Source organism: Arvicanthis niloticus, chromosome 26 (assembly GCF_011762505.2).
Source record: "Arvicanthis niloticus isolate mArvNil1 chromosome 26, mArvNil1.pat.X, whole genome shotgun sequence".
NCBI lineage: Eukaryota > Metazoa > Chordata > Mammalia > Rodentia > Muridae > Arvicanthis > Arvicanthis niloticus.
Genome location: NC_133434.1, coordinates 8,431,962 through 8,501,672, shown reverse-complemented (window position 1 = coordinate 8,501,672; position 69,711 = coordinate 8,431,962). Strand labels below are relative to the sequence as shown.

The 69,711-nt window shown below is 40.6% G+C and overlaps 3 protein-coding genes and 2 pseudogenes across 5 annotated transcripts; 2 read left to right on the top strand and 3 right to left on the bottom strand.

Annotated features, from left to right (window-relative positions):
- Window positions 1–16,808: 16,808 nt before the first annotated feature.
- Window positions 16,809–18,307, bottom strand: LOC143438857 (protein Mdm4 pseudogene; annotated as a pseudogene). Its single transcript, XR_013107425.1, has one exon. The product of XR_013107425.1 is annotated as a protein Mdm4 pseudogene (transcript).
- On the bottom strand, window positions 18,305–18,658 carry LOC143438736 (protein Mdm4 pseudogene; annotated as a pseudogene).
- A 4,784-nt stretch (window positions 18,659–23,442) lies between these two features.
- On the bottom strand, window positions 23,443–26,649 carry Tmem225 (transmembrane protein 225). Its single transcript, XM_076924536.1, has 4 exons — window positions 26,233–26,649; window positions 25,229–25,375; window positions 24,823–24,957; window positions 23,443–24,113 (listed from the first exon to the last, which is right to left on the bottom strand). The coding sequence occupies exons 1-4, from the start codon at window positions 26,408–26,410 to the stop codon at window positions 23,884–23,886; spliced, it is 690 nt and encodes a 229-aa protein (XP_076780651.1). The 5' UTR covers window positions 26,411–26,649; the 3' UTR covers window positions 23,443–23,883.
- A 15,815-nt stretch (window positions 26,650–42,464) lies between these two features.
- On the top strand, window positions 42,465–45,952 carry Or8d4 (olfactory receptor family 8 subfamily D member 4). Its single transcript, XM_076924535.1, has 2 exons — window positions 42,465–42,540; window positions 44,900–45,952. Exon 2 carries the CDS (start codon window positions 44,997–44,999, stop codon window positions 45,930–45,932), a length of 936 nt encoding a protein of 311 aa, XP_076780650.1. The 5' UTR covers window positions 42,465–42,540; window positions 44,900–44,996; the 3' UTR covers window positions 45,933–45,952.
- Window positions 45,953–53,907: 7,955 nt separating this feature from the next.
- Window positions 53,908–69,412, top strand: Or4d5 (olfactory receptor family 4 subfamily D member 5). Of its 2 annotated transcripts, none has more exons than XM_076924756.1 (2): window positions 53,908–54,078; window positions 65,589–69,412. In XM_076924756.1, the coding sequence occupies exon 2, from the start codon at window positions 65,616–65,618 to the stop codon at window positions 66,558–66,560; it is 945 nt and encodes a 314-aa protein (XP_076780871.1). In that variant the 5' UTR covers window positions 53,908–54,078; window positions 65,589–65,615; the 3' UTR covers window positions 66,561–69,412. The 2 variants fall into 2 exon arrangements, with proteins under 2 accessions (XP_076780871.1, XP_076780869.1); XM_076924754.1 differs by lacking the exon at window positions 53,908–54,078 and adding an exon at window positions 59,984–60,819.
- The last annotated feature ends 299 nt before the right edge of the window (window positions 69,413–69,711 follow it).

Sequence of the window (69,711 nt, the reverse complement as noted above, 5' to 3'; positions counted from 1 at the left end):
ACTAAAAGTGGAAATCAATGGTGTCTGACTGGTTAAGTGAGGAACTCCTCATGAACCATGGGTAGGACACTTTATTAACGATACGGCAAACGGTCAAGGACACAGGAATTTGAGAGCAAATGGAACAGAGTTGTATTTGAGTTGTGTATGAACTGTCTCAAAGGTGACTAATGAGAAAATCAGAGAGCGACATGTTCAGTGCTATTTAGAGAGCTGATAGAGAGGACAAAAATAACTCATCATTGGAGAAGGCTTTCTTTGAGATACGAAAATCGGTTTGGAATTGTAAATAGCTCCCATCCCGAGCCAAGAAGCTATCTCCAGTTGACATCTGCTTGCAAAGGAACAATTAAGTCTTTTCCAATGGAGCCTCACTGGGTATATTAACTACACACACAGCAGTAAATGACCAACACAAGATGAACTCAATGGTATTTTTATAGACGTTTCCTCTCATATCGCATTGTTTGAGCATTTTTGTCTTACTAGTTTTGGCTTGTAATTATGGTTTCCAATTTTGTGTTTTATGGATTTTGGTTTTGTGTGTCTGTCTCTCTTGTGTTTTCTTTCTTTACACCATAGTTTTATTATTTTTTATTCAAGTAGATAGTCATGTTTTTTTTTTTTTTTTTAATCAAAGTGAGAAAAAATTTTTCTAACAGCATTATATTTTTAGAGGAAAATTCCTTGGTCTCCTTTCCATGGCCATGCCCAGCACCCATTGCTATACCTGACCTGCAGCAAGAGACATTCAACTTTTAAACAGTGTAGTTCAGGCAACAGTTGTAACACGGGGGCTTCTCCCATATTCCCTCCTAGGGACCTTCCATCCTGTAATGTGGGCAGGGCCTTCCTTGTTGGCTTCCTTCCTTCCTGGATGCTTCCTGGATGCTTCCTGGATGCTTGGTTCCTGAGTGTCACCTCGCTCCAATTCTCTGCTATGCATGTTGGGATCCATTTCAATTTCATTTTGCTCCATCAACATTAAAGGCCATTCATCTGTCTGGCCTCCTCTAACAAGACACCATAAGTACGCTAGCTTATGAAAAGCACAAATACACTTTCTTTTAACTTTGCAGTTCTAGGGGCTGGACAGTACAAGTGAAGGCGATTGCAGATGCTAACGTCGCGAGAACCTACTTCCCAGTTCATTGAGGACTTTACTGGATCTTCATTTAGAGAGAGACAAGCCAGCTGTCTGAGGCTGCTGTAATCCTCATGGGGGCGGATCCATGAGAGCCTCATCTTCTCACAAAACTTCCCACCACCTTCAAGGTAGGAATGCCAACGTATGAATTTGGGGGAGAGTGTAAGTATTCAGTCCATTGCAGTTACGTTTGCTGCCAACTCCGTATTCTTTCCCCGTCTGCTTCTCTCTGGTATGTAACCACCAACTGCAGCTGTTACCTGGAGTCTGGCAGAAGCGTATGAGCAGCACAATATAGTAAAATAAATAGCTCAGTGTTAGCACAGTGCATGTAAACCCCAGAGTGTTCTCACACTGGGATGCTGATTTTCATTTTCTCTTTTCTGAATTATAAAACCCTGGTTCATTTGGTGATGACAGGTGAGTGCATTCAGAAACTGTTGTATGGCTCTGATATATAAGTGTGACACACCTCGGACCTCGGACATGCTTTGTCCAGAGCCATCATTTCTCACAGTTTAGTCACTTTGGGCACAAGGACAGTGAGCATTGTCAATGGTCATGTAAATGGTAAGTATACAGATCCATAATCCAACAAATGACGAAAAATTAAGAACAGGGGAGTTTTGGATTTTAGATTTGCTTCAGATTTGGGAATACTTGCGTATTCATAATGAGATATACTGGGGATGGGAACTGAATTTAGACGCAACAGTTCATTTAAATTTCAGATATACTTTATATAGATAGGCCGAAAGCAATTTTGGGTAATATTTTCAGTGTATCTACGTTTTGATATCAGTCAGGTGTGGAAATTTCCATGCACAGCATGTGGATGCTCAAAAGCTTTTGGATTCTGGTAAAGTTTGTATTGAAGAAGCTTAATTGTCAATGCTTAGAATCATTGCTAGTGTATGCTGGGTAACAAATCTGAGGGAATCTATGAGATGAATGCAGACCAGGGATGGTTACCTGGGTAACAAGATGGCCAGATCATTTTAATTCTACCAGGACTATATACTGAAACATCCACTTTTAGAGAATAAATAATTATGGTCCTGGATTATTCTGAGGCTTGCATAGTTCTTTGAAATACAAACATCTAAATGCCAGGGTGACACTGAATACATTCTTAGTCATATTAATGCGGATTAGCATATTAATAATTATTAGTATATTAACAATTTGCTAATAAACAGGTAAGTGGAATTAATAAATGTGAAGAGTGAACCTGGAGAAGCAAGAGGGGTCTAAAAAATGAAGGGACTATGAGCTTCAAATAGATATTTTATTTAAAAATGATTTAAAGCAAAAAACAAAGACAAAACCAAAACAACCCAAAGCAACAACAACAATTACTGGTTACTCTGACTTGGGTCCTTCCTGCTTGTCTGCAAGAGAATCAAGACCCAAGAACATAAATATCTTTCCTCTTCCAAACCTCAAGGTTGAAATATCATCATTACCAATTTCACAACATAGGTAAGGTGTATTTGTACATTTTCCCTAGCTTTGGTACTTGAAAAGAATATCTTACTGGAGATATCCTTTTTATCCCGATGTATATGGTTCTAGTTTGCCGAGTTCTCTAACTTGAAGGTTCTACTCAGTGCTCCTTTTCTTTACAAACATTTCTAGGCTGAAGCCTCTCTGTGTTAGCCTTCATGACTGATTAAAAAGGCATTGACGCCAAGTGCTCTCCCTGAACGCAGTCCCAAAGAAACAGAGTTACAGTTAGTGGTCTTTAGAAGAAATCACTGTTTGGTTCAGTGAACACCTGCTCTATGGGCACTTGGAGTATTCCTCTGAATCCTGTTAAAGCAGTTTTTAGAAAAACAAACATGGTGTACCACTCCCCCTTTCAGGCATCCAGGTAAGAAAGAAAAACTCAGTTTTTATAAAGTACCTAGGATTAATTAAGACTGAGTATTCAGAGTTGTTTCAAAGGGTAAACTAATAAAATGAAGAACGAAACAGCCTAGATCTGTGAAGATCTGAGTGCTTGAACACACATGGAACAGTGTTTCTTCTAGCAGCCAACACTCTGTAACTTCCACATACCTGGCTCTCCTCATGCTCTTCCCACTGGGACAGCATTTTGCATTTTTCAGCAGAATAACCACCTTGCTCTTGTGCTTGACCGAAGCTTTGGGCTAGTAGACAATCGAGTTATCTGTCTGCTTTCTGTGCCTACAATAAATGAAATTTAGAGCAATTTTAAAATAAATTCCCAAGTCTCAAAAATAAAGTTACCTTCACCCTGGCCTTTATAAAGCTTCTGTGTTAAGACATGTGATCACTTCTGTAGACATAATGATTCATTAGGAAAGTGTCTCATTTACTGCTATGAAGAAATTAACCATTAAATGGTAACCTTGGTCATGTTTTCCCATTAAATGCCCGTTGAGTTTTCATTTGCTGAAAATTTAGACTTGCTTAGGAAAATTTGCGCGTATCTGCAAGCTTATGATCCAAACCCCATAGATCCTTTCTTCAATAAGGTAAAAGATGATCATAAATATCATTTTCCATCTTTTCTTCCTTCGTTGCTTGTCATAGATGCTATGTCACACAGTTTTGCATATCCAAAGACATAAGATTAAGGTACCACAGTACTAGCGGATCACAAATTCGACCAACTGATTACAACACAAAACAAATGGAATAAGTTCAAGTGTGTAGAGAGATGCAGCAAGAGGAGGATAACTAATTACACAGGGTCGTGGTCGTAAGCATAAAGTTGACCATTTCCATTACATAGATAAGGAAACTGGTTTCTGGAGGAGAAGGTGATTTAATCAATGTCAAACAATGAGGTGATGGTACACCTAGACAAAATCTGGTTTCTTGGAGCCATCCAGGGCTTTCTCTAAAAGCAGTATTTCCTCTTTATCCACAAGCATTGTGTGTGTGTGTGTGTGTATGCATGTGGGTACATGTGTGTACAGATTTGTGTGCATGTGTGTGCCTTTCTATATAAGGCCCAACTTAAGGATGGGTGCTTTTCTCAATTGTTCTCTATTTTATTTATTGAGGCAGGGGGTCTTCTGGATGTGGAGGTCACTGATTGTGTTAGTCTAGCTAGCCAGTCCGACATGGGTATCCACTGTCTCTTTCTACCAAATGCTTTATAACAGGCAGGCCACCATGCCTTTCCAACTTAAAGAAAAAGATTTATCTAGTTTCATTTTGTATATATGAGTATTTGACTGCATATATGTCTATGCGGCATATACATATATGATGTCTATGGAGGCCAGGAGAGGGCTTTTGTTTCCCTGGAACTGGAGTTATACAGCTGTGAGGGTACTGGAATCTGAACCTGGATCCTCTGCAAGTGCAGCAAGTATTCTTAACCACAGAACCACTCTTCTAGCCCCACAATGCAACATCTGTGTGGAGGTTAGAACCTGAACTTCAGTGCTCTTGTTTGCTTCATCTTTGAAGTCTCCCCAACTCTTTATCTCTAGTTTATTTTTTATTGTTTTTTTTTTGTTGTTTTGTTTTGTTTTTTTTTTCGAGACAGGGTTTCTCTGTATAGCCCTGGCTGTCCTGGAACTCACTCTGTAGACCAGGCTGGCCTCGAACTCAGAAATCCACCTGCCTCTGCCTCCCAAGTGCTGGGATTAAAGGCGTGAGTCACCACCACCCGGCTTATCTCTAGTTTTGACTGGAGGGGTTTAGTTACCCATGGCCAGTAGTGATCTGAATCTATTGAATGGAAAACTATAGCAATAAACAACCCAACAACTTTAGTGTTATTTTGATTGTCGTGGTGAAATATTATGTCACTCTGCCTTGTGATCTTAGGCTATAAGTATCCTTTTATATTTTTTTTTATTCAGGTTGTGTATAGTACCTGTTTGCATCCTACTTATGAGACTCACCGTTGTGATAGCCCAGTGCTTATGTGCAAGGGATTCTAATTTACCTTATAATAGTCCCAAAGTAAAAGGGCCATAACATTGCAAATTAAAGATTCTGAAGAGAATCTTAATAACTTTTCCTTCAAATAAAAACCATGAAAATTCTTGACTTAATAAGAACTGTAGAAAGCAATTGTATGCAGACGGTGCTAGGATCTATGGTGAGCTATTGTTAATCTTTTTGCCGTGTGTCTTAGGGTTTTATTGCTGTGAAGGGTCAACATGACCAAGGTAACTTTTATAAAGGAAAATATTTCATTGGGTCTGGCTTAAAGTTTCAGAGGCTCAGTCCATTATTAGTATGGACGTATGGCAGGGTCCAGGCAGACATGGTGATGGAAGAGCCAAGAGTTCTACATCTTTATCCAATGGCAGTCAGGAGGAGAATGTCTTCTGTAGGCAGCCAGCAGGAGGGTTTGGATCAAACTGGCCAGACTTGAGCATATCTATGAGTCCTCAAAAACCCACCTCCACAGTGACACACTTCCTCTAACAAGGCTATTTGAAGAGTCCAATAAGGCCACACCTCCTAATAGTGCCACTTCCCATGGGCCACGGCTATTCAAACCGCTGCACCATGCTTAACTTATTATCACATTGTGTATGTAAGGCGAGAACATGTGCTTTGGCACTCACTTCGGGAATCCATGGGTGGTTTTCAAGCTTACCTCCAAAGATGTGAGGTCACACATTGCCAATACTCATTCCTCTCATTTTGTATTTAGTACAGGTCTTTTCACACAGGGTGTAGAGTCATTGTTGTTAGTTGACATAGTTAGTTTTTTGTCAATTTGACACTAACTAGCAACATCTTGTAAGACAAAGACTAAATTGAGGAGTTCCCTCTATCAGAATGGCCTGTGGGCAAGTCTTTGATCCATTTTCTTGATGAATGATTGATGTGAGAGGACCCAGTCCCTGTGGGTAGTATTACCCCAGACAGATGGCCCTGGGTTGTATAAGAGTGTAGGCTGAGCAAGCGATTGGAAGCAAGCCAACAAGTAGCAGTCTTTAAAATTAAAACAGCTAAATGACAGAAAACTCTATGAAGAAAGTGGTAGAAGAAAAAACAGACACGTGAAGATAGTGTGTGCACACGACAATGAAGCTATGTGAACATATATGAATATATATGCAGTGTTGAGGATAAACATGGTTCTTGATCCAAAGAAAGAAGTAAGAGCTCATTCCAAATCAAATATGAGTGCCTACAGCATAGAAACACAGATTCTGGTTGCCCTGAAGGATATCTTCCAGTATGGAGGTGATTACATAAGCTACTAGTCACAGGAGGGGGAAAAAGAGACAGTTGTAAATCAATACATTTGCAAATATTTCAGAGGCGACATCAGGCAACAAAGTAGAAAATATTTTAGATTCTATATGCTATCTAGAAACATTCCTAGTTTTGAGGTTGATCACTTCAAAGATAAAGCGGTCTTCTAAGGGACTACTTCTCAAAAGTTTTACCTAATAGTCAGAAAGATGCTGAATCTGAAGCAGACATGGATGACAAAATGGTTTCTGCTTATATTTTTGCTTGGGTTCCTGTCCTGACTCCCCTCAAAGACAGACTGTAATGTGGATGTGTCAGCCAAACCAATCCTTTTCTCTCTGAAGTTGCTTTCGGTCAGTGTTTTATCAAAGCAATAGAAAAACAAACTTGGACATTGACCTCTTAACCCCATTCATATAATCATCAACACTATATTTTTCCAATGGATTTGAAACCAAAAAGAATTGTTCAGCAAAAAAATGAAAATCAGGTGTGTTTGGGCAAAAGGGGATAAATGTTTATAAATACATATTTTCCATTTCGCAGTTATTTTATTAAAAACTTTATGGTAGTTTTTCCCTTAGGAAAATAGTTGGTAGTGGGAAAAAAAAGCAAGTCTCATTTGAAATGGCTAAACATTAAGAGAGGAATTTGGAAATTTCAAGGAAGGATATAACAGCTGGTTTGAGAAAAGTTGTCATGACTGAAATCAGCAGGAGAGGATGTTTTGAGTGGCTTTCTGTTCTGGCAGGAAAGGAATCACATCCTAGGAACTTGGCAGGAAGATGCTTCAATGCTAGAAACGTCTGGAAATGGCCACCCTACAGCTGTCAGCAGGCGCGCCTTAGCCAACTGGCTTCCAGCTTCTCCTCCTGCACATTGTGGTTAGTGATGTTCCTAGAGCTGCTTTGTTTTGGTTTATAATTTTTTTTTTTCAAATCCAAATCTTAAAGTAGCTTCAGATATTGTCTTTAGAAACAAAATGTTATTGAGTAGAATCAATAACCGGGAAGTAAGGTTGAATAATTAAATGCTTTGGGAAAACCTTTTTAAAATATAGAATGTAAATATTGCCTCCAAAGCACAGCAGTTGCTGTTGCTAATATCACCTCCCTGATTCAACACGTACTTGGTAAGCTTGCATGTGTTGTCATGTATATTGTATGTTGGAAAATAGGTTAGAGTCAGTAAGGAGAGTAGAAGATGCTAGGGGAGTTAGGAGGAAGGAGATTCTGAAACGTGTGCAGGAGAAATAAGAGACACTGGGAGAAATAACATATTGACCAATTACATGGTTCTACCAAGGATCTCTTCAATTTACATTTGTTGTTCTTCCCCTCCCCCGTCTCTGTGTGTGCGTGTATGTATGTGTGTGTGTGTGTGTGTGTGTGTGTGTGTGTGTACAGAGAGAGCTTTAAGACATTCCAGAGGAACAGTATTGAAGGGGAGAGGAAAAGGCTGACTGGGATGGAAGAAAAGGCTTCCTTGATAGGTTGTCACAGAGGATATTAGTTGGTTTTTAGGTAGCAGTTAGGTTAAATTCCATTATGCCCACTGTAAACACATCATCATTTTGAACTAAACCAATTTACTGACTTTATATTCATGTATGTGAATCATAAGATTAGCCAGACATTTGTTAAATGGAGCTAAATTAAAGGAAGAGGAGAAATTGGGAGGAAAGCTAGGTCTGTAGGGAGTTTTCACATTTGGGTAGAAAAATATTACACACACACACACTAACAAACACAAACACAAAAAGCTCATTCATGATAAAGAATATGACATCCTCTCTGGAAATGTTGTATACCGTAGATTCTATGAAGAAAGACACACTTAACAATATAAGTATCTAAATATTGTATCATGGCAAAAGCATAGTTTGACTTTTTTTTTTTTGTAATGAACATTCATTTATACTGGTGTTCAAACAGAATTGACAAAGTTGTTCCATGATTGTCGCTGCATGTTTCTTTTTTCCTTCATAAAACACAACTGTCACAAAGATAGTAAAAATATAGGCTTGGGCTCCAGGTCTCTGGTACTTCTCTCTAGTGTTCTATCCTTCTGTGAGGTCCAGCCAGTGCTCTCGTTATCCAAGACACATTTGTGTTTGATAATATTTCTTTTCATAGGCAATTGCCCCATCTTTCATTCACCAAGACCATATGTATTTTTCTTGTGTTAAAGTAGCATGTTTGATATAAATGTGGTGTCTGTGTTAAAGTTGTTGCTAATATCACCTCCCCGATTCAACATGTACTTGGTAAGCTTGGTTGTGTTGTCATGTATATTGTATGTTGGAAAATAAGCTAGAGTCTCTGGCTTCTGCAAGTAACCCCGAAAAGCACTCATTTTCATTTCATTGTGTGTTGTCTTTATTATGTGTGCTGTTAGGCTGAATGTGCAGTTGTTCCAGCCTTATTTACCAAAGCATCCATTCAGCTTGTAGATTTGAAGCTCCATATTTATCAGAGTCACACAGTGAAAGTGTTCATTTATTCTGTAAATATATACTTCTCAGCCTGTGGGATGAGCTTTGTTCAGATATAGACAATCTGGAGAGAAGAAAACAGAAATCAGTTTTAAAACTACAGTTCATATGGAATTTGCATTCTGGTCAACCCTTGAATCTCTTTTGAGTTAATCTCTGGCAAGTCATCCCTGGCTTTACCACCCTGTCCCCATTCTTGTTACTCCCTAACTCCCTCTATTAAAACAGGAATAAAAAAAAAAAGAAGCTACATGCATACACAAATCTTTATCAACTCCACCCAAAATCCATGTTTCCAAATTTCCATGGTCTTCCTACCATATCATGTGTCTCCTGAGAACTAATATTAGATTTACAATAGTATCAGCACAGAAAGATGCATGCCTTGCACACATTGTTAGAAACAGAGACAACTGATCACATAAAAGTATCCTCGAGTAGGTTAATCTATAATTTTTCTATTATGAAATTGTTTGATCACGAAAACCAATTCTTTGTATAATCCGTTGTGAATGTTATGCCCAAGTTGCAGGTACCCAAAGACTACTGAGGAACCAATTCTGATGTAAACCACATAAGGGTCTTTATTATGAGCTCAAGAGCGAGGTCTCTAGACTCTCACTGTCACAGCAGGTCAGGGTGAGAGCCCTGAGTCTAGGGGTTCAGGGTTTTTATTGTGGTTACAGCAAACTTGGGGAATTTGTATATGGGTCAGTAAGTTAATATTTTTAAGACTGCATTTCTACAGTAGTCTGCAGGAACCAAGCACGAGGGTAGAACCACCAGACAAAATGGTCAGGTTATCTATTCTCTGCAGGATATCTTAGGTTATTTCTATGCACCTTGGTCCTGCTATTGTAGCCTGGTTGTTGTTAAGGGGGTGGGGGTGTCATAGGATGTGATGTTTGCTCAGGTGTGATTTTCTTCCTGGAATTGGAGTATAGCTCCTGGTTTCGCACAAAATGGAGTTTCTTCAAAATGGGGTTGGTTGGGCTTTAGAGTGAGTAGAAGTTTCCGGAAAGAGCCATACCTATGGTGAATATTCTGCAGGCTCACTGGAAGTTGATGACTGTGGGGAGGTAGACCAGGGCCAAAATTATGTTGTTCTCTGTACTAGTTACTTTTCTGTTGCTTTGATAAAACATCATCACCAAAAGCAACTTAAGAGAGAGGGTTTAGTTAGGTGGGTCCCCAAGGATCCTGGAGCTCACAAAGGCAGGAAGGCCATGGACAGCAGCAGGAACCAGAAGTGTGCTAATCCCATTTTTTTCCCCTCCACATAGAGTTGTGGTTCTCAACCTTCCTAAGGCTGTGGCCTTTTAATACAGTTCCTCAGGTTGTTGTGACCGTCAACCATAAAATGATTTTGTTGCTACTTCATAACTGTAATGTTGCTACTGTTATAAATGATGTCATATAAGTATCTGATATGCAGGATATTGGATATGCAATCCCTGTGAAAGGGTTGTTTGAGCCCTAAAAGGCTTGAGACCCACAGGTTGAGAACTGCTAACACAAAGGAAGCAGAGAGAGAGACAGGGAAGTCAGGTAAAGCTAAAAAGCCCCCAAAGTCTGCCTTCAATGACTTCCTTCAATGACTTTGGAAAGCATGCGACCTCCAAAGACTCTGTAACTTCCCTAAATAGCATTGCTAACCGGGAACAAAGTGTTTGGATATACTGGCCTGTAGGGGACATTTCTTAACTCAAGTCGCACAGTTTACATGTTGTCCCCTGAGCAACCATTTTGTCATCCGTGTTTGCTTCAGATTCAGCATCTTTCTGACTATTAGGTAAAACTTTTGAGATGTAGTCCCTTAGAAGACCGCTTTATCTTTGAAGTGATCAACCTCAAAACTAGGAATGTTTCTAGATAGCGTATAAAATCTAAAATATTTTCTACTTTGTTGCCTGATGTCGCCTCTGAAATATTTGCAAATGTATTGATTTACAACTGTCTTTTTTTCCCCCTCCTGTGACTAGTAGCTTATGTAATCACCTCCATACTGGAAGATATCCTTCAGGGCAACCAGAATCTGTGTTTCTATGCTGTAGGCACTCATATTTGATTTGGAATGAGCTCTTACTTCTTTCTTTGGATCAAGAACCATGTTTATCCTCAACACTGCATATATATTCATATATGTTCACATAGCTTCATTGTCACACGACAATGGGCACACACTATCTTCACGGGACTGTTTTTTCTTCTACCACTTTCTTCATAGAGTTTTCTGTCATTTAGCTGTTTTAATTTTAAAAATTAAATTCTTCAATCTTAGATTACTCTTTCTGACAGTATTGGGGCTTAGATATTAGGAAACTATTCTGCTGTACAAATTATGAGAAAAAGCACAAAAACTTAAAACTGAAGCCCCAACCTTTTCCCCATGTTAGTGAACCTTATAGGGGCAGCCATCTGAGTCTAGGAAGAGGTGGGCCCATCAATGTGACAGGTCAGTTGGGTTTGATGGTGCCAGTAGTACTTGTGGAGGGTGGACCAGGGTTTGGTCTTCAGGGATAGAAGGCAAAAGCTTTGCATTTGGGTAAGGATTAAGATCAACTTCAAAGGTTCCCCAGAACTGTGAATTGGTGAAGAAATCCACGTCACATTACATATCTAATCTTAGATATAGATTAAAGGGAACAATCTATTTGGGAATTAATAGTCTTCTTATAATTCTTTTCTTTGAAACATTAAAAGCAATGAATGTCAGTTTGAAGTAGACCTAGACCTATCTTCAAACAACTGGCAAGGGTGTCTGCAAATCCTGAGTAGAGGAAGACACTGTCAATATGGGACAGAAAGAACTTTCTAGACACAGGAAAACTACAGTCTGGTTGTGAAATGAAATCACCAGACTCTTGAGCACATAAGGTTTGTTAAACAAGAGGAAACAGAAGCAGATAGCAGTTGAATCGAACCTACAGACACTTCATTATTCAAATATTAAAACTAGTGGGTGGAGCGAAAGCTTAAGGGTTAAGAGTTCTTGCTCCTTTTCCAGAGAACCAGGGACTGGTTCTCAGCATCCATATTGGGAGGCTCACAGCTGCCTGTCAATTCAGTCCCAGGAGATCAAACCCTCTTCTGGCCTCCATGGATACTGTGATGCACAATGGCAAATACTCATCCAGACAAAAATGCACACTTTAAAAAAATTAAAATACTAAGATTATTAGATTCTGGTAAGATTATATGCCATGGAGGTACTAGCAATTAGGGTACTTCCAGGAAATTTCTTGCAAGATGCTGGGCCACCCACAGGTACCCTGAGATCAGAAGAAAAGACTGTTTACATGGGAGAGCATGTGCACACACATGCTGTTTGCTTCTCAGGCACTACCTGAGACAAGTGAATATCAACACGTGGGCATCTGCTGGCACAAACCATATGTTTGGTGGTTGGTAACACCCTTTTAAATGTTACCACTGGGCACTTCCATGTCCTGTCCAGACAAGATGGGGCCTCTTTTGAGCAAACGTCCCTACTGTAATAGAGATAAAGTTACTACTACCTGAAGACCTCTAAAGCCCAACCAACTTCGTTTTTTGAAGAAACTCCATTTTCTGCGAGACCAGGGGCTAAACTCCAGTACCAGGAAGAAAAATCACAGCGTTCACCTGAGCAAGCATTCTATGGCAACCCACTCCCCCGCTTAGCAACAGCCAGTCAGGCTACACTAGCAGGGTCAAGGTACATAGCGATAACCTAAGATATCTTGCAGAGAATAGATAATTTAGCCATCCTGTTTGTCAGATGTTTTTTTTGTCCCTGTGTTCAGTTCCTGCAGAAATGTAGCTTTAAAAAAAAATTAAGCAAAGATTTATGAACTGATTCCATTTTATCTCAATTTCCTCATGGAAATGAGACCGTAGATCAGTTTTACAGGGTGTTACTGTTTAGAGATGAGATAGGGAAGGTGACACAGCTGAACTCAGGGTCACAAACATTCTGGTTGTAAGCATGTCACACTTGCTTTGAACATCTTCATTGAAATAGCTCTGGAAACACAGGGATTATCTCTGCAGGCAATTTAGAACATGCTGGTTCAACTTAAGGGTCTTGATTATCAGCCTTAGGGCGAAGGGTTTCTCTCCATTCCTCTATACCCTTAATCTTATCCTGGCTTTCTAGCCTGCAGTTCGTCTCCATGACCTTTTGAGGAGCCTTCGGTGTCATTTCCCAACCCGCTGTTTCCTTGTCCACACTACCTACAACTTACCACACTTTCTAAATTGTTATTTCAACTCCAATGAATCATGCTTCTCCAGGAGAGCCACTTCACCTATCATTCTCACACTCCCCACTGCTATTTTAATATCCTTATTTGAAGTATCTCCACGTGAAAAGAAACAGTTTTATGTAGGAAATCTTTGTTAGTTGTGACAAGGTACTCTATTGGCATCCGTTGGAGACTTTAACCAGACTCTTGAGTTAAGGGTTCCTTTCCTTACATGTCTTCTTCACGTTCCTATCGATATCCTTCTATCCTGCTCCAGAGAATGTTCCCTGCACTCTGAAACCCCGTTGTTGCTCTGCATCACTGCTGGGTTTGTTCAAAGTTTATCTGAGCTGAGAAGAAATGTTAAGACTGTCTCTAGTCAGAAGTAAACAGCAATGTATGTGATATAAGATGTCATATAAGGGCATACTGCCTTGCAGAAGAGGCGGGCATCCTTAGGCAGTAGAGAGATCAAAAACATATTGAGCTAGATGAGGGTTTCAATACTGAAATTTTTATGTAGGCCTGAATGTCTGATTTACTTAATTATGTCAATCTAAATAACAATGTGAGAGAGAGAAATTGTGTGTGTATGAGAGATTCTTCAAAGACATTAAAAATGTTACATGTAAGATATGTATATCATGATGAACCTAAGGAGGTTGAGACAAGGGGAAACAATTTAAATGTAAGAGAGTAGAGTTCAAATGATCTGTTTTGAAATAAGAGAAGGCTGGTGTCAAAGTCCTATAGCTGCAGTTCATCATTCTTTCATCCATAAAACATTAACAGTGTGTTAGATAAGTATTTTTGCACATCTGGATAGCTATCCTATGACCCCTGGGAAAGCTCTGGTTTGGAAAGTGATGTCATTTCTCCACTGGTGAAATGAACCTCTTCACGACAGATCAGATTATATTAAAGGCAGTTTATTGGGACGCTGTTCTTGGGTGAGTTCTCTGGCCCCAAGGGAGGAGGCCAGAGAAGTCACCATGGGAAAGAAGCGAGGAAAGAGGAGAAAGAGAAAGAGAAAGAGAAAGAGAAAGAGAAAGAGAAAGAGAAAGAGAAAGAGAAAGAGAAAGAGAAAGAGAAAAAAGCATGGAGAGAGATGGGGGGATTGTGGAGGGAGAGAGGGAGAAGACCAAATTTTATTATATAGGAAAGAGCCTCTGGGGGAAGGGTGGTCCACTCCGTGGGCTGAAAAGTTCACAGTTGGGGGTAGGGTGTGCCAGGTAGGTACTGAGGGATGCTGGGAGAACATGGATGCCAGGTCTGCTTTGGTAAGTAAGACATGCACCTCAGTCCCTTGGCCCAGGCTTCGAAACCAAATAAAGTTCTTATGAAAGGTTATTATTATGGTATCTGCTTGTAAAACGTCCTCCAGAAAGGGTTTGTAATAGTTTCTATATGCATGAGTCCTCAAAGGCATGCTTCCTTCATGGAGTCGAGCTCTACGCATGCGCACACGTTTTTACGTAAAGTCTGACACGTGTGACTCCATTTTGCCTCTGACAGTTTTCACGATTATCTCTGATGTGGGGAAAAAGAAGGAAAGAAGAGAAAGAAAGAGAAAAGGGGAACCTAGAACCTCATCATCAACTTGGATGACTTCAAGGATGCTCCGTCATCTGTTCAGGGTCCTCTTTATTTTAGAATCAAGGCAACTGAGAACATAGAAATAAATTGTGCTGTAACTGTGAAACCCAACCAATCCGGTTTTTGAAAAAAACTCCATTTTATGTGAGATCAGGGGCTAAACTCCAATTCCAGGAAGAAAATCACACCTGAGCAAACATCCTCCTCCCCCTCTCCCATTTTAGCAACAGCCAGGCTACAATAGCAGGACCAAGGTGCATAGAGATAACCTAAGACATCCTGCAGAGAATAGATAACCTGACCATCCTGTTTTTCAGGTGGTTCTGCCCTGTGTTGGGTTCCTGAAGATTACATCAGAAATGCAGTCTTTAAAATATTAACTTGCTGACCTGTATGGAAATTCCCCAAGTTTGCTGTAACCACACACACACACACACACACACACACACACACACACACACACACACACACACAATAAAAAACAAACAAACAAAAAACCCAAACAACAACCTCCCCAAACCAAGAAAACAAAAACCAAAAAAAAACAAAACAAAAAGAAACAAACAAACAAAAAAAAAAACCAAACCCTCTAAACCCTTAGGGCTTTCACCCTGACCTGTGAAGGTGAGAGTCTGAGAGACCATGCTCTCAAGCTCATAATAAAGACCCTTATGTGGTTTACATCAGAATTGGCTCCTCGGTGGTCTTTAGGGTACCTGCAACTTGGCCATAATGTAACATGTCTGGCAGATATGAAAATATTCTAAAAGACACCTACATCTCTCAATCTGACTATTAGACTATTGGCTCCAAAGAGGTGGAAATTTGCCCCAGGAATCTCTTACTAGGAAAAAGAAAAAGCACCAACCAGAGGCTGAACTTTGTCTCCCAGAAAGAGATTTCACACAGCTCTAACAACTTGTCAGATTACCTCACCTCGCAGGCTGAGACTATGTCCACAAAATGGTGTCAAAATGGTCTATAGGTAGGTAAGAGTATCTGAGGCGAGGAGAGAGTTGGGGGAATTCATTGGATTTCCTTATCCCTCTTCCCAAGGTGGCCTTATCAAATCAACCTTCATTTTCTGTTTTCCACTTTTAATTTGGCTCGTTTCCTTAGCTTACTGAGGACTTCTGGTTGGACCAGAGTCCAACAACAGGAAGTGGAGCGTGACTGGAACCAAGGTACTTGGTTTTTATGCAAGGACTAGGTCTCACTCATAACAGATCCCCTGATTCCCAGGTTTCCAGAAAGAGTCATTGTCTCCGTTTTACTTTTTCAGTCCATAGCAATCCACATTATCCTCAGCTGTTCCCACCAGCTGCTTTTATTTCTATTAATGATTATATGACCAGTATGTAGGAAACAGCTGTGTGCTCCCCCGCCAGAGTCTCTTCTGGCTTTGTGTGCTTGTAGTATGTTTCCACACATAAAGAATAGTGAGTCCAAACCACTAACCAAAGAGTACACATGGGGTGACCCATGGTGGCTCCAGCCGTATATGTAGCAGAAGATGATTTTGTCGGGCATCAGTGGGAGGGGACACCCTTGGTCCTGTGAAGGCTTGATGCTCCAGTGTAGGGGAATACCAGGGCCGGGAGACAGGAGTGGGTGGGTGGGTGGGTGGGTGGGGGAACACCCTCATAGAAGCAGGGGGAGGGGGTCTAGGTAGGGGGTTTCCAGAGGGGAAACTGGGAAAGGGGATAACATTTGAAATGTAAATAAATAAAATATCCAATTAAAATGAGAACAGCGCAATAATGCATTCCTTCAGCATGCCACAGGACTCAGATGCTAATTATAAATTTACACCATCCATGCTATATTAATATTTATGGATACAAGAATGCTTGTATGTGATCTAGAGAACTCTGTGGGGGCATTCCTTTGTCCCCATTTTATGGACATCTATTCTTTATTAGATGAAATTTTGGCCTTTTGTTGTGTGGGCTTGATTCTGTTTAAAAGTTGATACCTTTCCAGTTTAAAAGGTTAACAATAAAGTACTACTGAATTCTTAAAATTCATGAGTGCCTCCTCAACAAGTTTATTTTATGGAGGAAGTAACCCATAAAAGATAAAAGTATACTTGCTTATTTATGCACAATACGTTTATTTTTTCTTTATTTTTAGAGACTAAATCGACTAATGTATTATTCTTGCAACAATTTGCAGCAAGTAGGAGAATGCATTGCCATGTTTGTATTGGTATTATTCCCTCTCGGGTTTACAATTTGGAAGGAGAACAAAGTGATAGAAGTATCTTCTTATTAATGAAACCCTCAAGAGTAATCTAAAATTCCATAGATGCTTATATAAATAAACACAGGCGATGGGTCACATTTATAAAAGATGCTCAATACTGATCCTTTTAATACTAAGGTCTCATTATATGGCCCAGAGTGGCATCAAAATTGGCGATCTTCTGTCTCTGTCTCTAGGAATACTGATTTTTGATAAACAACCTGGTCCTCCTTGTATTTCTTTGCAACTAGCTCAACTATGCTATAAAAACTTTAATAACCAACTGAATCTCTTTCTTACAAGCAGGACACGAAGCCCCAGATTTCTTCAGTCTCTGGGCACACTGGAAACATGTCGTCAGATGGCTCGTCTTCCCATGAATAATGTTCCCGTCCCGAGGTCTTTTTTCACATAGGCTGCACGGCTTCAAGACATTCTGGAAATCTTCCATACTTTCTGTTTCCGTTTTCTGCTCAGAAAAAATATCTGTTTGCTCTCTCGTGCTTGAAATGATCTCTTGGCTTTCCGAGCCATGAGCCAAATCCCAAAACTCCACTGAGTTGCAAGGATCGAACCTGGGCTTTTCCTCCTTTAGAAATTCATCTTCAGGCCTAACAACAGGAGCTGAAATGGTTCTCCTAGAATCAGGGACAGCGATTCCTTCATTGTCCTTCTTCTTTTCAGGTATGGCAGAGATATTAGATGCAGAGAGAGAATGAGCTAATTCAGAACAATCCGAAGAACAATCCTTCATCAAGGACCAGGGACGAAAACAGTACATCTTGCTTAGAGCATTAAACGTCTTGCATTCCGTACACTGCCACTCATCCTCAGGAGTAACTTCCACATCAGTATCATCACTTAAGGACTTGGACTCCTCAAGATCACCATCTTTCCCTACTTCAACCATCTTCTTGTCACTTGTTTTCCCTACTTCACTTGCTTGCCCAGAATTAGCAGCTTCAACTTCTATTCCAACACCTAACTGCTCTGACACAGTCTCATTTGAAAACCACAAATCGTCCGTAGTGTCTGAAACGATGGCAGTACCTATATCCTGATTTGTCTGTAAATCAGTTGAGCCGTTACTTCTAGGTATATAGTTGTTTCTCAGATTCTCCAGAAGCCACCAAGGCAGGCCAGCAATATCCCGCTCCTCAAAATCAAGGTCAAGCCTAGACGTCTCGTCTTGAGATAAATGTTCTATCAAGTCTTCATCTGCTCTGGAATCTTGGCGTTTACGTCGTGAGGTAGGCAGTGTGTGAATGTCTTCTTCTTCAGTTCTTTTTCTGGGATTGGAGTATTCTGCTGTACCGTGCTTCAATTGATCTTGACTTGGAATATCCATAGTGTGATCCTCCAGGACCTCCTCAGATGGCGGTTCAACTGTCAGTTCTAGAACACAGGCAACCCTGTGTTAACAGAGGCTGATGTAACAAGATTCTTTCTTAGCATGTCATAGAGAGGGCTTGGACCTTTCACAGAAAAGCTCTGACATCCAAGTAGATCTCCCAAAAGACCTCCACCACAGTATACCATCCTGTTGATCATAGAGCTGCCTCACCATTATATACTGGCCTAGATAGTACATTACTTCTTTCATGGCGAATATTTCACCCTGAGCGGTGCTGCTTGCAAAATCTTCAAAAGCTGCAGTTCTGGTCATACCTGCTGACTGATTTATTCTGAAGAAATTCTGCAAGCACTGTTAGATGCCGAACACTGGGCAGAGGTGGAATGTGATGTCATTTTGTCAGTGAAGATTCTGCGGTTAGAAAACTTAGGGCAGCTCTATGAGTCGTTCCCCACTCCTAGCTGGGGGAGGGGGTGGCAGTTGTAGATCCTAAGGCCTACACAGCATTTTGAAACTGCCTGCCGCACAATACATTTCTTTCAAGCTTTTCAAATGTTGTCCCTAAGGTAGAAGCCAACAGAGAGACGGCTGGGACCCATGAAGCCAAATTCTTAGTTTTGTGAACAGCTGGCTACAGCAGCTGCGGTCTGTCTTTTGAGTCTATGGATGACATGGGCAGAGAAATGATAGCGCTTGTTATTGCACTTGAAGTCCAACCTCAGTGTATTCCTTTAGTGAGTTGAATGATTTGAGTCATACCAAGACTCGTGCTTCTCAGGGGAAGTACTTCCACAACTGGAAGCAACTTAGAGTCGCATCTGCTTCTTGACTCTTTGAAATCTTACTATTCTGATGGGATAAAGAAGCAAAGGAGAATACTCTTAAAAGATTCCTAGGTGGTTCCCTGGAGTACTTTCCAGTGAATTACAGTCATGCAGATTTACGTAGAATTCCCCTCTTAAAGACCTGAAAGGAACCTAGCAGCTGTTTCTCAGATACCAGTGACCGTTAGCCAGCCCTCTCAAGTTCCATTTACTTTATTTCTTACACCAAAAGCACCAAAACAACCAAATACCAAACATTTCCTAAAATTTTAAAAATTTGACATAAATTGTATATATTTACCAATATGTCCAACATAATATTTTGAAGTCTCTATATATTTATATATGTATAAACATATTGGAAAATTACTAAATCTAGCTAACTAACATATACACTAACTCATATCTCATGTTCACCACTAGTTTATTTATGTATTTTTTTTTGTTTGTTTTTTGGCACAGGGAAGGTCAGAATACTTTGTCTTAACATTTTTTAGGAGTATAGTAAATGCATTACAAATTTTATTTATTATGTTTTAACTACAGAGTGCTGTAGAAATATTCTTTTCCAGTCTTGTCTACTTGGGGTTTTGCATGATTCTTGTATCTTTATTCAGATGTTTGGGGAAGTTGACTTGTTTTTTTTTTTTTTTTTTTCTATGCATACAATTCAAAGGTCGTCTCTTTACATTTCCAGTACGTTCTTTTCCTGTGTTTATGATTATTTTCATATTTCTTATTTGGTCTAAATCTTGTGTATTGTCTTTGAGGTCCTGCTATTGTCTATTCTGCTTGATGCACCTGTCAGGCTTCCCTTTGAGTTTTCCAGTTGGATCCTGGGGCTTTCCAATTCCGTCTTCAGTCAGCTTAAGCCCACGATAGTGTTTTTGTTTTTATTTAGTCCCATGTTCCCATCCTGGGCTGTCTTATCATGTCCATCACCCTACTTGTGTAACTTCTTGGCCATCACTCAGGTGTTTATTTTCCTTGATCTCTTTCTTTTTAATTTTATTGTTTTTTTTCATGGCTTCTTTAAACTCCTTGAACTTTTAAATGAAGTTTATGACTGCTCTTTTTAAATCTTGTATTGTGTCATCTGTGTAATTCTTGCTTTTGCACATTTCTACATGACCAGTATGTTTTAGAGGGAGAGGCACTGCCTTGATCTTTAAATTGTACTTTTAGGATGAGATCTGGACCTCTGGACTTTGTCAGTTCTGTGTTTGATATGGACAGATCAGTTTGCAGTAGAAGACAGGATGTTTGGTTGGGTTGGGCTTAGATATTGGTATAAAGTCAGGTGGACAGAGAGAACTGAGCTGCTGTGCAGGATGTGCATCCCACTCCAAACCTGGAGTATGGGGATAGATCTGGCTGGGTGGACCGGTTGGATATGCAGCGGTAGGGGCTTGTGGGTTGTAAATCAGACCTAGATGCTCAGACTGGGCTGGGGTACTGAATGTGGGACCTGGACTGGAGATTGGGGCTTGTGGATGGTATGTGGAAGAGAAAGTAAGTCAGACTTACAGGGCTAGACCCTGGAGAAAGATGTTGAGGATATGGCTGGGTAGAGAGGTTTGATGTGGTCTCTCAGGTTTTTGAAATTTACATTGAAGTTATACACATTCAATTTACTCTAAAAAAGTACCCCAGAACTTCACCTTATCTAACTGTCAGTATTCATCGATCAACTACTTTCTGGCCCTCTTTCTTCCCAATCTTGCCTCTGGTGACTCCTACATTCAAGTTCTATGAGGTTGACTTTGCTATATCCCACCTATGAGTGATAATGTGGTACGTTATTACAGTTTATGCAAGTATGTCTAGTTCTATTCAGTTTGTAGAAAAAAAGTCTCTTAATTTTGAGTTCTGCTATTTCAGAACTGGAGGTTAATGGATGTGAGTGTGTAGTTACCTAGTCACACTCTGTGCAAGAGGAAACAAGAGAGTTTTAAAATAAGCCTCACTTTTAAGCTTCACATGTTCCCACTGTATATGGTATTCCCAGGTCGTCGTCTTTTTCTGATCAGATTTTTTGCAAAAATTAAATCTCTGTTCTCCCACTGTAGTGGACAAAGTCAGAGAAGTGCAGCTATTGGGGAATGGGGGTGAGATGAGGACCTGTACCAGCTACCCCATGAATACTTTCCCCTGGTCACCAGCTTGTTCCCTAGACTGTCACATTCAGTCGTGCTTTCTAGCTTTGTGTCTGGAGCCTTTACTTCATCAGGGTGTGCTGGGTGTTTCCCACAAGGATTGGCCTTTGTAGGCACTAAGGTCTGCCATACCTGGAAAACAGTCTACTAACCTTGGAATGCTGTTATGTCATCTCATTTAAGAAGAACTTTAAGACAGGAAAAATGATTTTATCCTTCATGTGAGTAATGAGTAATATCAGTAGGTACAGTGAAATGAGATGTTTCAATATTGGAAGACATTGAAAATCAATAAATTAATGTTTTTCTACTTGGTAAAAAAAGAAGGACTTTTCAGGTTTTGATCTCTAGGATTTATGAAGAGATATCATGCATTTTAATTGTGTTTCCTTGCTTATGTTAAAATTTTCTTTTTAATCTTTGGATTTCAGCTATTTGATCATGGAAAACCAAGTGGAGCAGTAACAGAAAGAACAAAGTTTAGGACAATTAGGAATTTACAGTAACATGATACATTGTTTCACTTTCCCCAGTAATCTTCAAAAGTGTTAGAAAGTGGGGGTACTCAGAACAAAGTAACCAGAAAACCCAAAGGGTCCTAACTGTTGAAATAAGGTTTATGTGCGAATAAAAAAAAAAAAATCTTTCATCACCAATGTTTGAATATTGTCTTCCTTTCCAATGTTTCCATGCCCAAATAATAACCTTCCAAACTATTTACTTCTGCACAAACAGCATAGTCTACAGTATAGATGGGACGGCTGCTTTAGAATTCACATTCATTTTCTCCTCCTTCCACTGACTGTTAACACTCAAGCCCGACAGGTCGAGTAATGTGTTCATATTCAGCTGCCTGCTGTCCGTCCATTGTTATCTGCCTGTTACGGTTTTACTGGTGATCTTGCCAACTTCAAATGCACTTTCCTTTTTGTCTGTGCAGTCTTCCACGGCACTGAAAGTGACACTGTTTTGATAGCACCTTATTCACTTTAGGCTGGTTAGCTATTATCTTACTACATTTGGTTTGCCAGTGACACAAGCTTCAGCACCCAAAGCTTGGTGGGATGTCTAGCGCATACTTAAAAAAAAACAACACAGGCAGTATTTTAAATAATAACTATATCACGTAATATGAATAATGAAAACTGCTGCTAGAAAATCACTTCCTACAGAGCAAGCCTGGGGAAAATGACCTCAAAGAGAAACTGAGTAGAATCGAAGACAAAAATAGTCCTAGTTCAAGTCTTGAAAATTGGTTCTTCTAAGTAGTCAGAGACCAGCGACAAAACGATTTGTCAAGTAACAGCCATGAAACAATGCACTATGATGTGTAGATAGACAGGAGAAAAGGGCAAACGGCGAACAGTGCTGAGAGGTTAAAGCAACTTGTTTCAGACATGCCCATCGGCATCCACTGTTTTACACGACTGCTGATCGTCTGTTTTTCAAATGGTTAGATAGAGTATAAAACGTATAAGATCTATTTGGGAGACCCTGTAAGAGGGGGTGCTTAGTCGTTTGGTTGCTGCCACAAATGTAACACTGTGGAGTACAAAGAGAAGCACACTGGTGCTTCCCCTTCCCCACAAGATTTCTCAAGAAATTTAAAAATACACATATATGATATATATATATATGTATATATATCATATCTCTAATCAAATTATGCCATGTATACCATAGACCTGCTTGCTGTATAAGCAACTTGGTAATTCATTGTGTGAGATGTCTTGCAGTCTCAAAAATATTAGGCTTGATACAAACATTGATCTAAATAGTGATTAGCGGGGTTGACAAACAGCCCCGAATAGTTTAGTGCTTGTCTCAGAACGTTTTGCATCTCCACAAACATAATGTGATGCTCTCATTACCTGGATGAAGCCTGTCTTTAACGCAGATGAAGCATCTGAAATGTTTAGTTCATGTTTACGTGCTTATTTTAACAGGAAATGCTGCCATCGGTAGCCAATGATGTGGACTTGTCACATTGGTATGGGAAAGTTGGGTAGAGACACTTGTTTCACAAAGGTGATGAACTTAGTCTTGCTTTTGCCTCTGGTCCCATCCTAGCTTATCTTTGCCACTGTGTCCTGCTCCTATACCATTTCTCTAAACACTTAGAAAGTTAGTTAGACATCATTTATATCGCAACATTAAAGTAGAAATGAGAATGTAATGTAAAAATCACCAGCCAGCCATCCTGAAAACTGTTTTATTATGGGAAATAAAGGCGAAATTAGGAAAATGTCTAGAGGAACATAATTTTTAAGTAAAAAAAAAAACTCTTCCAATAGAAATGTGGAAATAATAAATGACATAAATTTGAAAATTCATAGAGTGACGTGTCCATGGGTGTTTATCATATTGCTTTGTCTTCCCATCAATATGTTCAAAACATTACACAGTAAAATTAGAAAAGAAAGCGTTCCATACTGTTATAGAGTTAACAGTGCAGCAAATACTATTTATTTCAGGTTTTTATATTAATAACAAATTAGAGGAAATTGTTTATCAGGCCAGGATTTAAAAACAGACTTTTTTTTTCTGAATCTTTCATTGCCATACACAAATGAATAATTAAAAACACACAGATAATTCCAGAACAATGTCAGGTAGTACTGAAAGGTACAGATGGTCAAGTCATAGTGCCCAGGTTACACGCCGTGCTTGAATTTGTGATCTGGGCACGGAACCATCCTTTGAGGACACAGTGTGCACATGGACAATGCTCCGGGGCATTTCGGATCGTGGTGGTAGTGAGATAACTTGGATTGTACTCTCGGTCATCTCTTGGTCTTTACTTTCTGTATGGGGCACACAGAATTTCATGCATGCACATCTATTCGTGGTCTGTATGAAACAGAAGATACCTAGAGACAGAGAAGAAAGGGAGGATTAGTGTACCATGCAGAGATGGAAGATCACTTCCTTCAAAGCATTTAGAAGACTCTGACCACTGAACTTTGTGAATACTTCTCAGCTTTAGTCTGAGGGAGTGGAATATTCCCACAGTAGCTTCAGTGATTTTCAGCTCCCTTGGGAGGGCTCACTCTGAATGAAGGGGTGCTTCTGCCTGGGTTCCTTGGGGGAAAGTGCAATTCTTATAAAATTCTAAGGCTTCCCAGGAGAAGGGGACCCCCTATCTTGGTGGGTCTCTCTGGTATCAGCTACTGCTGATAGCTGTCTTGTAATTACATTGGCACTACATTGTTTTCCTTGGATCCCTGGTCTTCTGTTAACATAATCAAATACCTGTTCTCAGCCATTGCCATTGTCATTGGTGGTGTCTTTCATGATTTATATCTGCCCTTAAGCTGGAAAGGTACTAAAAGCACTGAAAAGGAGAAGACAAGGAATGCTCCTGGAGGCAGGCATACATAGAGTATCATGACCAATTTCAGCTTTCTGCTACTAAGAACTCTATTTAGAGAGTTAGTCCAGGTGAGTTTTCATTTTTTTTAAAGTACAGGCTTTGGTATATTCGCTGATTCTCCATTTTTGTTATTTTCTATTCCTCTCCCTGGATGTTGACTGACCCTTGTCTCTCTTTAAGGGCCCTGGGGTGGGGAGGATACTCACCACAGGTCAGAAAGAGGGCGATCGTTAGGTAGACAGTGAAAGCTATCCATTTCATCTTGTAATTAACGTAGTACACATACTGTCCTTTATTTAGCTTGTGATGATACACAATAATTGCATAGAACAAAAGGCAACCTAGTGTCCAAAAAGGAAAAGTTTGATTTTTGGGGAAGTTTAAAACCATCAGTCAAGTCTTCACTCCCATTCATCCTATGGTGATAGGAACAACCTATCTCGGCCAGCACAGCTATTCCACAGAGTGAGCCTAAGTTAGTGATAGATCTAATTCAGAAACAACATGTCCCCTTGAGTCAGAGAATTGGAAAGCTTAGCTATGTAAAGATTGCAGACTGAAACCCGCAAGCCATCATGACTTCCATCCATTCCAACGGAGCCAGGAAGTTACCTGCGAAGAAACTCAGGAAGCCAACAAAGAGATGCGCACACTTATTTTGAGAAATCATGTAGGTGAACTGCAGACCTATGATCAGGTTTAGGTAGATGGCAATGTTGAGCGTTATCATCATCATCTGTCGGATCGACTCCAGGCTTTCTGTTGGGAAGCAGAAACTAGATTGAGAGAAGGATATACATTTCTTCCAGACCCATTTCCACAATCGTGTAGGTCAAACTTTCATGAGGGTCAAAAAAAAAAAAAATCAGAATACAGAGGAGAGAAAGGGAGTAAAGAATAAAGAGGCAGTGTATTTGAGACAGAAAAACCAAACCAGCAGAAATTTAGTGTCTTTATGAGAATCTTTATAACTCATTTTGTATTGTACCAGCCCATCTGCTCCTAGTGTGCTAAAATCCATTATCCTTTAGGCCAGTCATTTTCTTCATACCCCCTTGTGTTCAGCTACCCTACTGCTACTGATCAGGTTTATCAAAAGTTCAGTGCTTAAGCCAAGGTGGTGGCTCATGCCTTTAAGGTGGAGGCAAATGGATATCTGTGAGTTTGAGGCCAGCCTGGTCTAGAGTGAGTTCCAGGATAGATAGGGCTACACAGAGAAACCCTGTCTTGAAAAGCCAAAACAAAACAAAACAAAACAAAAAAACAACCAAACAAAAAACCCCCAAACAAACAAAAAGCAAACCAAACCAAACAAATACAATAAAAAATCTCCAAACCAAACCAAACCAAACCAAACCAAACCAAACCAAACCAAACCAAACCAAAGCAAAACAACAACAACAACAACACAAACAAAACTAAAAACAAAACAAAACAAAAACAAACAAATAAAAAACATCGCTTAAACCAGTGAGACTCAATTTTTTCTCCCAAACATCTACATGGTGAAATTTTTACAGCAAATGGCTTACAGTTGCCTGAGAAAGTTGAAGTTGATCAGCTCAGTCAAAGAAAATTTCTCTTCTACCCACCACTTTCCAAAGCATAGTTCTGACCTTCAGGCCAAAAAGAAGGACAGCATCCCAGCCACGGACTGTGGGTAGTTTTATCCTTTCTCAGTCTGGGAACCAACTCCACCCAGTTTTCCATGATGAGTCCTGCTACCAGCAGAAGTATGGCCCCAGAGGAGAAGAATATGTTGGCAGCCTGGATACTTCTGTTTGGGATGTGCATCACTGTGAATAAAAATTCCTACTAGAGACTACCACTAATGTTTTACATGTCTTTGATTTGATCAGTCAGAAGATGCAGGATGAACTCTGGATGCTCACTGACGGCAGAGACGTTGGCAGAGACATCAGTAGAGGCAGAAGCTGAAGTTATCCGAAGAACAGAAAAGATAACTTCCTCTTTTTTACCATTCTTATATAAAGGGCAGACTTGTCAGAGCAACAAACTGCCATGGAATCCTCTGTCCGTTGGTTTGACCCTTGACCTTGATACCTAGGGCATTGGAACAACCAAGTTTCTTTGAGAAAGCTGTAATGTGGTAAGGTCTGATCTCTCTCTCTCTCTCTCTCTCTCTCTCTCTCTCTCTCTCTCTCTCTCTCTCTCTCTCTCTCTCTTTCCCCCCTCTCTTTTTCTCTCTATGAGATCAAAAATAGACTCCAAAGACTTGATGGGTTTAACTAAAGAAGCTCTAGTCCTGTACGGCAGTTGGAATGCTTGTATAGAGGTTAGTGACACTCAGTGGAGTCTGTGAAAAGGATGAGTCTTTTGGATGAGTCAAGGTCTTTTGGATGTGTGATCAGTTAGTTGGCACCATAAGAGGTAATGCCCATTAGACATTTTGGATGTGTTGTAGGACCTCAGTAAGGACCTTCAATAAGGTTCCTCAAGGAAACCTATTAATTAGCCTTCAAGGGAGACTCAAGCTCGGAAACAGAAACAAATTGTCCTGCTACACTGGGCTATTTCATCCCACTGTCTTCTATAAGGTGTAAGAATCATTTTCTGTCAGAACTGCCTTTGTAATGTGGCAGAGAACACATTTTGTGGAGTCCTTGAGGAGAAAACCATGCGTGGCATGCACTAGGTTTGCATCCAGAGGGATGCTCCAAAACTCCCGAAATGCTTTTTGCTGAGCTAAAAACGAAACTGTCTTGACCTGCTTCTTTCCTTCCAGTTTAAAAAAATTTCCCTTTATTGAAAATACTTGTTTCTCATATAGAGGTTCCTGATTATTGTTCCGTCCCCCCTCCCAGCTTCTCCTCAGAATCTACTTCCTTCTTGTCTCAATAGAAAAGGCTTCAAGGCGATAACAACCAAACAGGACAACATGAAATACAATAAGATGAAACAGAAACTTTCACATTGAAGCTGGACCCGGAAACCCAGCCGAAGGAAAAGTGTCCCAAAGTACAGATGCAAGAGAAAGAGACCTGATTGCATTCACAGGAAGGAGTCCCATAAAAACACAAGCTAATAGCTACAACATGTGCAGAGGACCTGGTGCAGACCCATGTAGGCCTACCCACAGAATTTCCTTCTATGTTTTTTAAAATTTCATAACAGAATCCTTTTTTGGGAGGGGGGGTTCTGAAAGGGCCTCTTTAATTGCCTCAAATACATTCTCTTCAACCCAGAGCTGGCTACATATTATTTGATAGTAACATATTTCCTTTATAGTTTTAACTTTAAAAGGCAACATTCCAGATCATATTTAGTCTAAGTAAGACTTTATGGTTAAGAGAAAAGACTTAGCACCTTAAGTTTAAATCTTGGTTCTTCCACCCTTCAGTAATGATCCAGTTTTAGAGGTAATGATTTTTATCATATAAGGATTTTATAAAAAAAAAAACATTATTACGTCAGCAAAGACTTCAGGTGTACAGCACTTGAGGAGACTCTGGCAGATGGTCAATAGTATCTGAGCAGTAGCTGCTAGGTTCCTTTGGGTTCTTTAAGAGGGGAGTTCTGTGTAAATCTGCATGAAGGCAGTTTACTGTAAAGAATGCTGGGAACCACCTATTTTGGTGTATAACAGTAATGGGTCAGAGCAGAAATGGATGGAAATGCAGTTACAATAGGAGAAACTTCCAGAACTCTGGGAACACAGTTTAGTTGGCCATTCTAGTGAAGCCTAGAAGATAGTACTTCTGGATAATGGAGACCTGGCACAAGAGATTTCAAAGAGAAACTGAGAGAGAGGTAATATTTTCTCTTAGAACCTGGAAACTTTCTGCCTGTGTCTTGAGAATTTACTTTAGTCTAAATTAAAAAGCAATGTACTAATTTTTTTGGTGGAGGACATTTTTATTAATTAAGTAATTAATTAATTAAATAAGTAATTTACATCCTGAACCCTCCTCCTCCTCCTCCTCCTCCTCCTCCTCCTCCTCCTCCTCCTCCTCCTCCTCCTCCTCTTCCTCCTCCTCCTCCAGGTCTCCATCTTACAGAGTTCCTCCCATGCCATCCCCTTCTCCTCTCAGAGGGTAAGGCTCCCCTGGGTATCTCACCACTCTGGCGCACCAAGTCTCAGCCTGATTAGGCACATTTTCTCCCACTGAGGCCAGGCAAAACAGCCATGAAGACTGAGCTGCCTGTCTGCTACATATGCGCTGCGGGCCTTGTTCTAGCCCTTGTATGCCCTTTGGTTGGTGGCTCAGACTCAGAGAGCTCCCAGGGGTCATGGCTTGTTGACGATTTTCGTCTTCCTGTGGGGTTCTCATCTACTTCAGGGCCTTCAATCCTTTCCTCACATCTTTAAAAAGTGTCCCAGACCTCCATCTAATGTTTGGTTATGGGTATCTGCATCTGTTTCAGTCTTCTGCTGGGTAGAGCCTCTTAGGGAACTGTTATGCTAGGCTCCTGTCTGAAAGCATAACAGAGTATCATTAATAATGTCAGGGATTAGTGCTTGTCCATGGGATGGTTTTCGAGGTGGACCATTTTTTGGTTGGCCTTTCCTTTGGTCTCTGCTCCATCCCAGTGTTTCTTGTAGACAGGATAAGCTTTGGATTGAAAAGTTTTGTGGGTTGGTTGATATCCATCCACTAGGGGTCCTGCCTGACTACATGAGGTGGACTCTTCAAGTTTCATGTCCCCACGGTTAGACATCTCGGCTGAGGCCAGAGTCTCCCATATGCTAGGTCTCTCCCTGTCCCTTAGTTTGCCTCCTCATTCCCCTCCCTGTCTCTCTCCCCTCTTTGACTCTATTCCCTCCCTCCCTCTGTCTCCCATGACTATTATTTTAGCCTTCTAAATGAGATTTAAGCATCCTTGCTTGGGTCTTCCTTCTTGTTTAACTTTTTTTGGGGGTCTGTGGGGTGTATCATGGTAATCTGTACTTTATGGCTAATATCCACTTATCAGTGAGTACATACCATGCATGACCTTTTGCGTCTGGGTTACTTCACTCAGGATATTTTCTGGTTCCATTCATTTGCCTACAGAATTTGTGATGTCCTTGTTTTTAATAGCAAAATAGTATTCCATTATGAAAATATACCACATTTTCTGTATCTGTTCTTTTGTCGAGGGACATCTCAGTTGTCTCCCATTTCTAGCTATTATGAATAAGGCTGCTATAAACATAGTGGAACATGTGTCCTTGGGGTGTGGTGGAACATCTTTTGGGTGTATGCCCAGAAGTGGTGTAGCTGGGTCTTCAGGTAGAGCTATTTCCAATTTTCTAAGAAACGGCCAGATTGATTTCCAGAGTGGTTGTACACATTTTCAATCCCACTAGCAATGGAGGAGTATTCATTCCCCTTTCTGGTGGGATACATTTGGTTAAAAAATTCTTCTGGAAACTTCTACCCTGAGGTAGTGTCTGAAGGTATTATTCCATTAAAGAGCACAAAGCAATCAAGAGTTCTGCATCACCATAAAACCACGACAAAGAGCAGCATGGCAAGATATTCCCCATGGTGCAATAGTGGCACATCTGTGGTGAGGGTAACCAAAGCTGTCTAATTGAACTTAAAGTCCATTCAATAGAAGGACTTTCATGGTGGATACTGTAAACCTAGTCAACTGCCTGTGTCTAGTGAGGTCACGCACCCTAAAGAGAACCCACTAATGTCACTTTTCTAATCCCATACCTGTTTAACCACATTCTAAATACTTAGTCTTAGGCTCATACATGCATGCGGCTCTTACCACTCACCAAAGAAGCTCCTTGTTTTTAGCAGATGGAGACCATTACAGCAATTACAACTGACCAAGATGCAGACAACAACTGATCTAGGAATACTCATCCAGGGTTGATCCATCTACAACACCCAAAGCTCAGGGAACATCATTGAAAATGTGGCGGGAAGGTCATAAGAGCCAGAGGACCAGGGTGTCTGCTATAGACAGTGTCTTCTATATATGACAGAGAAGCTGTGCTCATGACCCCTGAATACTATGGTTACCCAAACAGGACCTTCCTAAACAATGACATCATCAGTTGATATCCCAGTGTGGATTGAAGAAAACCTCATAAGGCCCTACCCTCTAACTCTGGTTCTCAACCTTCCTAATGCAACTCCTTATGCTGTGGTTACCTCCAGCTATAAAATTATTTTTGTTCATACTTTATAACTGTAATTTTGCTATGGTCATGAAAAAGGGGGGGTCTCAACCCACAGGCTGAGAACCACTGCTGTAGGTCAAGAGCTACAGTCAATAAATGGCATCTGAGAGAGAAATACCTGATCTTCCCAGGCCGGAACTCTCTGATAAGTTACCCAATCTTTTCTTTTTCTTTACAGAAGCCGGATATGGCTGTCTCCTGAGAGGCTCTGCCAGAGCCTGACAAATACAGAGGGGGATGCTCGCAGCCAACCATTGGACTGAGCATGGGGTCCCCAATGGAGGAGTGGGAGAAAGGACTGAAGGTGTGTGTGTGTGTGGGGGGGGGTGTGCTGGAGAGATGGCTCAGCTGTTAAGAGCACTGACTGTTCTTCCAGAGGTCCTGAGTTCAATTCCCAGCAACCACATGGTGGCTCACAACCATCTGTAATGCCATCTGTAATGGGATCTGATCCTCTCTTGTAATATGTCTGAAAACATCAACAAGTGTACTAATGTATGAGAGAGAGAGAGAGAGAAAGAGAGAGAGAGAGAGAGAGAGAGAGACAGAGAGATAGAGAGAGAGAGAGAGAGAGAGAGAGAGAGAGAGAGAGAGAGAGAGGACTGAAAGAATTGAAGGGGCTTGCAACCCCACAGGAAGAAAAAACAATATCAACCAATCAGATCCCCCTCCACCAGAGCTCCCAGAGACTAAAGCACCAAGCAAAGAGTACACATGGAGCGACCCATGGAGCGACCCATGGCTCCAGCCGCATATATAGCAGAGGGGATGGTCTTGTCAGGCATCAATGGGAGGAGAGGCTTTTGGTCCTGCGAAGGCTCAATGAAGCTTGGGGAAGCCTGAGGAAGGTACGGGGCAAGGACTGCCGGAACCAAAGGGGTCAAGAACACCAGAGAAAGACCGCAGACTCAAATAACCTGGATGAACTTACCATCAGGGAGCCTGCATGGGTCTGACCTAGGCCCTCTGAATCAATGTTATGGTTGTGTACCTTGTGGGACTAACAGTGGGAGCAGGGGCTGTCCCCGACTCTTTTAATTGCCTTTGGGACCGTTTTTTTTTCCTCCTCCTGGAGGACCCGTTGCCTCCTCCAGCCTTAGTATGAAGGGTGGTGCTTAGTCTTACTGCAATTGGAAATGCCATATTTGGCTGATATCCACGGGAGGTCTGCCCTTTTCTGAAAAGAAATGGAGGAGGAGTGGATGGGGGGGGGCATCGTGGGATTGGGGTTGGACTGGACGGGGGTGGGGGAGGAACCACATTCCCATTCAGGATATAATACATGAAAAAAGAATAAATAAAAAAGTACTGTCCTACTGAAACAATCCATTTGCTTTTGTGTATTATTTTCCCCTTTCTGTTTGTATGCATACATGTCAAAATGTGGATGGAGTAAAAATTTTCATGTTACGTATAATTGGTAGTATGAGCAGTTAGAAACAGTTTTAATAGATCCACAGTTCATTGTGTCAAGTGTGTTTTGACATGTCCCTGTGATGTATGGGTCATGTTCGTGTTCGCCTGTTATACATCAGTGGATCCTGAAATGAGATGGAGTCTGAGGAACTAGATGGTTTCATGTTCTCATTGTTGTCTTTTCCAGAAGATACCTAAGGACTGCTACTAATAGCGGCATATTTATGTTAATCTCTTCATATTTTATAAAATAACTCTTTGCATATTTTTTTTTTCAGTTTTGGTGATTTTGTTTTTATGTGATGCATTCCTCAAGGATGACTGAAGAGATTAATTGTTTTGTATTTCCATATTTAAGAAGGTGTTATAGATGCTGGCTGAAGTGGTGCATGCTTTTTTAATCCTAGCATTGTCAAGAACAAATTTTGCATATTTCTTGTGTGGCTTTCAAAAATATAAAAACTTGAAATAGAATAAACTTCATTTTATATCAATATTGCTGATGAAGACACCTTGGCTTAGAGAAGTGAGATAACCTGGCCAGAGAACACAAAAGGTAACAAAGTAGAGGAAATTTCCCCATTTCCTCCCACCCAGCAACCCCCTATCCCATCCCCCATCCTCCTGTTTCTATGAAGATGTGCCCCCACCAACCACTCCCACCTCCCCACCCTGGAATTCCCCCACACTGGGGCATCCAGCCTTCACTAGACCAAGGACTTCCTCACCCACCTATGCCCGACAAGGCCATCCTCCCCTACATATACAGCTGGGGCCATGGGTTCCTCCCTATGTGCTCCCAGGCTGGTGGTTTAGACCCTGGGAACTCTGGTTGATTGGTATTATTGCTCTCCCCATGAGGCCACAAACCCTTTCAGCTCCTTCAGTCTTCTCTCTCACTCCTCCATTGGGAACCCCATGATCAGTTCAAGGGTTAGCTGTGAGCATCCACCTCTGTATATGTCAGACTCTGGCAGACCTCTAAGGAGATAGCTATATCAGGCTCCTGTCAGCATGCACTTCCTGGCATCCACATCAGCGTCTACCTTTGGTGACTGCACATGGGATGGATACCCAGGTGGAACAGTCTCCAGATGGCCCCTCCTTCAGTTTCTGTCCCACACTTTGTCTCCATATTTGCTCCCATGAGTATTTTGTTACTCCTTCTAAGAAGGACCGAAGCACCCACACTTTGGTCTTCCTTCTTTATGAGCTTCATGTGGTCTGCCCAAGCATATTCACTTGCAAATGTTCATTGCAGTGAGTTGTTGGTCTGCTTCTAGGCCTGTGGCTTCTGCTATACCATTAATACTGGACACTCCCCAAGACACCCTTCGGATTGCCTTGAGTCATGGAGATCCTGCAGCTTTGTTTCTGCAGGACTAGCCCATTTCATGCTCCAACAGCTTACAAATGGGGTAAATGTTTAGACGGGCCATCTCAAAGCCCTGGATTAGTGCCTGGTCAGTAGCTAAGTCTGTTCTGCTCTCCACAGCTTGTGCCACTAGGACCAACTCTCCCAAACCCATGTCACCAGGGCCAGTTTTACTGTGCTGCCCAGGGTAGGGGTGGGGCCAGCTCTCGAGTGCTGCAATCATCAAGGGGCTGCTTCATTTCTTGTCTCCAAGTTCCTGCCCTGGCTTAGTTTAGTGATGGGTTGTTACCTGGAAGTATAAGATGAAATTAATATTTTTTCCCCAAATTTCTTTCAGTCATGGTATTTTGCCACAGTACAAGAAATGCTGAGTAAGATATCCACAGAAGATTGGAGGACAGATATATATATATATATATCTATCCAGGGCTATTTATACAAGATCTCCTGTAGCTGGAAAACCTAACATATGAAAATAATGTCACAAAGAATCAACATCAATCATGGGGGACTTACATGAAGGACCCTGTCCTGTCTGCTGGGCCTAAGGGAAGAAAGTGTACATGAACCAATAGTATACACACCACACATGCTGATGGAGTATCTGTACACTTGCATGTTAGTCTACTTGGTCTTTGACTTCTTTTCTTTCTTATTCAGGAATCTTCCTGAGACAGAAACGAAGTCCTTTAGAATAAGATTTCCTCATGTGCAGAAGTAGGTGACAGACTTTGCTATACTGCAAGATTTCCTGACTCTCTAATTCAGTGAATATTTATGCCTTTGATTAGGCTTATTCTTCCCAATCAGCTAGCTTCTACATGCTATTGTACAGCAAATAACGAACAATGTTTCTCTCACAGATCAACTACTTGCATAATGAAAGAACACGTATGCATATAGTCACGATAGGCTGATAGAAAATTTTTCTTTTATTATACGTTGTTTATAGCATGCATAATTCATTTGCTCCTAATCTAGAACAGATCTCTGTGAAATCTGCTGGGAGGACACATGGAAATAGAACAGATGGTTACTTAGGGGATTTCATTTTAAAGATAAATATTTTCTGCCCATAATCACTTCCTAGTCTCATACCGTACACTGTGGTGACTCCTCAGCAGGCCTTACAGCAGGCAGGGAATGGAAATGAGAAGGCTGAGGGAAAAATGAAACTCTGCTTAGCCTGATTTTATTGTGACTTGTGCTAGGCTAGGACTTGTAGCGTCTGGTCCCGATCATTTTACTTTAGCCGTATCTAAGCACAGCACAATTTTGGGGGAAAAAAGTATTCAGATGACAATTAACTTAGTCCCAAATGCACAACGATTTAAGATATGTTTACAGAGTACATCTGGCTTCTTTCGCAAGAATGGGTACTGTTGACTCAGAGAGAGAGAGAGTGCCCAAGATTTAGGGTGTAGGGTGCTTGAATGAGGTGAACAGTACAGCTGTGGGTGTCAGCATTGGTCTGGTTCTAAGATAACATAGAAGTCACTTAGGCTGTTGTAAAGCACAAGAGAAATTACTCACAAGAATGGATTTTATGGTCTAAAGGTAATCCTCAAGATTTAGGGGAAAAGGGTCTAAGGTAAGTAAAAACATAAATTCTGGGAGATCGGGGCAGAGCCTGTCTCATCAGACAATAAAATTTGTAAAACTACATCATTCCTAAAATTCCAGGAAGGGCAGCTACGTGACTGATCTCACTGAAAAGGTCAGCTGAATGTTTAACTCTCTTGGCTTCTCTAGGGCTTATCTGTGTGCACAAGGTCTTTGTATCCTTTAGTATAAACCTAATCCAATTTCATTTTGTTAAGAACAGATACAGATTTTCCCCTGCTGTTTCCCATAATTGGTGTTTCCTAGTTGACCGAGTCCATAGACTAACCAAGTATCTGTGTTTAACCTTTCTTTGACTTCCTTAGGAACTCTAGGACTCTCAAGGCCACTTTCCCTTGCCTTCTCACATGACTGGATTGTGTGCTTTGCTACTCTCTAGAAGGAGGTCATGTGAGAAGATGCCCGTGGGAGCTTGAGTCATCTTGATGTGGGCGTAGACAATTCACAGCATCCGTTTTGCATTTTACTTACTGGGATCTGGCTTTTGGAGGTCACAGAGATGACACCAAGCTGAACAGGAAGAGGAGGCTTTCACATTTACCCGAGCATGATACACACTGCCAGGAATCTGAGATTGTATTTGATGCCCTTACAATAATTGACTCGCTTAACATACTCTCAACTGTATTTTAAATATGTTGATAAGTGGCCTGTTTGTTTACAAAGACAGAATTGAGTTCTTGAAATCTTTGACACAAGAAAGAAAGTTCTGTTTATACAGCTGTTAACACAATTAGTAAATGGGACCTTATGAAACTAAAAAAGCTTCTGTACAGCAGAGGATACCATTATTAAAGAATTACAGCCACTTACAAAATGGGAAAAATGTTTAAAAATTATATATGAGGTAGAGTGTTAATATGTAGAGTATATAAAGAAGCAAAGAAAAAAAAAACCCAGAGCAAAAAACAAAAACAAAGCCCAAAAAACCCCTCCAAACCCCCAAACCAAAAAACAAACAAACAAACAAACAAAAAAACCCACAAAAAAATCCAAAAACCTCCCAAACCTCGAGCATCAAGAAAACAAACAACCCAATAAAAAATGAGGTATAGAACTGAGCAGAGAATTCTCAAAAGATGAAACATAAATGACTGAGAAAGCTATCAGGGAAAGGTATATTAAAACTACTTTGAGATCTCATTCTAGCCCAGTCAGAATGGCCGTGATCAAGAAGACAAATAACATCTCGTGTTAATGTAAGAATGAAAGGGGGCAGGGTGGGGGGGACACCAGGAAACAGTGTCTTCCACATACTACAGGACTGACTTACAAATGGGCTCACAGAGATGTTGGAGGCATGCACAAGACCTGCCCAGGTTCCCAAAGACCAGACAAAATCTCAGCACTGAGAAGGAGACATGGACACAAGGTCCTGCCCCTAACCAAGAAGCTAGCTGCAGTGTGTATCTGCTGGGAAAGGGGAAATCAGTTTGCGCCAATGGAGTGACACCCAGGTATATCAACCACACTCCAGGGTGGCCTTCAAGCCCAGGAGTGGTTAGCCAGCAGAAAATGGGCTGCAAGGTTTTTGTGTATCTTTTTTTATTTGTCTTAGGGTGTTTTATAATGTTTTGTTTAAAATTTCACTTTTGTTTTTTTAAGAGAGAGAGAGGAGTGGGGACAGAGGACATGAAGTTGGGTGGATCGGAAGTTGAGAGAATGTGGGAGGAGTTAGGGGAAGGAAAGTTATATGTCTGTGCTGGCTATTCTTGACTGTCAACTTGACTAAAGTCTGGAACTAACTAAAGCCTAGTGGCTGGCTACACCTGTGAGGGATATTATTTTTTCTTAATTAAATCATTTGAAGCAGGGAGACACACTTTCAATCCAGATCTTTTTGAGGTGGGAAGATCTACCTTTAACCTGAGCCACACCTTCTGCGGGCAGCCCATATAGAAGATGTGGAAGAAGAAAGCTTGCTCTCTTTACCTGCTCGCTCTTACTCTCACTAGGAAGTTCATTCCTTCACTGGCATTAGAGACTAGTTCTTCAGGATTCTGGCGCATACTGAAGACTAGCTGTGACATCCAACCTTGTGATGGATGTCTGAACTATTATTGTTTTGTTGGACCTTCCATTGGTAGACAGCCATTGTTAGCTTAGTTGAACCACAGCCTATAAGCAAATACCATATATATGTATATATATGTGTATACTTATACGTATATGTGTACGATGTATATGTATACATATATATATTCCATATGTGTATCATGTATAGTCATTCTCCTCTGACTAATACAGTGATTAAAAATATATTGTATGAGAAACATTTGAAATAAGCGGTAAAAATAACTAGAGGATTCCTCTGTGTACGCCGTTAACAGGAAGAGTAGCATAAGAAACAATAGACTCTATTGCAAAAAAAGAAGCGAGAGAGGCAGAGCTTCAGAGATTCCGTAAAGCCATGACACAGAACTGCAATGGCTGAGAAAAAGATGAGTGACTCATCAGAAAGAAGAAGCTGAGCTGTGGGGCTCCACAGCCAGGGAAGAGAATCACAAGCCTCAGGCAAACAACCAGGTGTCCCGGTGAAGAGAGACTGGCAGTCCTCTGTGTAGAACAAGCTCACGGCCCTCACGCACCTCAAATCAAGTTGATAGAACTTGATTTGCGTCCTTCAGAGGGCCGTCAGTGGAGAGAAATTCAATCATGCCACCATGTGAGGCAGAGCGCTGTAGGTGGGTGCCATCAAGAGAGGGAGTCTTTTGTTAAGACTCAGTTCCTTGGGGGCCTGGGAATAAGAAACAGATGTGAGCCAGGGAGCTAGAATGGAATCTGCCACAATTCCTGGGTGAGTGGCATCCCTAGCAGGCAACTGTAGGGAGAAGGAGTGCTCTCGAAGAGGCTCAGTCAGTGCACAGTGAAGCACACAACCCTGCCTTCGGTGGCCCGGAGCTGATCTCATGGACTGGGAATGACATTGTAGTTTAATAGTCAACCCCGATGTAGAACCCAGGAACACTGACGCTGCATTGCTCCATCAGGGTGATGATCTTGAGGATATTAAGAAAGGTGGTTCACTTGTACAGACCTCAGTGCTCTGGTGGATCCCATGCTGGGAGATGCTCTCCAGCTGGATCCGGAGTGACACCAGGGAGTCTGACCTGTAGAAACTCTGGCTGGTGTGTGGCAGAAGTTGCCCAGCTCCCAGACTGCAGAGCCAAGTACAGCCATCCAAAGACGTCCTGGTGTGCAAAGAAGGGAAGTGACTAACGTGAGGAAACTCAAAATGTCACTAAAAGCTTAACAGAGGGAAACAGGAGGCATGGTGCTGAAAAAGAAAAGAAAGAAATGTTCTGGAGAACGTCAGACACTTGCCCAATGAAGACACAGATGCTGCAGAAACCACAGGAGAGATGGGTTTCCAAGCTCACCCTTGCCTGGCCTATGCATTTGACTGATACCACTCTCTAAATTCCAAAGACCCAAAAGGAAGCAGCACCAACACATCCTCCCTCCCTCCCTCCCTCCCTCCCTCCCTCCCTCCCTCCCTCCCTCCCTCCCTCCCTCCCTTCCTCCTTCCCTCCCCTCCCTCCCCCTCCTTTTTTTTTTTTTTTTTTTTTTTTTTTTTTTTGCTACTGTGACTCTCTTTTCACTATATCTTTAGTGGTAACTTTCCTTTATTACACAGCTTTCTTTTTTCTCCTCCTTCACATATTCATTTAGTTTTGTTCAATGGATGTTTTTAATATCTGGCAATCTGATTTCTTCACATTTTCTTGATCTCTTTTCTCTTTTTTTTCTTTTTTGCTACTTGCCTCCTGTTTCTCTCTGCTAAGCTTTTAGTGACATTTTGAGTTTATCATTTTGATTATTTTGAAAAACTTTGTTATATTTTGTAAGGCCCCTATTAGCTTTATCTAATTTCATTTTTAAACACTTTCATTATTGAGAAATTTGTTTGTCCCCTCAGTTTTTTTATTCTTCTTTTTGTAATGTCTCAGTCTTTTCCAGGCCACAGCATTCTTCTCAATCATTTTCTTTCACTATTTAATTTTATTTTTTCTTAGTAGAAGAGATAAAAGAAAGGTGACCAATAAAGTTAAAAAAATTAATGAACATATCTCAATAATATGTTTAAATGTAAATGGCCCCAAATAATCAACAAAGATTGATTATTATGTTTAAAACACAATATCCAACTGCCTGTTGCCTCCCAGAAGATAACCTCACAAAGTCACCCATAGATTAAGAGTCAGACACTCAAGATTAGAAAGATGGCTCAGGAGTTAAGAACCCTTACTGTTCTTGCAGAGGACCTGGGTTTTGTTGCCAGCACCCACATGAGGTGGCTTTCAATTTTCTGGCAGGAACACATACATACACATAAATCAAAGTAAAAAACATGTCAGAGGCCGATAGGGAATCTATCAAGCAAACGGAAGCTAGCAGTACAGGGGCAAAGTTATCATGATATCTGAGAATATAGTCTTCTAATGAAATCTAGAAGAGAAAAAAAAAACACCAGCGTATCATAATACAGAAAGCAACTCCTCAACAATTGCAAATACATATATTTCAAATGTCAGAGCATCCAATTTCATAGAACAAACACCAAGGCCAATTTTTAAAAAAAGGAAGAAGTCAAAAGATAAATCTTTTCAGATAACATGATTTTGTACTTAGAAAATCCTGAAGACGTGACCAAAAGACTCTCAGACCCAATAACACATTAAACTAGCAGGATATAAAAGCGACAAACAAAATCAGGAGGTTTTTTGTTTGTTTGTTTTGTTTTCTTTTTGTTTTTTTTTTTATACCAATCATGACTTGCTGAAAAAAAAATCCCATTTACTGTAGCTTAGAAATCAACCTAACTAAAGCAGCAAAAGATCTATTTGTACAAGACAAAATTTAAGATACTGAAACAAACAGAGAGAGAGAGAGAAAGAGAGAGAGAGGAGAGACAGATGAAGACGTTTGGAGATGGTAAGACTCCTTCCTTATGGATCAACTAATACTATACAAACAACTATGATACTGAAAACATCCTACTGTTTCAACACAGTCTTCATCAAAATTCCCATGACTTTATTCACAGAACTAGAAAAACAATCCTAAAGTTCATATGGATCTTGAATAACTAAAGCAACCTTAAACAGAAACCATGATTCTGGAAGTACCATAATATATGATATCAAATTACATCACAGAGCCATAGTAATGAACACAAAACAGACATGTAGACCAACGGCGTAGAATAGAGGACCAGGAATAAATTCTTACAACTACAGACACCTAACATTTGATAAAAATCATGAAAAATACACCTTGGAAATAAAGAGATTCCTCAATAAGTGGTGTTGGGAAAACTAGGTATGTTCATGTAGAAGAATAATTCCAACCTGATGTCATTCTCTTTGTGTAAAAATTAATTCAATGTGGACCAAGACCCTAATGTAAAACCAAAAACACCAAAACAGCTAGAGAGAAGCATTTTAAGATACATGCAGAGGCAAGAACTCTCTGAAATGCTCAAGAAACAATCTGAAGAATTGATGAGATGCTAAAGACTATTGAATGAATTAAAAAAAACTTTGCATATCAAAGAAAAACATCACGGGAGTGGAACAACAGCCTACAAAATGGGAAAACACAAGATTTTCCAACTAAACATTAGCCAAAGTATATGTAACAAATAAAGAAACGCAAAAGCTAAACACCAAAAACCCTGTATCCTCCAATCAACAATGTCACAGTAAACTGACAGTTCCAGATGACGATTTATAAGTTGACACTTTTCAAATGAAAATATAAAAAGGGCAAGAAAGTGTGATTTGAAAATGTGATCAGCATCTTTAGTCACCAAGAAAACACAGGTTAAAATTGACTTTAGAGACTATTTCCCCACCTTGTCAGAAAGGCTGTTACTAAAAAAGCAAATAGCAAATGCCGGCAAGGCTTTGGGAGAGAGCAACAGATATGCACTCCTTGGAGGAGTGTGAATTGGTGTGGTCACTGTTAATATTATGGTGGAGGTTCCTGAGGGAACAAAAACTGGCATACGATATGGCTCCTCTGTATCACTCCTGGGCATATTTCATACAGTACAAAGAGCATCTACATCACTGTTTATTGTAGCACTTCTTATAATAGTTAAGAACTAGAACCAGCCTACATGTCTATCTAGAGATACATGGGAGAAGAAAATATGGTACATACACAGATGGTTTTTTCTTGGCTGTAAAAAAAAAAGAGTATTTGTAGAAATATGGATGGAACGGAAGAATATTGTTAAGCAAAATGAGCCAGACTCAGAAATAAATACTGCATGTTTTCTTTCATATGTAGAATCTAGGTGTATGTGTGTGTGTGTATGTGTGTATTATAAGAATACATACCTATAAGAAGTTTTGTAGGTATGATACCTCAAAGGGTAGGATGATACTCAGTTAAGGAGATACGGATGAACCCAAAGGCATGTTTATTTCAGGGTATAGTTTAACACCAAAGTAACAGAAAGAAGGGCCATAATGTATTTATTTTTCTCCATGTCCTAGAGATTCTGGTTTTCAATGTAGTAGATACTTCATCATGAATTATGAGATAAGTCATAAATATTTCCAAAGCCAAATTTAGTTATTTTTCCCTCCAATCTCAACAGTTTCAAGTACACGTACTGTTTAAGATTACCTAAAAAGGCTCACCCAAGGATCATGAAGCATTCTGCCAGATATCCCAGAGATCCATGACTAGAAACAAGAGGCCAGGTCTGTGTCCCTTTGGGGCATGTTGCTTTCATGGTTATTAGATCTGGAAACATGGAACAAGTTTCTTTATCTAGGAACCACTCAACCTTCCTGATGCCCTTCATATATTCGTGTTTTCTGTGTCTTTGTTTCTCTGTTCATATCCCTTTCTATATCCCCAATATACCATATCCCACCAGCCTAACTAAATCCACTCTACCTTTAATGGTATAATTTGTAATCTCCTACATCTACAGTAATGAGGTTTTCCGTTTCTGAGGTCAAACAGCACCTAGGAACAGATAGGTCCTTCCTAGGATGCTTCAGGATTGAAGAGCGTATCCCAGCAGGGTATGTGTTGGACAGGGTCTAGACCCCCAGTGGGTTGCTAAATCTCGAAGGGAGTGTTTGGAAACTATGCACAGTGTGCCTAATCTATGATGGATGCATGAAATGATCTGCAGTGCAGCTTGGGACTAGATCTTACAAATACACAGGGTGCGGAACCCCAGGAGAAAAGAGACCTTTGGGATGCTTGAACTAAGATCCCTTAGCATTTTATTATCTGTTGCTGTTTAGATAGTTAAGGAAGAAGGCATAATTAGTCCATATTTACTTCTTAGAGGAATAGGGGAAGAGAAGAGACTCACCTAAAGCCACCAGGAGGAAGAAGGTGAGTTTCAGAATTATGATGCTCATACTGTCTATTATAACACGGCCTACAATCCACTCACAATTGTCCCCGTGAGCTCTAGAGTCTTGGCATATTTGTGCCCAACGGAGTCAGTGGCAGGAATGGAGAGAAGATGCCATTAGATTGAACTTCAAAACATACTTTTCAGAATTTATAATATTAGATCGAGTCTGTTCATACTTTTGTTCTTATTTAGCTTATAGGATGCTTGGCAGTGTTTCTAAGTTTTATACATTAAAAACTTCACAAAGACTACATTTTGAATCAGTGACTTCCCTATAAGTCTTAGAGATGTGGAAAGAACTATTATTATTGTTCTTTTGTTAGCCTCTGTATTCATAATGAGACTTCAGATCTAGAAAACATATGTATTTACAATAGATTAGTCTTTATAAGGGGCTATTAAGCACTTTAAGTTTGGTTACTTTTAATCAATATGCCCCATAAGTGTGAAATACACTATTTACTTCAAGACTTGTCCAGACAGGTTTTCAAGTGAAGCTGATGTTGATGGGCAGAGGACTATTTTGAATAGAAAGGACATAAATGTGGAATTTCTGTGGGAATTAGAAGCTAACTGGCTTGAATAGAAGACAGAAATACGTAGGACACTGGAACAAAAAAAAAGATTCAGGGAATATGAGAGACATTTCACTTTGATAGCAAGAGCAGGGGATTGTGGGAGAGGGTGTGTATGAGATATGTATTGAGAATTGTTAGTGTGCTTGTGACACTAAGGACAGATTGAAGACGGGTGTGAAAACATCCATTAGATAAAAGATGAACTAAACCCAAGACTATGAATCTTGCTGAATGTCCCTTTTATTTGTCTTTCTATACAGTCAGCATTAAAACTCTGCACATGTGTAACCTACCTGCTAAGGGATAATGGGAAAGGAACAGGCCATGGGCAATTGAGTACCCCCATTTGCTCATGATACAAAAGGAGTATGCCCCATAGAGGTGAACCTCACTAAGAGAACATCTGTTGGATATCCTCAAGTTCCCTTTCTTCTGAAAGACAGAGGGTTAGGGGAGATAAGAATTTCTTAAATCTTTGGAAGTTCAGGTAGCCAAATAAAGTGTCCTTAATATTAGTAACTGATTGGAAACTAAAAGAAAACAGTTTCTTGAAGCCGTGGAGCCACATAGGTTGAGAAAATGATGCATTCAAGCCCAGAACACTGCATGTACTCAGCGTCCACACAGGGATGTGGTCAGCACAAAAACTAAGGAAAAGGTAGTCATCTCTCAGAGACAAGGCCTTGCTTGACCTGAGGGCAAGCCACTCCAGAATGGTACCATTTTTATCTCTTCATGAGAGGACAAGAATAGACAAGGCATGCTCTTTGGAAGCCTCTAGGCAGAGATACAGATCTCTGGGTTGCTGATGTTCCAGTAGTGGAAGTGACGAAGGAAGTCTTAGCCCAGACAGTAGTTGAGATCAAGAAAAGCTGAAATGGCTTTGTGTGGTTAACATTCTCCCATCACCCATTAAATGTGAGAAAGAATAAACTTCCTGTCAGGAAAACCATTTAAAGTCATTTTTTAAATTATTTAAAGTATGTGAAAAATACATGCAGAACTTGTTTCCTGAGTATGTATCTACCTACCTACCTACCTACCTACCTGCCTACCTACCTCTATCTATCTATCTATCTATCTATCTATCTATCTATCTATCTATCTATCTATCTATCATCTATCTATCTATCTATCTATCATCTATCTATCTATCTATCTATCATCTATCTATCTATCTATCATCTATCTATCTATCTATGTATCTATCTATCTATCTATCTATCTATCATCTATCTATCTATCTATCTATCATCTATCTATCTATCTATCTATCTATCATCTATCTATCTATCTATCATCTATCTATCTATCTATCTATCTATGTATCTATCTATCTATCTATCATCTATCTATCTATGTATCTATCATCTATCTATCTATCTATCTATCTATGTATCTATCATCTATCTATCTATCTATCTATCTATGTATCTATCATCTATCTATCTATCTATCTATCTATCTATCTATCTATCTATCTATCTATGTATCTATCTATTCCAAGTGGGCTATTATTAAATACATCTGGAAATATTTTATGCTATGTAGTCCTTCAGGAGAATGCCTTCATGTTCTCTAGAATCACCCCTGTCCCAGATTCTGGATTATTTTGTCCTTCACTAGGAAGAAGCCTAGGAGCAGATGGTGAATTGTACTGGTGGTTCGTAAAATCGTTGGCAGGAGGGTGTATACCGACTTCCCAATGTACATACTTACCCTTTGAATTTTATGACACAAGCCTTTGTCTTCACAGCTAGACACACCTGGGCTCTGAAAGACTAGAGAGTGACTGGGATTCTCCTTCATTTGACAATTATTTTTTCTCATCTTTACACATTGCTCAGAGGAGAATGAGCATAAGGAATCACTCCACGGTGTCTGAGTTTCTCCTGTTGGGGTTAACTGAGGAGCCGGCACTTCAGCTGCCCCTTTTCTGCCTTTTCTTGGGGATTTACATAGTCACGATGGTGGGAAATCTCGGCATGATGGCAGTCATCAAACTGAACTCTCAACTTCATACCCCCATGTATTATTTCCTCAGTAGTTTGTCTCTTTTAGATTTCTGCTACTCTTCTGTTGTTACCCCCAAAATGCTGGTGGGGTTTTTAAGCAGGGATAAAGCTATCTCTTATTCTGATTGTATGGCGCAGCTGTTCTTTTTCTGTATTTTTGTCATCTCCGAGTGCTACATGTTGGCAGCCATGGCCTATGACCGCTATGTGGCCATCTGCAGTCCATTGCTCTATGCTGTCATCATGTCGCCCCGGGTCTGTTCTCTTCTGGTGGCTGCTGTCTTTTCAGTGGGCGTTACCGATGCTGTGATTCATGGGGGATGCCTCTTAAGGTTATCTTTCTGCAAATCCAACATCATTAAACATTATTTCTGTGACATTGTCCCTCTTATTCAACTCTCCTGCTCCAGCACTTACATTGATGAACTTTTGATTTTTGTCATTGGTGGATTTAACATGATAGCTACCAGCCTGACAATAGTCATTTCGTATGGGTTTATCCTGACCAGTATCCTCCGCATCCATTCTAAAGAGGGCAGGACCAAAGCCTTCAGTACCTGCAGCTCCCATCTGACAGCCGTTCTTATATTTTATGGGTCTCTCATGTCCATGTATCTGAAACCTGCTTCTAATGGTTCTCTCATCCACGAGAAAGTGACCTCAGTGTTTTATACCACAGTGATTCCTATGTTAAACCCACTGATCTACAGTCTGAGGAACAAGGAGGTAAATAATGCACTGGTGAAGCTTGTAAGAAGAAAAATATCTTCGTAATAAAATGTGCTTTTTACTAAGATGTGTTTATGTGTTGCTAGTTGTGTCTATATGCAGTCGTTTATATACTCTGACTCCTTCAAAGCGATCTGAGCTGGGCTGTTTATGTAACTATACTACACACACTCACATGGCTGAATTATACACACCTAATGTTAATATAATGTAATACAGTAAGTATAAAAGCAAGCAATAACACATATTTTTAAATGTGAAGTTTCAGATCACTACCAGAATTAAATAACACTTTATTTTTTTAATCCTTTTTTTTCCTAAATCTAGTTTCAAGAGAGAACTAAATAAACAAAACAACAACAACAACAAACCACAGTGTACTGCATAATAATTTAAGGAAAACAAAAACCAAACAAAAATGTGTACTGTGACAGAATTCACCACAAAAATTTATAGGAAACGAGCAGGTCGTTTGGGTGTGTGTTTACTGTAAAAGTGCTCATTAAAATTTAATGCCTTATTTTAGTGCATTAGATGATTAAATAAAGAATCAAGCTAATTTGACCTTAGTAAGCCTAGTTGGCATCTGGCTATCCAAGCAGAAGACATAGCATATTCAGATATATTATCAAAATATTATGTTTTTCTTCTTCACTTTACCAGTATGTGTGCAGTACTTACTACTTTCTGCTTGGGTTTCGGTGAAGTGACTTTTTTCCCCTCTATGCTTTAAATTAGGTCACCTTTAATTTTCAATTCGTAGTATGTTTTGGACAAAACATTCTATCAGACGATTTCAGGGATGTGCTTGGGAATGTGAAAAACAAAATGAGACTCACTGAATGTAACCAGAGCTCACCCAAGGCAAAATGAGGCTGACCTAGAGTAAGTGACCTGAAATGGCAATCCCTGTGTCTGGGGAGAAGAAAACAAAAACAAACACAACACAACACAACACAAATAAACAAAACCCCCAAAGTGTCGCTGCAAAGCACTGATTCCAATCATGGTGGCTCTGGGTTGCTGTGAAAGACGGCAGGCAACCATGTTCTTTCTGGATGTCACTCCCTGATGTTATGTCTTCCAGATAAATTGTGATAAGATAAGGGAGACATTCTCCAGGTTATTTATTACTTTAACAGCGTCAGTATGTCTGCAGAGAGCTGATTTTAAAGGTTAAAGTTAACCCCATCATAAGAGTTTGAAATCCAGCGGCACAATATTATTGCTGTTGGAAACCCACACCTGTCAGGCCCGTTTGAGGTTTGTAGACCCCCTTCCCCTTTTCACATCTTCAAACTCCTGATTAGCCAAGAGACAGAGAGAGAAAGAATGTAGATTTGTTAGGTGGGGAGGTGAGGAGGAATTGGGAGAAGTTGGGAGGCAGGGAAACCATGAGATTAGAATGTATTGTATGGGAAAAAAAAGTCTTTTTGAAATTTAAAAAAAAAAGGGTTACGACTGTGGAGTTAAGAATAATGAGGAAAATAAATGATAGGGCTTGTTGAGTGTGACATGGTCAGACTGACCAGATCAGAGGAAAGACGAGCACTGGAAGACAAAAAAAGCTGGTCTTAGCAGGTTTCCAGGAAGCTAGCAAGCAGACTTCCTGGCTCAGAACAGCATTCTCACCAGAGGAACACACATGAGGTACCAGGGGCCTTTCCTCCCATTGATCACATGCTTTAACATACAAACTACAACAGGCTAAATGGTAAGAATGCTCTCCACCTAAAAACAGTTTCCCCCCTATTCCAAAGAGTAGACATGACAGACCACTGCATAGGCAAACAGTTAAACACTACAGCTGTATGTATCTTGGTAGCTAGCTGTGTCTGCTGACAGAAAAAATGCCCCTCTGTGGTTAAACATCCTTGAAGCTGCAGTTAGGTTGTTTCAGAAACTACAGTACTGGAACATTCGCAAACACATCTGTGCTAATGAAGGGTCTCCAATCTCAAGAAAATCTGACATGTGTGTCCTTTTGTGATTGGGTTAACTCACTCAAGATGATATTTTTTAGTGCCATCCAGTTACCTAAGAATTTCTCGGATTTATTGTTTTTAATATCTGAGTAATACTCCAGTGCGTAAATAAACACATGGCATTCACTCACGGATAATTTGATATTAGCCCAGAAGCTCACAATACCCTAGAAGCAACTCACCACAGTGTGGGTGCTTCGGTCCTTAGAAGGAGTAACAACATACTCAAGGGAGCAAATATGGAGACAGTGTGGGACAGAAACTGAAGGAGGGGTCGTCTGGAGACTGTTCCACCTGGGTATCCTTCCCATGTGCAGTCACCAAAGGTAGATGCCAGGAAGTGCATGCTGACAAGAGCCTGATATAGCTGTCTCCTTAGAGATCTGCCAGAGCCTGACATACACAGAGGCAGATGCTCACAGCTAACCATTGACCTGATCACAGGGTTCCCAATGGAGGAGTTAGAGAGAAGACTGAAGGAGCTGAAGGGGTTTGTTGCCCCATGGGGAGAGCAACAATACCAACCAACCAGAGCTTCCAGGGTCTAAACCACCAGCTTGGGAGCACATAGAAAGGAACCCATGGCTCCAGCTGTCTGTGTAGGGGAGGATGGCCTTGTTGAGCATGGGTGGGAGAGGAGATCCTTGGTCCAGTGAAGGCTGGACACCCAGTGTGGGGGAATTTGAGGGTGGGGAGGTGGGAGTGGGGGGTGAGTGGGGACACATCCTCATAAAGGCAGGAGGAGGGGGGATAGAATAGGGGGTCCCTGGGAGCGGGGGAATGGGGAAAGGGGATAACATCTGAAATGTAAATAAAATATCCAATAAAAAATAACAATAAAAAGTTAAAAAAAATCTGACATTTTTTTTGACACAGTTCCCCTTTGGGGGACAATACTATGACATGATCATCTGGTCCACCATGAGTGGTGATAGGAAATATGTCATTTTACTTCCTGAATGTTCTACTCTCCTCATAAATATTCATTAGATACATCTTTAAAACCCACAACACAGAACTCACTGTGCAGGCCCCCACCTTGGGGTGGAGCCACTCCATTCACTGCTTGAACTGGGGCTTTGTTTAGTTTATCAACAAGATTGTGCTTCCTGCCTTGGGGCAGGTAACTCCAATCTCTGGAGCTGGGCTCAGTTTACCCACAGGGCTGTGCTTTCCGAGCCCACTCCAGTCTCAGAAGAACCCACTTTCCTGAGCACCAAATAAACGTGTGCGCAAGTCCTTGATGTCTTGACTGAGTTCATCCTTCAAGAAGACGTGTACCGAAGAACTCCTCTGACGCTCGATACCGCATAATACCCGTGGTTATGACAAAGGATTCCAGTTATTTATGGTAAACAAAAAATTTCCTTTACACAATGTTTTTAGTCTTTTAAAAATAATTTTTTTAAATATTAATTCTTATAGACGAGAGCTGCGTCCAGTGTAGTTTGATCCCAGCCGACTCTCCTTATCCTCCTTTCAGATCTGCCTCCTCTATCCACCTAAGTTTGTGTTCTTTTATAACTCCTCAGTTCCAGTGTGTACGCTTGCATACGTGGCCTTCCGCTGGAGTGGAGGTGACCTACCTGTGGTGACACTCTTAAAAAAAAACAACCCGACTCTTCCTCTCCTAGTAGATATCAATTGTCAACAGATCTTTAGCTAGAAGTAATAACTATCTATAACTCACCCCCTCTGTCACAGGGGATGAACACAAGGCATTTATATGGTGTTTCCTAAAACATGTTAGCAGGTAGAGCTTTTAATAGGAAAAAAAGTTTGCATATTAGCATGGGTACCGCTGAACATATCAGTATATGTGTGCAGCTATCTATCTATCATCTATCTATCTATCTATCTATCTATCTATCTATCTGTCTATCTTCTATCTATATATAATCTGGTGCACAGAGATACATGCAGGTAAAACTCCCATACCTATAAACAATAAAAACTGTAACATAATCCAGAAAACTTAGAATCTATTTATTTAAATAATATACCAAAATTCACTTCATTTACATTAATTGCATTACAAGATAGTGATATTTTCAGAATTTCCAGTATCTAATTTGAAGTAAACCAGTGACTAAAGAATCCATATTTTAATAATCTATTATAATAAAATCATCTTGCCACAACAAAGAAAAACATCATGTTTTATATTAGAATGAGAAGCACAAGGCAAAAGCACACTGCTTTCACCATTGCTATATAATGTTTATTTGGGGGTTTAAATTTAATTTCAAATATGTAAAACCCACTTAAGTGTATTGTTTTAAAAGTAAATAATGCTAGGTCATACTGGTAATAGAATTGATAGACCCTTTAATACAACCAAATCAATATTATTGATACAACAAAACACACTCAAAGTGCTAAGAAAAAGAAAGTTTGGGAATTTAGTTTTGTAAAAAAATTTAAAAAATATTTATTTTTAGAAAAACTTTAAGCTCTTCAAGAGACAAAACAAAATGAAACAAATAACAAAAAACCTCTTAGTTCTTGTTAGATTTAACTGGGAAATAAAAACCTAAAAGACAAAGTTGGGCAGACCTGGAAAATCCTTCTCACTGTTTAGCTTTCCTAGGTCTGGGAGGTGCTATGTCGGCTGCTGGGGGAGAAAAGTTATCAGTAATATTATCCAGTGCTGGATCCTGCATGCTGTAAATCTGATCCTTTAGGCAGGATGTAGCCTAATGTGCAGTTGTGGCACGACTGTTTGGGGATAACCAACAGCTTTCTTATTTGATTTGTAATTTGCTCCCTAAAAGGGAACTCATCCTTACTTTGGTAAACTTGGCCAAAAGTCTAAATAGCTCAGGAGCTCATAGGTCCCAAGCCGGCAACCTTCCACTGTTGTTTTGCTACATGGACACGCTGCTGTCAAACTGCCTTCTAAGTCTTTTTGCTTATACCAGTGGGTTAGTGTTGCCCCCCAGTCTTGGTTAGAGAAACTTGTTTTTGCAGTGGGCAGCTGTTAATGGACAAACTCAGAACTGTCCGAAGTGTCAAGAGTAAGTGACTGCTGAGTGCTCCTTGTTAAAAATGGGACATCTGCTGTCCTCCACTAAGACTTAGGAAGCATGATGGGAAGGGGCTCAGATAGAATGTGAGAGCCAGAAGACGGGAAAGAACGCCACAACCATGTCCTCTGGAAACGGCGAAGCCACGTCCCCTGGAAACGGCAAGGATCGTGAAGCCAGCACAGCTGCTAGACACAGTTCCAGGAAAGCTGAGCAGATTGCTGTGACCTTGTCCCTCTATCTCTCACTAGGGGTTTTGGTCTCTGCATGTGGCATTCTTGAGGACTTTCTGCATTATGATTCATTTTGTGCCTTTTCCTGAGAAAAATTCTGTCTGAGTCTTTTTAGGAAAATCCTAGAATTAAGTTCATCCGGCCACTATTTGGAAGTCTTCCTTATGCCCTGGAGATCATTAAGCTCAGATGAGGACATAGCTAGATGAGGTCATTACTCCAGGAATCTTCTTGGGATATCTGCCCCTGAGCAAACTCACACAGTATAATTGGTGCAGGGCAATAAGAGATGATTTACAAGCTCTGACTGGCCAGGGGACTAGGTTAGAGATTCAAGGATTTTTATTATAGATTTAGAGCTTTCTGAAAATGTAGTTTAAAGACAGGGGGTTTAACAGGGCACACCTCTGGAGGACTAGAAATCAGTAAACAAGATAGGCTAGAATAAACTTTTCCTATTTTATAGCATAGACGATGAAACATATAGTAAAAGAAGCTAGAGGTTAGCATTTCCGTTATTTTCTGTTTGTCTAGAGTGCTTTCAATGTGCGAGCACCGACCGCCAGCCTACGAGCAGGTTGTCTTATAATAAATGCGTTTGCTTTCGAGGAGGCATTCTTTAGATTCTGTAAATTGGAATTATAGAACTGGTAATAGGGGTACAATCTGTTTTGGTTGTAAACTCTAATTGTGACAGACACAACTGTGGACATGTAATTAAAAACAACAAACATAATCTGTACCATTTAGAAAAAGCATTTATTTGTCTTTGTTCTGTGAAACTTGTATAAATAAAGAAGGTTCCCCCCCTCCCCCGGGGTCGCTGGTCATTTAGAGTTGCAAGATTACCCTGACCACCTCCTTACTTCCTCCCTCCCCTTGTCTATTCCTTATCCCCTCTGCAGGCTGGTCTGTCAGCAAGGAGAGTTAGCCAAGGAAGCCCCTTCCCCACAGGACCCCCAGGAAAAAAGTGTTGTGAAATGGGTCTTCTGGATATTTACACAGCCACTGAACTCAGCAGCTCACAGCAGCTGTGGTTGAAGGGCCAAGATCTATACAGACAATATTTCCAACATGGATGGGGGGATGACTCATGAGGCTGTAACCTGGCTCAGGAATAGTTAATGGCTGGTGGAGAAGGGCAAGTTTTTTTTTTCATTAGTTGTGTAGCCACGGGCAAGCTGCCTGTGCTCCTGTAAATAACTCCGCGCCCATGCTTAAGCAAGCAACCTAATGAAGACCCCGTGGGCTACAAGAGCGCATGAAAGAAAGAGGGGGCTTGGTGGGAAGCGGAAGGGTGCCAGAGGAAGTAGGTGAGGGATGACATGACCAAACGCAAAGGGAGTGAATGTGACCAAAATACATCCTATACATATATGACATTGTCTAAGAAAAATTAAAAATGTTTTTAAAAAAGACATGCCCGCCCCCCACCCCAGGAAAAACTGGTTTGATATAGAATGACTGTTGGAGTGGTTGAAACGTTACTGCTACTGTTGGTTTTTCGAGATAGGGCGTGCTTTAGGTGGACTCGCAAGCAGGGGGTTGGCAGGAAGAGGTCTAACCTTGATGTTCCTGGTGCTGGCTGGCCTCAGGAAGGCAGGCGTAGCTCTAGGTCAGATAATAGAGCTCGGGGAATGGCACACAGCTCACTGCTGCTGGGCATGTACCAGGGGGAACCAGCAGGAAGGGGTGTGATGTAAAATTTCTATAACCTCTTCAAATAATTTCTATGAATACCATCAGTCTGGGACCAAGCACTCAAAAGTGAGCCTATGGGGGCCATGCCATATTCAAACCACGATAGTACACGTAATACTGTGTGTATTTATACCTAATCAGACTAATGTCTGAAAATTATCTCCCACCCCCATTGTCATTTTGGGAGAGTTTTGGTATGTAATTCTGGCTGGCTTGGTTCTTAAAATGTATAACTTGAGGTCACCTTTCACTCCTTTCTCTGCATCTATGTGCCGGGATTACAGCTGTGTACCACCATGTGTGGCTTTCAGAACTACAAGTTTTAATAACTAGCTCACATATTAATGAACTAGACAATAATAACCTGGGAGTCACTGAAAAAATTTAAAGGCAAAAGGGGATTTTTATCTTTAATAACAAGTAAAAGGCATATGAAAAGTAGAACTTTGGAAAAACAACTGAACATCATGTACAATTGATAGCTTTCACTCATGGTAACAGTATAGTTAAAATACACAAACAACATATAATATAAATAAATATGTAGCAAGCATTCAACTGATATTTTTCTAATTCCAAGAGATGTTTCTAAGACATCAGCATGCTTGAGTGTTTTATGCAGCAGAAAATTCACATTTAACATGTACCGAATTCCGCCAGTTATCTAGGTGACTTTAAAAATCCCAACAAAAATAATGGTTCAAAAACTGTTACAGTGTTCAGAGTGGAGTCACGTGGTAGAGCATCCACTGAGCATACCACTGGCTTCACCATGGCAACCAGGAAAGAAAAGCCAGATTGAGGTGCGTTTGTAGTTTCTATGTAGACTTCTTTCCTTTCCTTTTATTTGTTTGTATTAAATCAGTAGGGTTGTGGGGGGTAAATAAAAAAATCAAACACAAAAGAAATAGAAGAAGAAAAAAATTTTTTGGAAATAACCCCAAATTTTTAGTCTTTGAATTATGGAATCGTGATATGGAAAGGTTGGAGAGTAGCTAATTTATCCTTCAGGGATGGTTCATGTGGGTCACTGCTCTTCCCTTGCCCTTGTCCCTGGTGTGGTCCTCAGTGACACTTAGCTGAGGACAGCAAGGGAGGTTTTCATGCCCCACAGCTGGCATTACCTCTGCTTTGCCAATAATCCCTTTGCAATAGACCTGGCATTCTCTCGAGGGCCTTCTTCAATTTTTTGATCCAAATTTATGCATCGTCAATTTCTACAGTGATATCATATGGGAAGCCGAAGGTGAGTGGATCACAGCTGTTTCATGTATTTCTTAAGCTCGTTTTCTCATTCACTTGAAGGGCTTGAACCTGTCATTATCCACTAAAGAGCACACTGCAGCATTCAGTTCAGTCTGCCCTTATTAATTCAGAGAAGACTCTGCCATTAGACTTCTCTGGTTGCCATTCTGAGCAATTTCAACTTCTTAATACAGTGTGTGTGTGTGTGTGTGTGTGTGTATGTGTGTGTGTGTGTGTGTGTGTGTGTATGTGTGTGTATGTGTGTGTGTGTGTGTGTGAGAGAGAGAGAGAGAGAGAGAGAGAGAGAGAGAGAGATCTATTTTTATGGCGAAGAGTAAGATTAAAATTATACTGTTCCCTGTCAAATAGGAGTGCATACTTATTAAAATAGATTTAAGTTATTTGTGATGCGACTATCGGATTTTAAATCACTACTTAAATTGAATGTTCAAATGCTACAGGTAGATGACACCCAAACTGGGGTCTGACTTCATTTTCCAAAATCTTCAATTCGGGAATCCTTAATTTAACTTTCAACTGCAACACAATGTGCCCGTTATCTGCTTATCTCCGCAGTCTTTTGTCCACATTTGGTTTCCAAGTCGGATATTTTGGCTGCATTCACGCACACTCTTCCATGGTTTGCACATTTTCTTAATCTCTCTTCTCTTTGAAATAGAAACTCACCAGCTCTGCCCCGTCCTGTTTTGGACAACTAACTATCCTCTCCAAATTACAAGCTATAACCATGCACATGCTTACATGGAAGACATTGGTAGCGAACCGTCTTCTAGGTATGGGTTAACTCCTTTTCATATAGTAGCTAATTTCATAATTTAATCCCTACAGAGCAAATGTCATTTTCACTTTACAGTTTTGACAACTGCAGGGATGATCTCAGTGGCAACACGTTGTGCAGTCAGTCTAGGACAGTGCCCAGATGTTCACTACTAATGGGCTCTAGAGTTGTGGGCCTGGGGAAGCCAAGATTGTGAAATCAAGACACGTCTAAACCCTGCAAATCTCATCCAGCAGGAGTGAGACTGTTTTCCTCCTTACTCTAAGCCTGCATGCCCTGGGGCATGTAGCCTGTATGACGCCCACTTCTGCCACCCTGATGGCCAAATTACAGGTTTAACTTCCTCTGTCCCTATAAGACCATGTCTAGCAGTACCTGAACTTTCTTTTTATGCAAATGAATTATTCCCAGCATCTCAGCACCAACCAATAATGTACTCTCACCCTGAAAACCCCAATCCACTACTGGGCTGCTTCCCCCCAGTACTTGCTGCTGACAAAGGTCCTGTGGAACCCACCCACCTGGATAAGCTTCATTCCTTTGAGTCCCACCCAGTTCACAACAGTCCTTGGACACCCCAAGGGCAGAAAAAACCCAGGCCATAGAGCCACATTCTTGCAGAAAGTGTTATCTTCAAAGCAGTGTGAGTTTCCCTGTGAAACCTAACTTTAACTCATGGGAGCAAATATGGAGACAAAATGTGGGACCGAAACTGAAGGAGGGGCCATCTGGAGACTGTTCCACCTGGGTATTCATCCCTTGTACAGTCACCAAAGGTAGATGCTGATATGGATGCCAGGAAGTGCATGCTGACAGGAGCCTGATATAGCTGTCTCCTTAGAGTTCTGCCAGAGCCTGACATATACAGAGGCAGATGCTCACAGCTAAACATTGAACTGATCATGGGGTTCCCAATGGAGGAGTTAAAGAGAAGACTGAAGGAGCTGAAAGGGTTTGTGGCCCCATGGGGAGAGCAACAATACCAATCAACCAGAGCTTCCAGGGTCTAAACCACCAGCCTGGGAGCACATAGGGAGGGACCCATGACTCCGTCTGTATATGTAGGGGAGGATGGCCTTGTCGGGCATAGGTGGAAGAGGACATCCTTGGTCCAGTGAAGGCTGGATGCCCAGTGTGGGGGAATTCGAGGGTGGGAAAGTGGGAGTGGGGATGGGTGGGGGCACGTCCTCATAGAAGCAGGAGAAGGGGAAATTGGATAGGGGGCTCCTGGGGGGGGATGGGGTAAGGGAATAACATCTGAAATGTAAATAAAATATCCAATAAAAAAAACAAGAGTTAGCAAATGCCATAGTTATTCAGAACCCAATGTTGATGGGTATAGAGGACCCGAGCTAAAGGAATGAAACTTGATGTCCACTGTGCTCAGGTAGAGACGACTTCTTCCCCGCCAGCATTGTATTTATGATTTTATACAAATCAATTATTCCATTTATTCTCAATTTTAACTTATTTACAAAAGCGGTTGTTTCCTTTTCACCTAAAATATGATCTAAGTGGGAAAGGAATATAGACGTTTTATTATTACCATTATTTCCCTTATACAGGGTATCTTAATGTTAGTGGGCAGCTGTGAGTGATTTTGAGACCCCACTCCACCCCCTCCGCACCTTAGCCTTTCAAGTGATGGATTATGGGTATGCAATCATTCCTACACTCAGTTGCATTACTCCTTTGGTGGCTAGTACCCTCTACACAAAGTAGGGAAGGAAATGCTCACTGAACTAAAAGAAATAGGTGACCGACACACGTGTGTACAGGATTACACGTAGAAACGTATGCTAAAGACAAGTCAGTTCAAATCTAAGCTCTGCACTCACATTTCCAAAAATAAGCCCGATTGCATTGAAGCTCTGTAGAGTCTAGAGAAGCTTTCAGGCACAAGGAAGCAGTAAGTCCTTCCTGTCCTAGTCCAGTTTTCTCTGCAAGAGAGTTGCTTTTGTGCAATGTCCTTGTCAGGCTGTTCATCCCTCAGTCTGCAGATCTGTGTGAATATGAATTCCTATTTTTACTGTACATATGCAACTTGGGATAGCCATGAGTGTGGGCCAGAACATTTATATTTGTTATTTGTTGACTACAATATCATGCCACAGTTTCCAAAGATAAGGCACCCCAGGTAGGCAGAGATTGGAAAAACACAATGCCTTTGGATTTTACTCATTTGGCATTATATGATACTTAAAACAGCTCAGTAAGGCAAGTTAGGCATCTTGCTATGATTCCTATCCCACACACAGGGAAACAAAGGGGGCAGAGATTAAATAAAATTTCCAGGGTCACAATCATTTTAGTGCCAATTCAGAAGTAGAATTCAAGTTCTGTGATGTGGGAAGCAGAGGATTTTATGAGTGCATTCTCTGGTATCCGAGACGTAACAGTCTTGTCCTGTGACTGTCACATCACGGGTTGTGGCTGCTTTTACAAGTGCTTCTCATTAGGCGTGAAGTCACCTGCAGCTCTTGCCTGTGTTTGTTCAGTGGGAGGAGGAGAGTGATGAGGAAAATACGCTGATGTCACACCATTGTGACACGACACAACTGTGGTGGTGGAGCAGGAGAACTTGCAGTGTGCTTCCTTTAGAAGCCCTTCCTGTCATGATGGGGGCGCCTCATGTTTGCACTGATCAACACGAATGCGCCCCAGCCACGTGAGGCCATTAGGACACTTGAAACATGGCTGTAACAATGTTAAAAAAAAATCCACTTTAAATTTATTTCTTTTATGTTAATTGGCAAAGTTTAATCACATATACTTATGGGGTAATAGATTCTGATGTATGATAATTCAGTATAGTTATGATGTTCTACAGTGGATCTCACAAATTTATTCTTCCTGCCAAATGGAAACTTTGTTTTATGTATGTATGTATGTATGTATGTATGTATGTATGTATGTATCTATTTATGTATATACAGTCCCCTCTTGTAGATTTCTTCCCCCATCTCCCCTCCCCTTCAACTCTGAGAGGGCAGTCCCTGGATATCCTCCCATCCTGGTGCATCAAGTCTCTACAGGATTAAGTACATCCTCTCCCATTGAGGCCAAACAAGGCAGCCCTCTGCCACATATGTGCTGGGAACCTTAGACCAGCCCCTGTATGCTCTTTGGTTGGTGGCTCAGTCTTCGGGAACTCCAAGGAGTCCAGATTAGTTGGCACTGTTGATCTTCCTGTGGAGTTGCCATCTCCTTCAGGGCCTCCAATCCTTCCTGTAACTCTTCCAAAGCAGTCCCCACCTCTGTTCAATGTTTGGCTGTGGGTATCTGCATCTGTCTCAGTCAGTTGCTGGGTAGGCCCTCTCAGAGGGTTAGGCTTCTGTCTGCAAGCACAACATATCATCAGTAATAGTGTTAGGGATTGGTCCCTGCCCATGTGATGGGTCTCAAGTCGGGCTGGTCACTGGTCAGACCGAACTTCAACCTCTGCTCCATCTTTGTTCCTGCATTTCTTTTAGACAGGACCAATTTTGGATCAAAAGTTTTGTAGGTGGGTTGATGTTCCCATCCCTCTACTGGGATGTCTAGCTACTAGAGGCTCCAGGTTCCATGTCCCCATTGCTGGGCATTTTGGCTAAGGTCATCCCCATTGACTCCTGGGAGCCTCCTTCATTCCAGTTCTCTGGGACGTCCTAGAATTTCCCATCACCCCCAACCTCTGGTAGCTGAGTATTTCCTTTCATGCTGCTGGCCCTCTGGGACACTCTCCTGTTTCTCCCCATAACTGATCCTGCACCCATATTTTCCCCTCCCTATCCCCCATCTCACCCAGGTCCCTTCTTCTCACCCTCTACCTCCCATCACTATTTTGTTTCCCCTTCTAATTGAGATTCAAGCATTCTCACTTGGGCCTTCCTTCTTGTTTAACTTCTTTGGGTCTGTGGTATGTATCATGGTTACTCTGTACTTTTTGGCTAATATTCACTTATAATGAATTCACTTACAATTCACCATGCATGTCCTTGTGGGTCTGGGTTACCTCACTCTGGATGATATTTTCTAGTTCCATCCATCTGCCAGCACCATTTGTTGAGGATGCTTTCATTTTTTTTAATTGTGTGGTTTTTGATTTCTTTGTAAAAAACATCAAGTATCCATAGGTATGTAGATTTATTTCTGGGTCTTTGATTCTACTCCATTGATCAACTTGTCTATTTCTGTACCAATATTGTGTGGTTTTTATCACTATTACTCTGTAGTACAGCTTGAAGTCAGGGATGGTGATTCTTCCAGAAGTTCTTCTATTGTTCAGGGTTGTTTTGGCTATTTTGTTTGTTTCTGGTTTTGTTTTTCCATATGATGTTGAGAATTGTGCTTTCGAGGTTTGTAAAAACAATGTGTTAGAATTTTTATGGGAATTGCAGTGAACCTGTAGATAGTTTTTGTCAAGTTGTCTATTTTCACTATGTTAATCCTACTGATCCATGACCTTGGGAAATCTTTCGATCTTCTGAGGTCTTCTTCAATTTCTTTCTTCAGGGACTTCAAGTTCTTGTCATACAGATCTTTCATTTGCTTGGTTAGAGTTACACTAAGATATTTTATATTATTTGTGGCTATTGTAAAGGGTGTTATTTCCCTAATATCTTTGCTAACCCATTTATCAATTGTATGAAAGAAGGCTATTGATTTTTTGGAGTTAATCTTTTATCTGGCCACTTTGCTGAAGTTGTTTTCAGCTGTAGGAGTTCTCTGGTAGAACGTTGGGGGTCACTAATTGTAAAGTATGACTATCTCTATCCATTCCCTGCACCTCGATCTCTGGTTACCATTCTTCCCCTCTCTGAGTACAGTGGTTATCGATTCCACACCAAAGAGAAGATGTGTTTGTCTATGTTTGGTTTTCTTCTTTGTAGCAGTTTTTATAGTTTCAAGTCCTATATATAAGTCTTTAATCTGTTTTGATTTGATATTTGTAACTGGGGAGAGACAATTAGCTGGCATTATTCTGCATGTGAAATATTTTGTGACAATTTATTGAAAACATTAAAGGGATTAACCCTTACCTTACCCCCAAAGAATGTCAACAGCAGTTGGAATAAAAGGGAAAGCTCTTTAAAAATTAATATATATATACATATATATTTAATTTATTTATATCAAATACTGGCTCCCCCTTACAGAGACCCTCCACCTCTTTCTCCTTTCTCCTCCTCCTAATCTGTCTCCTTCTCCTATTATCTATCTATCTATCTATCTATCTATCTATCTATCTATCTATCTATTTTTCATGAAAGCAACACATAGTTTTTTCACAATAGATTTACTAATGTATATTTCTTCCAACAGTATAAAATGATTTATCTTCTTTATATTCTTGCTGACATTTGTCTTTATTTTGGATAATAGTCATTCTATCAAGTGTGAGGCAGTATCTCACAGTAGTATGAATTTACCATTTCTGTTCTCCTCTGAGAGAGTGCCCTCCCCCACCATATCCTCCACCCTGGCAAATCAAACATCTGTCAAGGTAGGTGCATCCTCTCTCATTGAGGCCCGACAAGTCAGCCCTGTAGCCAGGCAGGGAAACTCTTTAATGGGCACAGAAAAACCAAGCTTCTGCTCTAAGAAGTTTGATCGTGAATAGAAACGTGCCATGGCTTACATAGGGCAGGCAGTTTTGTTATGACAAAAGGGTGGCCTTTACTTTAAAAGAGATTTTATCTGGAACTAAGCAAATTTCCCAGAGGCTGAAACTGCAGGTTTCAAGTTAGAGCAGTTTTCATTATTAGCGAACAAAACTTGCTTCCAAGGAGGTACCAGTGGCTGTCACTTCCAAAGAAAAAGGCAGACCTGATCTTCAAAGTAGAGGAAGCTCCACGTTCACAGAAATCAGAAAGAAGGCAACAGTGGGAGCTTAACCATGCAGAAGGAAAACTCCAACTTCTACTTCATTTTCTCATCCCTACGTGAATTAGTATTTCCCAAGTAAGTTTGTTTATCATATTTAATTTATGTTAAAGCTTGGTATATTCCTTTTCCCCTTCAGAAAGACTACCTTTATCCAAGGCATCAAGGTGCTGTTGTAGTATTCGAGTTTCTACATATGGGCTTCCTTCTAGTTCTCTCTGACTTGCTCAGTGAGTCCACATTTATGCCAATACCTTGTCATTTTGACTCACAGCATTAGAAAATATTTGATGTCTGGTATTGTAATTATTCATGCTTCATTCTTTGCACTTTTGATTGCTATATCTAGGAAGGTTATTTATTTATTTATTATCTATTTATTTGTGTGGTTTATGCTAATTCCATTTGTTTTGTAGTTCTGTGAGAAATGCTACTAGTGGCTACGTAGGAGTTGTTTTGAATCTTATAAAATATGGTCATTTTAATAACGTTTATTATTCATTCTTTTTATTAGTGATTTGTCTTTTCAAAGAACCAGCTTGAGTTTCACTTACCTTTTCTTGTTGGTTTTATACTTTTATCTACACCGATTTATTTTAAATATTTAAGATTTATATCCACTAGTTTGTTTAGGCTTACATTTCAACTCTTTCTAGTGAGGTGGAAATTTAGCTCATTGACGTAGAATTTTCTAATTTTCTCATCTATGCATTTAATGCTTCAATTTACTTCTGAATATTGCCTTTAGTAACCACATTTTAACAAATTATGTTTACCTTGTAAATTGTTATGTTTCTTAAAGTTGGATTTCTTGGGTTTTCTTCGAACCATGTGTCACTTAAGAAATATATTGTTGAATTTTTAAATATTTGGGAACGAATGACTATTTTTCCATCATTGACTTGTGGATTAATTCACTGTAGTAAAAGAAAGCCATACAGTTTCATTTGTATTCTTCTATATTTGTTAATTTATGTATTCTGAGGTGTAACATGGTCTACCTTAGAGAACATTTGATGTGAGCTGGAGAAGAATGTGTGTGATGCCATTACTCCATCTCTCTGAGTCTATTGACCTATTTGTCTTAAAGAAAGACAAAGAGTCAATGTAACAGCATTTTGAACACCGGCTTCACAGTGAGACCTAACACTGGGGAATGTCTATCTCCTAGTTTTCCTCTCCTTGAACAATGTTAGACATTCAGCATAAGTCGCTCCATATAAACCATAGGATGAGTTTGCTAATGCCTATAAAATAGTATGTGGGAATATTGGTTGGGGTTGCATTGAACCTTTAGGTCAAATTGGGAAGAACTGAAAATTTGATAATATTAATGCAGAATTCCATAGTGTTCATTCATCTATCTTTTGATTTATTTTTTAAAAAATGAATTTGTAGTTTTCCTCACTTGGATCTTATGTATAGTTGTTAAATTTCTCTCCAAATATCTGAGGGGTTGTTGTTGGTCTTACAACCACCTTTCTCTGACTCCTCACTGACTTCAAGTTTACTGAAAATGTTCTTGAATCAAGCATTGACTTTCAAGCTTCTAGAATGTTGAAACTTACATTAGGAATCCAAAATTATTTGTATACTTAAAGCCTTGCATGAAATTAAAACAGAGATGCATAGACTTTAATAAAGACAAAGGAAACAGACCAAGAATTGAGAGTGCCGAGTTCTGGGAACTCGAGACAGCTGGTGTGCAGTGTGAAGAAGCGTACTGTATCGTATGACAAAACCAGATTGGTACTCCTGGGTCAGTCATTGGCAGTCCCATGCAGAATACCGCACAAGTCTAGTCATGATAAGCCTTTGCTTTTTTTTTTTTTTTACTTTCTGTGTGAGACAGGTTGACTTTGCATTTCAGGCTGATTGTCAGTTCATCATCTTTAAGTGGCAGCCTCTCAAGTGTTGGAAGGACAGGTGTGCAGCATAACGCCCAGTGTGATGGTTTGAATGAGGGTGGCCCCCATGGGCTCTTATATCTGAATGCTTAGTCACCAGGGAGTGGGCTGGCTTGGAAAGGATTAGGAGGCGAGCTTTGCTGGAGAGGGTGTGTCTCTTGGACTGGGCTTTGAGGTTTCAAAAGCTCATGCTCCTGTAAAAGAGTCTTGTTTTCTGCCTGCTGTCAGAAGACCAGGAGATAGCTCTTAGCTCCCGTTCCAGTGCTCTGTGTGCCTCCATGCCCCTGTCATGATGATAATGGAGTAACCTCTGAAACTGTAAGCAAGCCCCCAGTTAAATGCTTTTTTAAAAATAAGTTGCTTTAGTCATGATGTCTCCTCATGGCTGTAGAACAGTGATCAAGACACCCAGGTTAGCAAGTGATTTGATTTTTTTCTAAGTTTATTTATTTTTTTATTGGATATTTTATGTATTTACATTTCAAATGTTATCCCCTTTCCTGGTTTCCCCTCTGGAACCCCCGTATCCCATCCCACCTAACCCTGCTTCTTCGAGGGTGCTCCCGCTCCCACCCACCCACTCCCACCTGACTGCCCTGGCATTCTCCTACACTGGAGTATCAAGCCTTCACAGGAGGAAAGACCTCTCCTTCTATTAGTGCCAGACAATGCCATCTTTTGCTACATATGTGGCTGGAGCCACGGGTCCCTTCATGTGTACTCTTTGATTGTTGGTTTAGTCTCTGAGAGTTCTGGGAGGACTGGCTGGTTGATATTGTTGTTCTTCCTAGGGAGGTAGAGGATGGAAGGGACTTGGGAGGAAGAGGGGAAAAAGGGTGGTGGGATTTGGTATGGAGGGAGACATGATGGCATACAGAGGGTCAGGAATTTGAGCAGAGGTATGTAGCCATTTGATTCTTACCCTTTTAAAATTCTTAGTACTTAGTGTAGCGCTTAAAAAAATAGAAGGTAGTGCTTAAAAAGTAGAAATTTAATGAATGAAGCACAAAGAAATACAACACTGAAAAGCTATATTTAAAATTAAAATTAAGCTGAAATGACATTTTACATTTCCATTAAGTGATGTGAGGAAATTAATTCCAAAAGTAATGTAAAAGTTCTGTCTCCCGATTCCTTTAAAAATGTTTAAGTGTATAGGAATATTCCTATTGTTTTAAAAGCTTCCAAATGTTGGGATACATAGGCATTTCGATGATGATTTAAAGTTTCAATTACAGCCTTCTCTTTTTTCATCACATATGACTAATATTGAAATTAACAGACATTTTCAAACTTTTGATAGGGGCTTTAACATTCTAGTTATAGTCCCTTGTATTTTTCCAAGGTCTGTAGTTTCTCTGGGCTTCCCAGAGCCAAAACATGAGAAAATTTCTTTGTATACACTTAAAAAAATCTAATTATGGAGTTCATTCCTGCCTTTATCAGGTGGAGGAGTGTTGTTTTCTTTTTTGTTATTTTGCCATAGACTTTAACATCATTTTATTTTTTCCATTGAATTGCAAGAGTTTATTTTAAAAACCTACAGTTGACTAACAGGAATTCATGATAAAATCTTAAGGTATTTGAGGATAGGTGTTGGAGATTGATTCTGCACACACACTAACCTAACAATGCTTATAAAACGAAAGATTATAGCAATATCGCCTTCATATTAAAATTCTGCTTTTTATGCTTTTTTTCCATTTTTATATAATTATAAAAGAAAAAAAATCCCTTAAATCTTAATTAATTCCCCCCTTTTTTGGATCCAATATTTATTTTCCTCTAAAATTTGTGATTTGTAGAAGTTAAAATAAATTTCTAGATTTATTTTACTTTATTTTACGCATGTGAATGTTTTGTCTGCATGTGTGTCTATGCACCACAGGAGTGCCTGGTTCCTGGGGAAATCAGAAGAGGGCATCAAATTTCCCTGGAACTGGAGTTAAGGAGGGCTTAAGCTACCACATTGGTGAGAGGAATTAAACCTGGATCCTCTGCATGAGCAACAAACACTGTCAAGCCCAAACCATTTCTCCAGCCCCACGGCTTGTAGAACTTTTTATATAATGAAATCTTTCAGATGAAAGGTTGAGTTTTCTAAAGGAAAAAAGATAGCTGTCTTAAATGTTTCAGTCATGAATGACTTCACTATTTTTAGCCTTACTCATATTTCATCCCTCCTAAAACCCAAGCTATATCATCTTTAAGATAAAGAAGAAGGCTTATATATTTTAAATAATCAAAAAAGAAAAATATCACATTTAAAGATGAACACTTAAATCAGGAAATGGTTTCTTATTATGCTTCTCTGTCTCTAGATGTCTGAAACCAAAACAAATACATAGAAGATAACCAAATGTTTATTTCTGGCCATGCTGACAACTTCTGTTTTTTTGTTGTTTGTGAATACAAATGATAATTTTATCATCCTATGGTCGTTGTTTGTCATGAAAGGATTTATGAGGTTTTCCAAATCAAAGCCATATATTATTTTCACTTCTACAAAGCCAGACAATTCCAGTGCTGTCCTGAATTTCGGTCCCTTGGAGTTTGGACAGCGATGTAGAATGATCATGTGCTTGGTGTTCTATTGAACCAATTATAATACTTTTTTTTTTAAAAAAACTTAAACATATTGATTGATTGATGTATGTATGTTAGTGGTGTTTGTGTATGAGTGTAGATATCCACGTTCCACTCATGTGGAGATCAGAGGAAAATTTGCAGAAGTCTTCTTTCCCCACCCCTACTCTGTGGATTTTGGGAATTGAACTCAAGTCACCATGATCGGTGGGAAGTATTGTTATCTGCTGCGTCATTCATTTATAATATTCTTATGTTAAATAAAATAGAAGACATTTTCCCAGAAGGGGCAGAAATAATTATTTCACAGGAATTCGCAGCACCTTTAATGAGTATGCCCATTTTCCTTGGCAGGCTCACTGACCAGGTCACACCAGGCAGATGAATCCCGCAAACCATTCCCAGGTGGAAACGTTCGTCCTCCTGGGGCTCTCTCAGGTATGGGAGCTTCGGTTCCTATTCTTCACTGTCTTCTCAGCAGTGTATCTTTTGACCGTCACTGGCAATCTTCTCATTGTGGCTATAGTGACCTCTGACCCACGCTTGCACACAACTATGTATTTTCTCTTAGGCAACCTTTCATTCTTGGACTTCTGCTATTCTTCCATCACTGCCCCCAGGATGCTGGTTGACTTGCTCTCCCACGGCCCCACCATTTCCTTTGGTGCCTGCCTGACTCAGCTGTTCTTTTTCCACTTCATTGGAGGCATCAAGATATTCCTGCTGACGGTCATGGCATATGACCGTTACATTGCCATTTCCCAGCCCCTACGCTACACATTAATTATGAATCAGACAGTCTGTGGGCTCTTCATGGCAGCCTCATGGGTGGGTGGTTTTATCCACTCCATTGTCCAAGTTGGACTGACTATACATCTGCCATTTTGTGGTCCCAACAAACTGGACAACTTTTACTGTGATGTACCACAGCTGATCAAATTGGCCTGCACCGATACCTTTGCCTTAGAGCTTCTGATGGTGTCTAACAATGGCTTGGTCACTCTCATGTGTTTTCTGGTGCTGCTGGGCTCCTACACAGCCCTGCTTGTGATGCTCCGAAGTCACTCAAAGGAGGGTCGCAGCAAGGCCCTGTCTACCTGTGCCTCTCACATTACCGTGGTCACTATAATTTTTGTGCCTTGCATCTACATCTATGCCAGACCTTTTAGGACATTCCCCATGGACAAAGCAGTATCTGTGTTGTACACAATGGTCACCCCCATGCTGAATCCTGCCATTTATACCTTGAGAAATAAAGAAGTGATTGCAGCCATGAAAAAGCTGTGGAGGAGGCAGAAGGATTTTCTTGTTCCCTCAGGTCATTGACTGCTTAGCAGAAGCCAGAACTTGAAGAACTAAAAAATGATCCAGAAAATGCACAAAGTAGATAAAACTTCATGCCTGTTAAAATTGGTTTTTTTTAAGCCTTAAAAATTGTTTTTAGCCACAGTTAATTTCTGATGTCTAGAACAGGGACAGAATGTTCTAGAACTCCTAGGTGGCTTCTTGAAAAAACGGTAGCAACTGTCATATAATTTAGGGAGGGCATTCCAGGTTGAGGGTGATGTTGAGCACACTAAGATGTTTCAGTTTGCATTGCAATATGTCCAAAAGTAAGGAAACTGGTGACTTTTTCCTGATACTTCTTGAACACAAATCAGAAGATATATTTTTTCAATATCTTGGAAGCAGATGGGGGTCTAATGATTAAAATAAATGTACAAAATCCTATCTCTACTTCAAGAGGCTGAATGGCTACCAATGAAGAAAGAAAATTACCCTGGACAAGTTAGTTTCACCCTTATAGTTCCTTAAGGTCATAGTTGTCACTGTCATTATATCTTTGGGGTTAGTGCGACTGGGGGAATGGGCCTGGAACAAAAGTGAGAGAAGTTGTGAGAAGTGTCCAAACCCTGAGAATCTCATCTTGACACTAGCAGGAATAAGAATCTCTCCCACCCTGTCTGGGCGTGCATGCCCCGCACTTATCTGTGAAACCCCTCCTTCAACCACTGTTGAGGTAATCACATAGCCTGGTGCCCCGAATTATAGGTTTAACTTCCTCTCTCCCTATAAGTGCCCAGCAAACACCTGGAATTCCTTCTTATGCAAATGAAGCATCACCAGTTCCTTGGTATCAGACAATAATACACATTCACCCTGAAAACCCTTACTCATCCCCCAAGGTTTATATAGCCCTTATTACCCCTAAACAAAGAGAGCCATTTCACTGCAAACCATCTTGGAGAAGTCTCATTTCTCCCCAGCACTCAACAAACAAACAGAGTTCCTGTGGACCCACCCTGCCCAGACTACCCTCATTCCTTTCATTCCAGTTTGGTGAGCAACAGTGCCTAAATACCCTGAAGGCAGAAGCAGAACTAAGTTGCCAATATCTTCTTTGCTGTCACCATCATCATCATCATCATCATCATCATCATCATCATCATCATCACCATCACCATCACCATCACCATCACCATCACCATCATCATCATCAGCATCACCATCATCATCAGCATCACCATCTTCATTACTGTTAACATCATAGCTCTTGCTGAGAGCTCAATGTGTCAGGCATTGAATGTACTGGTTTATATTTAATACCTCATTGAATTTTTGCAACATTATTTTAATTATGTATCACCATCTTTTTTTTTAAAAAAAGAACATGTGCCATTTGCAGATTAAAGACCCTAAATAACTTGTTTCAGTGCTGACAGCTTATTGCTGGAATTGAGCCTCGGGGTTTTTACCTTTAAGCCCCAATCTTACATTGTATCTAAAACTTCTTTTTGTGTTTAAGCATCAGTATTTCTGGAAAAAGCAGGTATGGCATTTGACAATGGAGTAGGGAGGTGCTGTCTGGAGAAAGGTGGATTGGGAAGGTGATTCGTGAGCTGAACACATGGAAATAGGGAGTTGGGGAAGGAAGTTAGGAGAACTGAGGAGGAGTTAACTTTAGGGGACTAATATCCAGAACACTGGTGTGGTGGTTTGTGCGAAAATGACCTTCGTAGGCTCAAATGTCTGATGGCAATATTGAGGAAGGATTAGGTGGCGTGGCCTTGTTGGATGAGGTGTGTTGCTGGGGGTGAGCTTTGAAGTCTCAAAAGCCCATTGCTGCCTTAGGGTTTTATTGCTATAAAGAGACACCATGACCAAGACAACGTTTAGTTGGAGCTGGCTTACAGTGTCAGAGGTCCAGTCCGTTATCATCACGGCAGAAAACATGGCAGTATCCAGGCAAACGTGGTACCGGAGAAAGAGCCGAGAGTTCTACATTTTGATCCACCTGCAGTCAGCACAGGACTGTTTCCCAGACAGCTAAGAGGAGGGCAGCAAAGCCCACTCCCACAGTGGTGACATGCTTCCTCCAACAAGGCCATACCTCCAACAAGTGCCACTCCTTGGGCCGAGCATATTTAAACAACCACACGTGCCATGCTAAGTTAGCTCTCTTTCTGAACCATACTTTTGTAAGCTCTCACCTACTGCTCCAACATCATGACTGTCTGCTTGCTTCTACAGTCCCTGCCATGATGATTGATCACGAACTCTCTAGAACTGTAAGCCTCCAAGTAAATGCTCTTTTTTTTTTTTTTTTTTTTTAATAAGTTGCTTTGGCCGTTTTTGTCACAGCAATAGAAAAGCAATCGTCCCTACATGTCCTGAACATATCCCTGCATGTCTTCCAAACTCAGCTGTCTGCCAGGCTGTCCAGAGCTGAGATGAGCCACTATAATGATGCTTTATTCTCTGGTTCATGAGAAGAGGGTAATACGAGGAGATTCACAAGTATCATTAGCAGCTCTGCTTCACCTTCAGAGGCTTTAGATTGTCTTTGGTTTGCTGTCCTGACTTATTCAGGCTCAGACAATGACATGTGAAGAGAAAAACAGATGCTTCTTTTCTAAAACAGCAATAAACTTTTTCCTTGTAAAATTTCACTAAGGTATACAGTGTGTCATAGTCATTATCCCAAACCCCTTTAAATTCTCCCCACGTTCTGAAGACCCCCAAACTCTGGAGACCCTTACTCAAGACTCGGGAAATCACGGCCACCCAAAAATCAAGACACCGTACCTGGATGCAATCAGCAGAGGTTTATTAGGGAGAGAGAGTTGGCTAGCCAACTGTCAGACTGCAGACTCATGCAGGAGCAGAGTGTGACAAATTGGCCGGCCGGCTGAGGAACTATTTAAAGGGGAAAACTACAAACCAGGGGAGTGAGGAAGGGGTTAAGGGTTGTCAAGGATACATAACATAAAAATAGTGGAACGTTCCAGAGGAACCCGCCCTAAACAATTTAAAATCATGTGAAAAACACTCTGTATACTCATTCTTCTCAAAAATGTAGTTTTATCATGTCACTGTGCCCTGCCCTGTCTTTTACTCAACTGTTTCTGATTAACTATTTCTCACTTGTTCTGGGCACAGCCCTGCCCGGTCATTGTGTCATTGTGGTTGCTACCTA

Bases quoted from the DNA above. Each gene is read 5' to 3' on its own strand.
- Or8d4 (XM_076924535.1), top strand. From the start codon at position 44,997: ATGAGCATAAGGAATCACTCCACGGTGTCTGAGTTTCTCCTGTTGGGG.
- Tmem225 (XM_076924536.1), bottom strand. From the start codon at position 26,410: ATGCACATCCCAAACAGAAGTATCCAGGCTGCCAACATATTCTTCTCC. The intron at 25,376-26,232 runs GTCAGAACTATG...GCTTCCCAACAG, and splicing joins TCCTTCTTTTTGGCCTGAAG to AAAGCCTGGAGTCGATCCGA. The intron at 24,114-24,822 runs GTGAGTATCCTC...CTCTGTCTCTAG, and splicing joins CGCCCTCTTTCTGACCTGTG to GTATCTTCTGTTTCATACAG.
- Or4d5 (XM_076924756.1), top strand. From the start codon at position 65,616: ATGAATCCCGCAAACCATTCCCAGGTGGAAACGTTCGTCCTCCTGGGG.